Raw genomic sequence first — 72,089 nt, forward strand, 5'->3', positions numbered from 1 at the left:
CGAAAACACAAAGGTAAAGTCGTATTTCCAACTACAATTTTACTAAGTTCCATCACAACTACTAAACGAACTCACATTTAAACAACAAATAAACTATCAGCAAGAAAGACCCATCAATTAATCTAACCCATATTCACAAAATCACACCCCAAGAATTGGGGTTTTAGCTAGAAATGTAAAAGAGATAGAAATTGATACCAATAGGAGTTTGCATTCAAGTGGTTATGAAGATTTACAAAATAAGCAAAGTGTGAAGAATCCAAGAGACCCAAACCCAAAATCTTGGGGTTGAAACCCTTTAAACCTTCAAGTTCTTCAAAACTCTCTCCAAACTTAGAACTCAAAATTCTATATTAAAATTCTAATACTAAGCTACAACTTTCAACGAGTATTTATAGTTCTCAAAATTCTGTGATGCAGCGGATCATTCGGCGTCATTAGTCAAGATCGCTGATCAACCCGGCGATCCGCCCTTTGTTAGGTTTCATCGCCATCTTGCTCTATCCTTCAGTATCATCGTGTTTGGATCATTGGGCAACATAGTACAGCTTCACGGAACTGTTCAGCGATATGCCGACTGCTTTTTGTCACCGCCGATTTGATCCTTTCCTTCAGGGCTCACTACACTGGAACAAAAGGCGAGGATAAGATATTTTAGCGACTCACCGAATGGGTTCAGAGATTCTCAGATCTTTAATTCTTCGTTCTTTCAGTTGCCTTTGTTCCTACTTTGCTAAGTAGTGTCAATGCTTTCCCTTAAACACCAAATACCTAAAACTTAAGGGTTCTCATAAGATATTGAGATAAAATATGCATTTGAGGACACTAATTTTATCATAATATAACCCTAAATGAGTTCAATTTGTGGACTCATCAACACCCCCAACTTAAACTTTTGCTTGTCCTCAAGCAAACTCAAGTTCAGCCGTTCAAAAGGGTGTCTTGAATAGTGCTACACAAGACTAAATCATGAATGCACACAACGAGACTCAATTTATGTATGCAATGATTAAATGTCCAATCAAAGATTTAAGTTGTGACTCACCAATATCAAAGAATCTCATGCTCACAATACTTGCTTCAAATACAAGTTCAAGCTCAACCAAAGTGTTCAAATACCCTCACACAAGGAGTGATTCCATATTCACACAATAGTTCACAGTTTAGAGCTTCGAAATCAGATGCAATGCTCACACTCACAAAGAAGAACACAATGCATAATTTCACCCATAGGTTTGCCCGTATTTTCCAATCAATATTTTTTTGAGCTCACTCAAGATCAAATAGGTCTTTTCAAGGCTTGTAATGGGGCTGAATGCAAAGGTATGATCATTTAGGTTCAGTGACTTTCATCCTGATGAAATCTGGTGCTCACAACATTTCCTTTCCTTTTCCTTCATCATTCCCTTTAGTTCTCATAAGTCATCCTAATATTTCCTTTCCATTTATTTTATAATTTATTTTACAATTTTTTTTTCATTCTTTTTCTTTTTCTTTTTCTTTTTCTTTTTCTTTCTCTTTTCTCTTTTTTTTTTTATATGGAAGGGTTCCTTTTTTCTCAAAACCATGGGTAAGAGGAGACTTTCCTTGCACTTCTTGACTTGCCCTTATCTTTTCATCACACCCCCAACTTAGGCTTTTGGCCTAAGTTGGCTATTCAACTAACTACAACTTCATGAGGATTATGGGTGATGGATAAAGAAAGTTCTAGTTTTCATCAAGTTTCTTCCAAAGGAAGGTAAGGCTCAAGGGGTGTTCAAAAGAGGTTCACACACTCACAAGGTAGGTCACAAAAGAGGTATATGTCAAATTGGCACACACTCTTAGAGGTTGTCTAAGATCATATAAAGAGATAGCATCACTTAGTTGACCGGACCAACGGGGAAAATTCTAGGATCCATCATGCATAGTTCACAGGTAAGCTCATCACACTAGGTATTAACACTATAAGTCCAACAAGACTCCACACTTTCACTAGTGTGCAATGATCATCACAAAAGACTCAATTAGATACTAGGCTAGTCATAACGAGATGCAAAGAGTTCACATATTATCTATGCAACTTCATTTCGCCTCATCGTAGCGGTGCATTCATGTTCGTTCGATTGAGAGCACTATTGAAATCATTGGTATTGATTGGAATCGAGACTTAAATTTTGCAAAAGAACAGCCACATTCAACACGCGAGAGGTGGCAAAAATATTCGAACGGGTCAAAATCATTTTGGAAATTAGAATTAAAGGAGCCACAGGCTCAAACATCCACATAAAGAAGTATTTAACACAATTTAAGCACAAATCCCAAATATAAATAAAATATGGACATCAATCGAACACAAAGGCGGGCCTCACCCTACCACAAATAAAAGCAATTTGTCCTCAAATGCAATTAACACAAAATCCAAAAGTCAAAATAAAGTAAGACAGAGAAGGAGGTAAAGAGGGGATCCTGGCTAATCGGTCGCTCCATCCGTCTAGGCATCAGTGCCCTATTCCTTCCCCTGAGACTGGGATCAGTGCACGAGGTCACCTCAGGGTGAACAACAGGGCCAGCTTTTCCAAGGTTTGTTGATTGTGAATCTGCCTAAAGGATATGCATAGCTTTGCAAAATCCCCTGGCCCATGGAAGAATATTACGGTCTAGGGTGATGGTTTTCCTGGAAGGAGTGGGCCTCTTGCCATTGCCATTTTCCAGTAGTTGTGGGCAGTTTCGAAGCTTTTCCTTTCGACGTAATTGCATCTTATTTTAGCACAATTCCTTTGGACTTCTCTTGAGCTGGCGTTATTCTTTTAGTAGCTTTAGGTTTAGTCATATCTACAAAATCTCTAAGAAAAGTTACAGAAATATTTGACAAAAAAAAACTGATAAACTTCACCGACTCTTTCGGCGAGTTGCCATTATCATTCGGCGATCTAGAGTTAGTCCGTTGAAAGCTACACTGCACAGAGATCTAGGGGAATTGACAAGGGTAGAGCGATAATTTCAGCGAGTCGTCGAAAGCCTTTGGCGACCATCAACTTCTCGCCGAAAGTTACAGAATTAACAACACATTTGTCATTAAATTAAAGGCGAGATGGGGATGCTAGGTGAACCGCGTAGTGGTTCGGCGAGCTTGACCCAGCTCACCAAACGGCTCAATGTACATATTTTCAACACTTCTTCTTGAATTCAACCATGTAACCCTTGAAGACAAAATCAAAGTATGCACTAGTAAAATCATGGTATGACCCATAGAACCCAAACAAAACCCTTCAAATTTTAATCGAAATTATGGCATAAATTCACTGAAATTAAACAGTCACTACTACTCGATCACGATTGTCAAATTAAAGCATGCATGTAAACAATCCATTTCTATTTGGCAAGGTTAGAATACTTTCAACAAGACTTTGTTATTGCAAATGAGCATACATTTTAATTAAATAAATTTGTGGCATAGAAAACTAAACTTTTGTGCTAACTACGAAATGATTGAAATGCTAGGTGGCAAGGTAATCCAAATTTGAGCACAAATCAACAAAACTACAATAGATATGCAACGATATTGAAAGTAAACTAGGTGTGAGTTTGTAAAGTTTGAAAATGAGGGAGAGCGTAGGAAATTGAAACTTTTAAACCTTTGGCTTCAGAAACTGTCTAGTTATTGACCACTTGGCGACATTAGTCGTGAGCGCCGAACCATTTGGCGTCACGCCGAGCAATCACATTCTTCACCAATTTTTACAGAATCCCCCAGTTAATTGGGGAGTCCAAACGGCGGTCTCCGCCGGGATCGCCGACATGGTCGGCGATACGCCAAGAATTTCCTGCGCTTGCCGAGTTTTACAAACTCCAATGTAAATTGGTCTTGAATCTAACGGCGGTCTAGTTATTCGGCGACTCGCTGGTTGAACCTGATGCTCGCCAATCTACAGTTTCTGATCACTTTCCACACTTGCATCTGCACAATCAACAGACCATTATTTTATCAAAGCAATATAAAGAAATAAAGGGTTTTGGGTTGCCTCCCAAACAACGCCTTAGTTAATGTCGTTGCACGATGCAAGTCTACCTTCAGACCTCATTTTTGGGGTTGACCATAGTGTCACTAGGCAAATCCCCTTGCTGTCTCGGATTGAGGTGAGACGAGATATCACCCATTTGGGTCTCTAACTGCTTGATCGAAATTGAATGGGAGGTGACGGTCTGGCTAAGGGTTGACACATCTTCTTTCATGCCTTTTAACATTTTGTCTGACCATTCAACTTTGTTGAGAATGCATGAGAGCATATCCTCAGACCTACCACCTTCTGAGTTCTTGGGCTTTTCGCACTCATGGGGAGGCACATATCTATCATTCTCCCAATCCTTCAAATTCGGATTATGGTCCCTCCATTGACGATCTCGATCCTTCCAGTCTTCGTCTCTAGCCTATCCTTGGTTACCACACTACCTTAGGTAGTTTAAGCGATAGCCACCGCCTTGGTTGGCTAGAAAGTTTACCTTCTCGTTATACAAGCCTTCAAACTTCATCTCCTTAGAATTTGCACACCCGACCCCCACAACATTAACACCATAGGCACTACCCCCTATGACATTTTTGGATAGAATGTCAAGCTGTGTCATGATCTTGGCCATGTTTTGGTCTTTCTCATGATCTTTTTCAATCTGCTCCTTAGATAGCTTGAAGGTGAAAGGAGAGACTTGGTCCTCGCGAGTGTACCACGCTCTGTTGATAGTTGTCATGCCATCTAAGAGTTGGGTTGCTACTTCATATGGCTGCTGCATTAAGCCTCCAGAAGAAAGTTGGTCAGCTACTCCTTTGTTTACCGAGTCCAAACTCCGATAAAAGTACTACAGCATCACATTATCGGGTATACCATGGGTTGGGCATTGAAGCACCAACATTTTGAACCGTAACCAAGTCTCGTGCAGAGGCTTTCCTTCCAGACACCTAAAGCTCTGAATGTTATCCCGAAGGGACATCATCTTTGAGGGAGGGAAAAATCACACCTGAAATGTGGTTTCCAATTCCTCCCAGGAAGTGATGGATTCACTCGGTAACTCGGCCATCCATTTTCACACCTCTCCCATCAATGAGAAAGGGAATAATCTTAACTGGATTGACTCCTGAGAGATGATTTGGATTGAGAATGGTCCGCACACATCCACAAAGTTTCGAACATGCTTGTGAGGATCCTCGTGACCCAACCTGCTGAAAAGTCCCTTTAATTGCAAGAGTTGCAACATAGTGCTCCATATGTGGAACAGTTCATTTCCATTGGCTGGAGGTAACCGAATAGCTCCAATACCTCCCATGAGATGACGAACATTTATGTTGGGCTCTTGGACATTGTTGAGAATTCTGATATCGTCTTGGTGGCCCACCTGGCAACCATTGCTACCGTTAACACTCATGCTTTCTAAAATATTTACACACAAGCAAACAAAACAAAACTAACGATTAAGTGAGTAAACTACATCTAAGAAGAACAAAAATTTTATTAAACGAAGAATTGTCAAATAACAAAACTCCCCGGTAGCAGCGCCATTTTGATGTTTGCGTAATCAAGACACAACTCCAATGCAAGTGTCTACGATCGTACAACAGTAAAGTAACTCAACCAAGGGTTGGGGTAAAGTCCCAAGGGAGTGGGCTTGAGAATTAATAGAAAAAATAAGATCAAGTTCTAATTAGTCATAGCTGAAAACATTATCCAATACAAACATGTTAAATTTAAAGGGTGACACAAAAGTTTCAATTAATGATGGGGGTTTATCTCAAGTAAGTAAAATGAGGCAAAAATGCAAAGAGTACTAATCAAGGAGAGGGGATTCTTGGGATGTGATAGCAATACGTGTTAGACTAGACTATAGGGTACATGCTTTTGATAATAAATCCATTGAATATTTATGACTAGGCTAGACTATAGTGGAGGTAAATTCTCTCTCGAGAAACTTACCCTGAATCAAATGGGTTCCTCTCGGAGACCTACTTGCCGCATGAAGAACAGCCTCCGCCTTAGCCCACTCACTCTCTCGAGCTGAGCGTGTGGAAGAAGGACTAGAGTTCACTCTCACGAGCTGAACCTCATGTCGACCCACTCCCATCGGCCATCAATTTAATAGTCTTAGTTTTACGACCTCTCACTTGAGCAAGTCGAAAACATAGAGGTGAAATCATAATTGAAACTATAATTTCATTAAGTTCCACTACAACTACTAAACGAAATTACATTTAAACAACAAATAAACTATCAGAAAGCAAGACCAAACAATTAATCTAACCCATATTCAAAAAATCAAACCCCAAGAATTTGAGTTTTAGCTAGACATGTAAAAGAGATAGAAATTTATACCAATAAGAGTTTGCATTCAAGTGGGTATGAAGATTTACGTCTCAAAACAAGCAAAGAGTGAAGAATCCAAGAGACCAAAACCCAAAATCTAGGAGTTGAAACCCTTTGAAACTTAAAGTTCTTCAAATCCCTCTCCAAACATAGAACTCAAAATTCTTTGTTAAAAAATATGTATTAAAAATCTGATACGAAGCTACAAGTCTCAACGAGTATATACAGTTTTCAAAAATTTGTGCTGCAACAGATCATTCGATGTTGTTAGTCGAGATCGCCGATCAACTCGGCAATCTGCCCTTTGGTAGGTTTCATCACTGCCTTGCTTTATCCTTCAGCATCGTCGTGTTAGGATCATTGGGTGACATAGTACAACTTCGCGGAATTGCTCGGCGATACGCCGACTGCTCCTTTTCACCTCTGATTTGATTCTTTCCTTCAGGGTTCAGCACAGTCGAACAAAACGCGAGGATAAGATTCTTTGGAAACTCGCCGAATGGGTTCGGCGATTCTCAGATCTTCATATATTTGTTCTTTCAGCTACCTTTGTTCCTTTTTTGCTAAGTAGTGTATATGATTTCCCTCAAACTCAAAAATACCTGAAACTTTAGGGTTCTCATCAAATATTGAAATAAAATATGCATTTGAGGACACTAATTTTATCATAATATAGCCCTAAATAAGTTCAATTTGTGGACTAATCATGCGCACTACACACCCAAGAAAAGGAATCTACCTAGTGCCGCTTTTTCAGACATCCTAGGACACTTATACCTAGTGCTCTGATACCAAGTTTTGTCAAGCCCGATCTACCCCAGAGATGCGGACACGAGACCTAGGATCACCAGTGACCCCAAGCTAACCCTACTGGCATAATCATAAGCATACTAAAGATAAACTGAATAATAAAATTGTGCGGAAGCTAAATAATAATGGATGTCTGAAATGAAGGGGAATACCCATATACTGTATAAATATAAGAAAACTGAGAGTTTGAATACACGATAAAAGTCAGACTCTAACATTAAAGTTGATACTAACTATGTCTGAAATAAGCATTTAAACTGACTAGAAATGTTGGGACATGCCCCAACTAGATCTAGCAAAACTGAAACTACAGACTAAAAGCGATAATGATAAATGTGTCGCTAGTCCTCGAAGAAGGAGGACTTACCAAACTGAAGATCGAGAATCGATCTATGCGTGATCTGACTGTTGGGGACCTAAACCAACATCACGAGAAGATGTACTGCAATATATACGTCAGTACTTGAAAGGTACTGAGCATGTAGGATAGAGTAAAGCTGAAATAAACATATAACTGAACAAGCAATAAAGCAAGAGCATAATTTGAACATGATATAGATATTGAATACAGAACTAACTAAATGCAATGACAAAATTGACCATATTGAGACTGAATACTGACTATACTGAAATGTGGTCAATGCACTGGTGTCTGACTGAACTGTAGGAGTTACTAATAACCTATAGTAAAACCACATGAGCTAAATGTGGAGTCCGATGTATACGTCCCATCGAGAGGACCCAATATACCCGGCCAAGGGTATAAAGGCATGTTAATGTGATCACTAAAATGATGCCCACAGAGGGGACTTACAACTTACGTGGCTCATAGTTCTAGGACTATATGGGTGACTGGCCCTAGTCCAATTCTGTATTATGCTACTCCTAATAGATAAAGTGATTAACATATTATTTAATATACTGGATAGCTCAAAACTGACATGCAAACTAAGAATGCAACACTTATAAATTGATAATGACACATTCAAAAACTGAGGCATGTATATTTGAAATACCTGAAATATCTATCCTAGCATGTATAATTTAAGAACTACATAGCTAAGGATCTAAAATTTAATCAAGAAACCAAGTAATAAATATGATAATCTGATTTGGAAAATTTAAATAACTAATTAATGATAATCTGCTAAAGTTCTAGAAACCCTAGGTGTAGTTAATAATAGTGAATCAAGAATCTAACTGAATAATATGGACCTAATGGGAGAAAGGAACCTACTAGTGAAATCCCACATACCTGGTGACGAATTTCACCGAGAAATCTTTCGACTTCTGGGCTGGAACTGATGGAATCATGTTGCGTTCTTGAACTAAGGTTGCTCGCCTCTTTCTTCTCTTTCGCTTTTAATTTTCTAAGTTTGGATGAAAGATTTGAGTTAGGTAAGTTCTAGTTATGTTTCTGGGCTAAAACATACCGAAACCACATAGTTTAGGATTAAAAAAAAGTAGTTTAGGTGTCCAACGAAATAGGAAAAGACCAAACGACCACTAACTTAAGCTGCAGATGGGGCTGACCATGGTCACTTCCACGGACTGTGAAAGGGACCACGGACCGTGAATAGGGTCTTGGTCTTGGTCCATGCGCTGGGGGTTTATGGGGTCTTGTCCACGAGCCCCTACCACGGCCCATGTGGAGAAGCACGGACCGTAAAGGTCCCCGTTATCCTCACTTGGGCTGAGGTCTGGAGGCTCAGGGCGAGGGGCTTATTGGCTGGCCTTCACAGACCATACCATGGGCTGTAAGGAGGACAACGGACTGTGAAGGTCCCCGTGGTCCTCACTTAGGATTGAGGGTCTGAGGGCTAGTCTAGGGGGGTCTACTATTTTAGACTTCACGAGGGCCACGATGGCCCGTCATCAATACCATGGACCGTTAAGGTGCCCGTGGTCTGATGTCTAGGCCTGCTGACTTCCAAGTCATGACAATGGGACAATAGGTAGGTCAACAGACCGTGGACCCTATCACAGTTCGTGAACCCTGTCGTGGTTCACTTCTTTAGGTAGTTTTCTGCAATTTCTTTTTGGTTCTGGTTTTCGAGGTGTTACAAAGGATGTGTGGGAAGACCTATTTTCTCTTTTCAAAATTCAATTTATAAGCTCCTAGATTTTTTGCTTCAGGGCCATCGCCTTTTTGGCTTGAGTCTTCACCCTTTCTATTTTGTGATTTTATGTGATCAAAGTCGGGCTCGCCGGCGTAGTTGGCGATGCGCCATCTGTCCCTTCTTATTGCCATTTTTTCATACATCTTCAATAATTACTCTATAACATTACGCAGACTGAGGTCCCTTCGCCGATCTAATCGGCGCATCGCCGAAGAGTACACTCCATTGCCGAGTTGTCCTTGTCCAAGAGCTGGCACGTTGTATTTTTAGGCGAGCTGAAGTGCCTCTTGGTTAGTCGCCGAGTGGTCTTGGCGATAGTTAGTTTTTCTTGTCTTCTGTTTTTTTAGCTTTTTCGCTCATTTTTGTACGGTTATGTCCTTGCCTTGCTCTTTTTCTTTCATTTCTCCAAATGAACACTTAAACATCCGTTTAGAGCTTAAAATAGGAATTAAGGACACTAAAACAATGAATATTACGCCCTAAATGAGTGGAATTCTCAAACTCGTCAACACCCTCAATTTAAACTTTTTCATGTCCTCAAGTAAATCAAAAGATCAATGAGTTTAATAGTGATTTCTACTAATGCTACTCAAAACTCAACATGAATGCACATGAAAGGTCCAAACTACCCGTGAAATGGTCAATTGTCACTACAAGTTTCTAACGGTGACTAGCCATCATCAAATAGAACTCGAACTCACAATGCTTGCTTCAAATGCAAGTTCAAGCTCAAAATAAAAGAATTTGAATGCGCTCACAACAAGAATGATATTCACACGAAGTTCGTCAAGTTTTCAGAATGCATGAATGAAAAGCAACTCTCACCCTCCCACACATGCACGGTTTTCCCCATAGGATTGCCCATATTTTCCAAACAACATGACATTAAGCTCAATCAAGATTACAAAGGTCTTTTAAGGCTTGTAATAGGGTTGAGGGTAAAGGTATGACCATTTTGGCGTATTGACTTTTACCTTCATGAAGCATGACCTGCATTTCACTTTTCCTCCTTCTATTTCATTCTTTTTGGTTTTCACAATTCACCATATGTTCATTTGAACATTACTCAATGGATACCCCATTTCTTTTGTCCATTTCACAAAATCTATTTCAACAATTCATTCCTTTTTCGATCTTTTTCTTCTTTCACTTTTCTCTCCCTTTGTTTTACATTGAGAGGTTCCATCTTTTCAATATGATCCTTCAAGGGTGAACTTCTCAAACTTCTTGACTTTCCGCCTTTTTCAGCACACCCTAACTTAGGCTTTTTGCCTAAGTTGGCTATTTACAACAACTAATGCTCCATGAAGATTTAGGTGGGAAAAAAAGGTTAATTGTGTTCAAGTTTCATTCAAAGAAAATAATAGGCTAAAACGGTGCCAAGCAAGGTTCACACTGTCGCAAAGTGGTCACAAAGAGGTATAATGGCAATTATTGTTCACTCTGCACAAATGGGGCTTAAGATCATCTCCATCATTCGCCTACATTAGTCGATTGGACAAACAGGGAAAGTTCTAGGTATTATCAAGCACATATTTCAAGGCAATCTCACAACACACGACATTTAATAAATCAGCAAATAAGTCTCTACAATTTTAGCAGGCGTGCAACGATCATCACATGATTCATTTAAACCACCGGCCAGTCATAGTGAGATGCTAAGAATTCACATCTGACTTATGCAACTCAAATTTGCCTCATCAGAATTGGACGCGCATATTGTTCAATCAAGAGCAATATTCAAGTCATCGATATTGATCACAACTCACAATCAAATTTGCAAGAGAACTGCCATATTCACAACTATCAAGAGGTGACAACAATGGGATATGAGACGAGACAGCCAACACCCCCAACTTAAACGTAAAACTATTCTCAATGCAAAAATTAAAAGTAAAGACATAATTAAAAATGAAAGATCACTGAATAAAAGGAGTGGGAGTAGAAGAACTTTTCACTATATGATCAATCGACGAAGTTTGCTTGAGATCGCCAAACAATTTGGTGAACTGCCAAACAAAAGATAGTTCACCAAAATATCCTAAACGGTCGCCCTTCAGTTGGGACCATAAGGAGATTTAATTCGAGCTTGCCAAACCATTCGGCGAACCGTCAAATACTCTCACAGCTTCGCCGAAATATCCAGAACAATGGTCCGCCAGTCTGAACTAAAAAGATGGGCCATATTGCGACTGTTGAATCACTCTGCGCACCACTGAAAGCATCTTGTTAATGGACACTTGCTAGTTCTTGCACATTTAGTAAACATTTTTCGAAAAGAATTAAAGCTTCAGTTGCCTCACAAGAAGCGCCTTATTTATCGTTGTGGCACGACATGGAAATGCTCTCATGCATCTTTCAAATAAACCACTTGAATTAATGATGCTTATTATGACCAACGACACTAACCTACGGTACGAGTGTCTACTATCGTCGATAACATAGTAACCCAACCAAAGGTTGGGGTAGTGTCCAAAGGGAGTGGTTTTGAGAATTGATAGAAAAATAAAATTTAGTTCTAACTAGTCATAGCTAAAGACATTAACGATTAAAAACATTATAAATTAAAAGGGGTGAAACAAAGGTGTCAAATATCGATTTGGGGGTTTAATCACAAGTAGTAAAAACAACGAAGATAACAAGAAAATCAAGTATAGGGACAAGTTCTTGCTGTGTGACCACAATACAAGTTGAGATAAATCATTGACTACATGCCTTCGATGGGAAATTTGCAAGATAATAGTGACTAGGATAAGCTTTAGATGGAAATAAGTTCCCTCTCGAGCAACTTACCTCGTTTCAAATGCGTTCCTCTGGAGCACCAATTGGCTGCATAAAGGCCAGCCTACGCCTTACCCCACTCACTCTATCAAGGTAAGTGTTAGGATATGGGACTAGGGCTCACCCTCTCGGGCTGAACCTCATGTTGACCCACTTCTTAGGCCATCAATCTAGCGGTCTTGGTTTCGCGACCTCCCTTTCGGGCAATCCAAAAATACATGGATGGTTTTGTATTTGCAACTACAAACCGATAAAATTAAACCACAAACACTAGGTGAAATCACCATTAAAATACATCTAACCTATCAACAAGAAAGACCCAACAACAATATCAACACATATTGCTAAATCACACCCCATGAATGGGGGGTTTTAGCCACACATCAAGAAATAACAAAATACACCTAAAATGATACTAAAATCAAATGGGTATAATAAATTAAACCTTGATTTAAGCAAATAAAGAAGAATGGAGAAGATCCACTTCCAACTTGGGGAAGATGAAATCCTTCTTTCTTCAAGTCTCCCAAAACCCTATCCAAACTTGAGAGAAAATATCCAAAAAGTACTATTCTATTCTGGAAATTAAAATTAATGTTTGACACTTTAAAAATTAATAACAAATTTAGAATTTATAGACTTCAGAAAATAGTGCTAGCGGATCTTTCAGCGAGGTTAGTCGGAATCATCGATTAACTTGGCGATTCGCCCTTTTGTGTAGTTCATCACCGTCTCGCACTAGCCTTCAGCGTCATCGTGCTCTGTGCCATTGGGAGATATAGTACTGCTTCATGGAACTATTCTGTGAAGCGTCGATTGCTTCTTTCATCGCCTTTTTTATCCTTCTCATTCTGGGCTTCGCGTGCTGGAACAAAGGCGGAGTGCGTACATTCGGCGAGTCACCAAGTGTGCTTGGCGATACGCAAGCTTCAGCCTCTTCGTTCTTTTCAGCCCTTTTTGTTCCTTTTTGCGCCTAAGTGTCCATGCTTCCACCAAAACTTCAAATACCTGAAACTTAAGAGTTTTCATTAGATATTGAGACAAAATAAGTATTTGAGGACACTATTTCTATCAAAATAAATCCCTAAATGAGTCCAATTTGTGAACTCATCAATTACCGATATTTCCTGACATTCTCCAAAATAGAGCTTTAAAGGCTGCCTCTTTGCTTTGAATGTTGGTCCATCTTTACCTTCAACTTCAATGGCCCCATTAGTGAATAATCAAGTTACTTTGAATGGGCCAGACCACTTTGGTTTGAGTTTACCCGGGAAAACTCTCAAACCACTCCAATCTCTCGCCGAAGGACTTTTGCGGCATGCCACTTTTTTATTTTCTCCTTATAAAGGGTTGAACTTTCATACACTCTAAACCGAAATTCCTCCAATTCATGAAGTTAATACACTTTCCCTTTCGAAGCATTCTCCTAGTTCAGATTTAACGCCTTCAATGCCCATAGTGTCTTATGCTCAAGCTCGACTTGAAGGTGAAAAGATTTGTCAAATACCAACTGATATGGTGACATGCCAATTGGTGTTTTGAAAGTGATGTGATACGCCCAATGAGCATCATCCAGAGATTCCGAGACCAATCCGTCTGATTTGCGTTCACTGTTTTTGCCAAATTGCCCTTGATCTCTCGATTTGAAACCTCAACTTTACCACTTTGTGGATGATAGGGTGTTGCGACTTTATGCTTTACTCCTTATTTTATCAACAACGAAGCGAACACCTGGTTGCAATAATGAAACCCTCAATCACTGATAATAGCACACAGAATACCAAACCTTGCAATAATGTAGCACTCTATGAATTGCACAACACTCTTTCCCTCATTGTTGGGCAAGGATACATCTTCCACCCATTTTGAAACTTAGTCAACTGCCACCAAAATGTACTTGTTACCGAAAGAGCTCACAAACGGTCCCATTAAGTCTATTCCCCAAAAATCAAACAATTTAACCTCTTGGATGTGATTAAGAGGTAGCTCATGCTTTATTGATACCCTTCATTGCTTTTGGCAATGTAAGCATTGTTTAACAAAGCCATGTGCATCTTAGTATAGTGATGGCCATTAATAGCCACTTTGAAGTAGTTTAGTAGTTGTTCGCACCCCGCTATGATATCCACCGACATGAAATGGATGGCAGACATTGAGAATTGCATTGACTTCCTCTTCAAGTACACATCATTGAATGATATGATCTGTGCATTCTCTGAATAGATATGGTTCATCCCAGAAATACCTTTTTACATCGAATAAGAATCTATTTTTTTGGTAGAAGTTTAGGCCCTTGGGTATTATTCCACACAGTACATAATTAACAAAGTCAGCATAATAAGGTGAGTTTCCTTGGGTTACCCTCATCACTGTTTCATCAGGAAATTCCACCACAATTCCCTCTCATTGCAATCAACCAAGTTGATTTCTAACCGAGACAAATGATCCGCCACTTGGTTTTCACACCCCTTCCGATCCTTCACTTTGAAATCAAATTCTTGTAACAACAACACCCACCGCATCAATCTTGCCTTTGGATCTTTCTTAGCCATCAAATATCTAATGGCATCATGATTCATGTGCACCACCACTTTCGTTCCCAAAAAATATGCTCTTAACTTCTCAAATGCATACACCACTACTAGCAACTCCTGCTCCATGACCATATAATTCTTTTGAGCCACATTCAATGTTTTACATGCATAATAAATCGGATGGAATAGTTTCTCTGTTCTTTGACCAAGAACAGACCCCAAAGCAATACCATTTGCATCACGCATGAGTTCAAATGGGATACTCCAATCGGGGGAAATGATGATCGGGGTTGACACCAATTTTTCTTCGAAGAAAAAAAATTCTTTGAGTTAAGCGTCATCAAAATGGAAGGTAGATTCCTTTCTCTAGCAATTTGCAGAGAGGGTAATCTATTTTGCAAAAATCTTTGATAAACTGCCTGTAGAAACCCGCATGGCCTAGGAAACTCAAGACACCTTTTACCTAAATAAGAGGAGGAAGCTTGGCAATGACCTCAACCTTCTCTTGATCCACTTGCATTCCTTCTCCTGAAATTTTGTGCCCCAAAACAATTCCCTCTTTTACCATGAAATGAAACTTCTCCCAATTTTGAACTAGGTTCGTTTCCACGCACCTTTATAGTACCTGCCCCCGAGGTGTTCAAGACATGCTTCAAATGAATCACCAACATTTGAAAAATCATCCATGAATTCCTCCATCGAGTCTTCCACAAAATATACAAAAATAGAAAGCATACATCATTGGAATGTTGTCGGAGCATTGCACAACCCAAAAGGCATCCTTTTGAAAGAAAAAGTCTCATAGGAGCATGTAAAAGTGGTTTTCTCTTGATCTTCTGGTGAAATGGAAATCTGGTTGTACCCGGAATAACAATTCAGAAAGCAGTACCATCCACGCCCCGCGAGCCTATCAAGCATTTGGTCCATATATTGCATTGGAAAATGATCATTCACGGTCCATGCATTGAGCTTCCTGTTGTCCATGCATACTCCCCAACCGGTGACCAGCCTCATAGGTACTGTTTCCCTTTTTTCATTTGGAACCATTATGATGCCTTCTTTCTTTGGTACATATTGTACAGGTCTTACCCATTTGCTATCCGCAATCGGGTATACCACGCTTGCATCTAGCCACTTGATTTCTTTGTTCACCACTTCTTGCATAGGTGGGTTTAGCCTTCATTGATGCTCAACACTTGGTTTGCATTCACTGTCTAATTGGATTTTATGAGTGCAAATCCCGGGGGAATACCTACAATATCAGCAATTGTACATCCTATGGCCTTAACGTATCGCTTTAACACCTCACCAAACAATTTCACTTTCCACTCAAGCAAGTCTGCAACAATGATGATGGGTAAGGTATTTTTCGCTCCGAAAAATACATACCGAAGATGATATGGGAGAACTTTCAACTCAAGATTCGGAGGTTCTTCCGTGGATGGTTTAGCGGGGGGACTCTCTTAATTTCTCTAATCAATATTTTTCTTCAATGGTGTTTTAGAAAAAGCGCCTAATCCCGATAGAGCAACCACAACTTCATCGTACCCTTCAACTTCGTCCTCTCTATAATTTGAAATGACAGCAACAAAGGGTTCATTCATACACATCATTTCACTTACACTACCCACTGCTTCATCAATCACATCCAATGTGGAGACCACATGAATGTCACTAGGGTGCTTCATCAATTTGCACACATTGAACGTAACCTCCTTATTATTTACCCGAAACTTTAACTGACCCCTTTCAACATCTACAAGAGCTTTCCCGGTTGCAAAAAATGGTCTCCTTAAAATAATAGGCACCTCCGCATCAATCTCACAATCCAAAATGACAAAGTCGGCTGGAAAATTAAATGTATCCACCTTTACCAAGATATCATAAAGGATTCCAATTGGGTGTTTAATAGATCGGTCCGCCATGAGAAGATGCATTGTTGTGGAATTAGGTTCCCGCAGCCAAAGTTGCTTGAAGATGGAACACGATATGAAGTTAATAATTGCTCTTAAGTCACACAAAGCTTTGGCAAACTGAAGCATCCCAATGGTACATGGGATGGTAAATGCCCCTCGATCCTCTTTTTTTACAATCATATTGCTTGTCATTATGAAACTACAATTATGAGAAACTTCAACCGTTTCGAAGTCCATATTTATTTTCTTTCTGACTAGTTCCTTCATGAATTCGTGTATTCGGCATCTCCAATAGTGCTTCCACTTAGGGAAGGCTTATGGACAGAGTCTTGAACACGGATAATATTTTCTTGAACTTTGCATTTTCATCCCGCTTTTTGGGACTTTGAGGAAAAGGCGGGTTGATTTTCGGCAACACGTTTACTGACTTTGAATAAGAAACAGCCCTTTTTTTAGATATTTTGCAGGTGAAACGACCCCAAAAATGCCCGAAAATGTGCTTCGGAAACACCTAAAATTGTAATTTCCATATATCTCAAAATCCGTGCATCATTTCGGAAATTCGACTTCATATTCTTATTCAGGGGGTCAAATTGAGTGGGAAATGAGTCTAACCCGAATTTTAGAACAACCGTATCAAAATTCGAAAATCGCAAAAAAATGCGATTTTGAGGGTCAACTTTAAAGGGGCATATCTCTCAGCACACAAGGAACTGGAAGGAGCTCAAACTATCAAAATTAAAGCTTTGTGAGTTAGCTTTCCAACGCAATTTGTTTCGCCTCATTCCGAGTTAGGATGAAGGAGTTATAACCTTTTTCGTAAAACCTCGCCGGCAGAAAAGTGCCATTTCCAGTAAGCCGAAACACTGTTCACCCGCCCCATTAATTTTTCTAAGTGTTGGGACGTTTTTTTATAAAAAGGGGACATATCCATACTTAGTCATTTAACTTCAAAACATCCAAAAACTCTCTCTAAACCCTCTCCAAAAATTCCACCAAGATCATCAACCAAATTCAAGGATCCCAAGCTTTAATTCCGGATTCAAGATTCAATCTCAAGCAATTCTCCATTCCAATCTTCATCAAGAATTCTCCAAAGTTGAGGTATGTGGGTTGATTGTGGAAACCTTCCTTTCCACAAGTCCAACCATTTATCCTCTATTTTACTTCAAGTTTATGGGTCCTTATGATCATTTATGAACTCTTGAATTATGGAATTAGTACTACACATCCTATTATGGTCTATTTTTGTATATTATCATGAAATGGAATGATTATATGATGTTTATGGTTTTCATGCCTCCATGATCAAATTATGAAGGTTGTTATATATGTATATATATATGTATGTTGTTGGTGGGCTGTTTTATATGGATTTTGAAATTGGTTGGACTTAGTACTCTTGAAACACATGATTTTATTTACATGAACAAGTAGCCCACCATATGTTTGATAAAATGTCATTTATAGAATTCTTATGAAATGGAAGGTCCAATGTACGTCCTATGAGTCGGATGATTATATAAGTATTGAAATGATGATGAAATGGATACATGTATATGATTTTCTCTATATAGTGTGTGAGTCGACCAAGCCGAGCTCGGGGGGTTGTAGGCCCGGGTAACCGTATCAAGGGGTTGGTACCTTGGTTGCCTAGTACGGGGGGTAGTAGGCCCGTATAACCGTATCGAGGGGTTTGTACCTTGGTTGCCTAGTACGGGGGGTAGTAGGCCCGTATAACCATATCGAGGGGTTGGTACCTTGGTCCCTAGCTCGGGGGGTGGTAGGCCCGGGTAACCACATTGAGGGGTTTGTACCTCTTTCGCCTCTCCAAGGGGGTGGTAGGCCTTGGAAATACTATATTGATGGTCACTCACCACACATGTACTACGTCCCACTAAATATGATTTTTATGTAAGCGTCATTATATACATCATTTCATTTATGTGCTACCTATCGGGTATGATTATGCATTTTTCCTATGATGTCTATCTATTGTAGCATTGCATTGCATCCCACATACTTAGTACATTCAAACGTACTAACGCATACTCTATGCCTACATAATGTCACCATGTAGGGACCGGAGCACCGCTTGACCATCCTCCTCCGCGTGGCTAATACGATTTTCTATCAAGGTTATTGGTGAGTCCTCCATTCCGGGGACGTTGCTTATGATCTTTTGCTATGTATAAGACTTTTCCTTTTAGTTATGTTTTGACTATGAGGGTGAGCCCAGTTGTTTGTCTTGGCCCCCGCTAAGTACTCATGTTTAGAGGTGGTGTTGGACAAGTTGTGTATTATGCTTGAGCTTGACTCATCTATGGTATTTATGTACCATTTCTTCTTTTTTTCTCTTGCTCCCTTAGTCCCGATTTCCCCCTTTGATTATGCTTATTGCTTATGGTCATTTTAATTGTTTCCGCGACCAAGGATGTGTAATGATACGCTATGAGGCTTGTTTGGGGTTCCTTCGGGTTCCCCATTCGCCGGTCACGTCTAGGCCCTAGGCTTGGGTCGTGACAAACTTGGTATCAGAGCACTAGGTTGATAGATCCTCGGAGTCCAACACACCGCGTTGATTAGAGTCCGATTCATGGTTGTGTTGTGCACCACAACTATGAGTAGGAGGCTATGAGACGTTTTAGGAAATGTTTCACTTCTTCATTCTCTAAGTCGTGCCATAGATCTATAAGCTCTCTCTCTTATTCCTTGTCTTATGGTGTTTAAAGTTGGACCAGTTGAAGGGTTCTTGCTAGAAGGAGCGAGTGGTTGTAATGCCAATTATGGCTATGTGACTTGTGAGCTTTGATGGAATAGATTATGAAGTTGTATTTTGTGTGATTAATGCTTCATAATTGTCTTTGTGTTGGTTAGAAGAACTTGTGTAGGCTTACTCCAAAGGGGGAGATAGTGTGCCTACCTAGCAAGGTAATTGTGAGGTTATGTTTAGTTGATGGTAGAACCCATATGGTCAAATTGTTGATTCCCAAAGGAGCCTATCCGAGAGTGGAGATGGGAAAAGAAATTATATGCCCTAGGTCGGGATTATGTTGTGTTTTGAAGTTGACTTTGAGGGTTGCATGTACCATCTAGTTAAGGTGAAGAATAAGAAGTATAAGTGTTGACCAACTTCAAAGGGTTAGTTGTTGTATTTTAAGATTGATCTTAAGTATGGTCACTTAGGTAGGGTGCTTAGATAATACCTAGGCATAGTTGGTTGGTAGACCCCACCAAAAGTGGTGATAAGGGTTGACATGGTCTAGAGTTGTCTTAATCCAACTTGAGTGAAAAAGAGAAAGGTTTCTTGGTCAAAATTCCTCTAAGTTCCTCTAAGGTTTAACCAAGAAAGGATGTCTACCCGTAAGTCTCAAAGAGTGAGTGGTAGTGGATCTTAAGGGTTCCGGTATGTGTTTTATGTTTTATTGAATTGCGGAAATTCCATGGGCCAAAGATAGAGGAAGATCCTCTAGAGTTTATAAAGGAGTTATCTAAGGTGATGAACCTTGTAGGAGTAATCTTAGTAATACTTGTCTTTCGTGACTTGATAAAGAGAATATCGCGATTTTTTTTTTTGTGTCGTCCTTAATATTCATGGGTTTAGTTATGGCCATATGTGAGTGATTAGTATAACTCAACTTAGTCCTTATGAGTTTTATGATGTGTTGGATTTTGATGAATAGTGATTCTTAAGTGGTACCTAGAGATGTTGAGTGATTAAGCTCCTTTAAAAGAGGGTAGGAGTGAGATCCTCATTGGTTTGAGAATCATGTTGTGTAATGAGATAGTTTAGGCTTACCCCAATGCGGGATAATATGCTTAGATGGTAAGGTTATTGAGTGTCCTTGATGTTTATGAGATAGGTTTGCTTGAATTCTCACCTTATGTGGTTTAGTGAATTGGAGCAATCTAGACCCGAATTGGTAGATTCATATGAGATCTTGAGTGATATCCTAGTGACGGCCTTAGAAAAGGATGCTACTAGGGTTGACTTGGAAGAATTTTTGGGATGAAGGTACCGGTATGTGGTAATTTCATATGAGAGTAAGTGTTATGTTGATTTCCGGTACTACCTTATCTTGTATGATGCCTTATGAGGCTATGAGGCTTAGAGTTCTCCGGATGAGTTAATAGAACCTTTTTCGGATTTTACCCCGGTTAGTGGTTTAAAGTTAGAAAAAAAAGGGGTTTGTGAAGAATATCTCTTACCTTGTTCCCCTAGGAATACTCTTGTTGACTTAGTGAAACTTGGCATGTTAAGCCTTGATGTGACTCTTAGTATGGATGGGTTGCATACTTGGTGTGTTTTTATTGATGATAGGGCTCGGATGGTTAGAAGAATATGGGGCCCTTGAGTGTGTACTAGTTATCACCTTGTTGAGTAGGATGACATTTGGGTACAATTTCTTCCTATTATGGATTTGGTGTTTGATTGTGTCATATAAGGGTGGTATGGCTAGATGTTGAGGACCATAGACTTTTGCAAAAATGGCAAAATGTGAGTTTGGTTATGTCTTTAGGAGTGCTTGGAAAAAGTTTTCTTGAGGGTTGTAGTGAGGGCTTCCTCCTAAGGAGGGGATGGTGTGCTTAAAAAGCATGATTTGTTGAAATCCCAACATCCTCATCTCTTTCTTCCATTCCTATTCTAGCTTGAGACCAAGAGTTCCTAGATGGGCCTATGTTATGTTTTAGAAGTCATGTGTGATTTTTATATTCTGATGATTTCCTTATGAAAGGTATGTTTTTGAGAATTCATGTTTTGAGATAAAAAATGAGTTTTCATGTTTCATGCCCCTCATGTTGATAGGCAATTAGAGTAAGTAACCTATGTGATTCATGAGGTGAATGGTTTAAATGTGCTTTTAAGAAGTAATTGCATAATTGGCCGAAGATCATATGATAAGCATGATTTGAGTTGAAGGAGGAAATTCCTCCAATGAAACGGAATATGTCTAAGTTGCATGCATATTGAGTTCGTAGAAGTAGTCCTATTCTCTCATGTTGTATGATGTGTGTTTTAAATGGAGATTTTTTTCTCCTAAGTTGTGCATTGTGTGTAATATGACATACTTGACTTGATGATGTGAATTAAATGAACATGCTTGAATGTGTTCTTATGAAATGGAATGTTAGCTCCTTATGTGGTGGAAACTTTCCTAAAGAGTAGAGGAGGTAGTTCCTCCCATGTTTATGTGAATTAATGAGGTTTGCGCATTTCCATAAAAACTTGTGTTTTTGAAGAAAGATGAGTTGTATGAGTTGTTTCCCTCATGTTGTAGTGCATTGGTTATAAGTGATCTATTGTACTTCATGAAAATAAGGTATGAGCATGTCTTAGTAAGGAGTTGAGAAGTTCCTCCTTGAAAGAGTGCTATTGAACATGGAAACTTGCATATGTGCTTAATGATGTATGGACTATGTAATGACTAGGAGAAGGTAGTTCCTCCTATGAACATGAGAAATGTTGATGTTGGTGTGTTATGACTAGGAGAAGGTAGTTTCTCCTTGAACATCACTAAACATGATAATGTCATTGCATACATTCATGTTTAAGTTGACAATTGGTTCATTGTGGTTTTACAATTATGTTGAGGTTTTTGAAATAAGGTGTAACTGCATTGTTGCATCCTTATGTTGGCTGAAATTACCATGTTTGTGTCCCTCATGTACGTTTCTTTAACATTCGAGGACGAATGTTCCCAAGGGGGAGATATTGAAACGACCCCAAAAATGCCCGAAAATGTGCTTCGGAAACACCTAAAATTGTAATTTCCATATATCTCAAAATCCGTGCATCATTTCGGAAATTCGACTTCATATTCTTATTCAGGGGGTCAAATTGAGTGGGAAATGAGTCTAACCCGAATTTTAGAACAACCGTATCAAAATTCGAAAATCGCAAAAAAATGCGATTTTGAGGGTCAACTTTAAAGGGGCATATCTCTCAGCACACAAGGAACTGGAAGGAGCTCAAACTATCAAAATTAAAGCTTTGTGAGTTAGCTTTCCAACGCAATTTGTTTCGCCTCATTCCGAGTTAGGATGAAGGAGTTATAACCTTTTTCGTAAAACCTCGCCGGCAGAAAAGTGCCATTTCCAGTAAGCCGAAACACTGTTCACCCGCCCCATTAATTTTTCTAAGTGTTGGGACGTTTTTTTATAAAAAGGGGACATATCCATACTTAGTCATTTAACTTCAAAACATCCAAAAACTCTCTCTAAACCCTCTCCAAAAATTCCACCAAGATCATCAACCAAATTCAAGGATCCCAAGCTTTAATTCCGGATTCAAGATTCAATCTCAAGCAATTCTCCATTCCAATCTTCATCAAGAATTCTCCAAAGTTGAGGTATGTGGGTTGATTGTGGAAACCTTCCTTTCCACAAGTCCAACCATTTATCCTCTATTTTACTTCAAGTTTATGGGTCCTTATGATCATTTATGAACTCTTGAATTATGGAATTAGTACTACACATCCTATTATGGTCTATTTTTGTATATTATCATGAAATGGAATGATTATATGATGTTTATGGTTTTCATGCCTCCATGATCAAATTATGAAGGTTGTTATATATGTATATATATATGTATGTTGTTGGTGGGCTGTTTTATATGGATTTTGAAATTGGTTGGACTTAGTACTCTTGAAACACATGATTTTATTTACATGAACAAGTAGCCCACCATATGTTTGATAAAATGTCATTTATAGAATTCTTATGAAATGGAAGGTCCAATGTACGTCCTATGAGTCGGATGATTATATAAGTATTGAAATGATGATGAAATGGATACATGTATATGATTTTCTCTATATAGTGTGTGAGTCGACCAAGCCTAGCTCGGGGGGTTGTAGGCCCGGGTAACCGTATCAAGGGGTTGGTACCTTGGTTGCCTAGTACGGGGGGTAGTAGGCCCGTATAACCGTATCGAGGGGTTTGTACCTTGGTTGCCTAGTACGGGGGGTAGTAGGCCCGTATAACCATATCGAGGGGTTGGTACCTTGGTCCCTAGCTCGGGGGGTGGTAGGCCCGGGTAACCACATTGAGGGGTTTGTACCTCTTTCGCCTCTCCAAGGGGGTGGTAGGCCTTGGAAATACTATATTGATGGTCACTCACCACACATGTACTACGTCCCACTAAATATGATTTTTATGTAAGCGTCATTATATACATCATTTCATTTATGTGCTACCTATCGGGTATGATTATGCATTTTTCCTATGATGTCTATCTATTGTAGCATTGCATTGCATCCCACATACTTAGTACATTCAAACGTACTAACGCATACTCTATGCCTACATAATGTCACCATGTAGGGACCGGAGCACCGCTTGACCATCCTCCTCCGCGTGGCTAATACGATTTTCTATCAAGGTTATTGGTGAGTCCTCCATTCCGGGGACGTTGCTTATGATCTTTTGCTATGTATAAGACTTTTCCTTTTAGTTATGTTTTGACTATGAGGGTGAGCCCAGTTGTTTGTCTTGGCCCCCGCTAAGTACTCATGTTTAGAGGTGGTGTTGGACAAGTTGTGTATTATGCTTGAGCTTGACTCATCTATGGTATTTATGTACCATTTCTTCTTTTTTTCTCTTGCTCCCTTAGTCCCGATTTCCCCCTTTGATTATGCTTATTGCTTATGGTCATTTTAATTGTTTCCGCGACCAAGGATGTGTAATGATACGCTATGAGGCTTGTTTGGGGTTCCTTCGGGTTCCCCATTCGCCGGTCACGTCTAGGCCCTAGGCTTGGGTCGTGACAGCAGGCCTTCGGTGGTGCTTTGCCTTGGACTTTCTTCAGCCTCTTTGGGTGTGTTGTTCTTTGGTGCTTGGTCGGACTCCTCTACATCAATGGTGTCCTTCCCTTCTCTACTAATGTTTGCCTCATCATTCATCCTCACATCACCACCTACTACTTTCCCACTCTTAGTTAACCCCACTAATCATCTGTTATGATCTTCCTTTGATTTTACCATATCATTATTTGCACACCTTTCTAATGGCTTAGAGTCTAATTGGGTGTAAAGTTGACTCTTTTGATATTCAAGTCGCTTAATGGAGTTCGAGTAAGAATTTACTTTACTGTTCAACGATAAGAAGTCATCTCTCATTTCATTTAGCATTTCATCTGATCCTTCAACCTTTTTCAAGATGCGGGACAACAAATCCACTCTACAGCTGCCAACACTTCCTCTAGATCTTGGGCTATCACCCATGTTTACATAACATGAATCATGCTCGATTATAACTTCTCTATTCATCTTCACCAAGTGTGTTCCAACCTTAATTCCCACCCAACTCCAATGAGCCCAGCTAAGAACCCTCATCTAGTGTTGACACATGTTCAAAAGCAACCAACAACAAAAAAAAGTAAATTGACTCAACTACAACACAATAAGATCACAAGAAAACTTCACTAAACGAATTCTAAACATTACTCCCCGGCAGCGGCGCCATTTTTGATAATCCTCAACTAGACTTCGTCCAATTCTACATGTAGGCCATCGTGATCAAGTATAAACACAATAAAGAGTTGGGGTCGATCCCATAGGGAGTGATACGGAATGGAATTCAATTATGAAGTAAAATGTAGATTCTAGTTGTTTGTAGAGGTAAACATTATCGAAACTATTCAAGTAAATTTTAGGGTTTGACATTAATGTCGAATGGGGGGTTTAGAATGAGCAATTAACACTACGAATATAAGGTAGTAACCAAGTAGAAAGGGTCATTGGGGATGTGATCGATTAAATGCAAATTTCGCTATATGGGTGATTGAGATCTGCTAAGAGATATTGAATCTTAGTGAGTAGGCTAGGCTTTAAATGCAATAGCCATCTCTTGATCAACTACCATGCTTCAAGAGTGTTCTCTAAAATTGACAAACTTAACACTATGATAAGCCCAAAACCTTAATTAATCTACTCTATAGAGCTAGATTGGTAGGATTAAGTTCAGGTTCCCTTTCTCAAGCTGAACCAACACTAACGCAATCACTAAAATCATCAACGGATAGTTTTAATCCTAAAACCTCTCTCTAAAGCAAGCATAGAATGCTAATCTAAAATTGCAATTTCAATTACAATTCATAAATAAAACACAACTATCAATCAAAACCACTTCAAATCAATACTGAAATAAGTAAATCAAAACACTCATAAACTAATTAGAGCAATTAATCACATAATAACACCCCCAAAAATGGAGGTTGTAGCCACACATCATAAAAAGTAAGAAAATATTACCCACTATAGTCTCCATCAGTTGGGTAATAAAATTCAAGTCTTCACAATGCTTGGAATCAACTTAAAATCAAAACCCAGTTTGAAATTCTACTCAAAACCTACTAAGAAGTCTAAGAACAATGTTTTCAATGTTCTAGATCAAAAACCAGTGTATGGATGTCTGGTAACACCTCTTTCGGGGTCATTCGGCGAAATAATTTGAGCGTCGCTGACTAGGTCGGCGACGCGCCAAATCCTTCTATCCATGGCCTTTTTTACTTGAGTCTTTACCCTTTCTGTGTTGTAATTTTATGCGATCGAAGTCGGGCTCGCCGAAATAGTTGGTGATGAGCTAACTGTTCCTTCTTTTTGTCATTTTTGCTTGCATCTTCACAAATTACTCTATAAATTTAGGCGGGCTGAGGATCCTTCGCCGATTAGATTAGCATATCGCTGAAGAGTATGCTCCATCACCAAGTTGTCCTTGTCCAAGAGTTGGAATATTGTACCTTTAGGCGAGCTGAAGTCCTACTCGGCAATTCGCCGAGTGGTCTTGGCGAATGTCATCTTTTCTTGTCTTCAGCTTTTTCAATTTCTCCGCTCCTTATTCCCTGGTAATGTCCTTGCCTTTCTCTTTTGCTTTCATTTCTGCAAAATAATACTTAATCATCAGTTTAGAACACAAAATAGGCATCGAGGACACTAAAATAATGAATATTAATCCCTAAAAGAGTCGAATTCTCATATTCATCACAAGTATGCACTCTTTATCTCACAATTATTTTTAATTACAAATTAGTGTCACATTCCTTTTTCACAAGCTAACTACTATTTAACCACTTATTGTATGCCATTGCCTAATTAGTTCTATAACACTATGAATGTTATGGGGTCTCCTTTAAAAATCATTTTCCTAGCATAGAAATATCACCTCATGAATACTATACTCTTCTATTCCACATATATACTTAGTCTTTCCCAAACACGATGGTACATCGACATAACCTCATTTCAGGTTAAACTATACTCTAACTTTTCTAGACTAGTAATTATCCATCTACCTCATATTATGAAATCCACACAATATTATTATTCATTAGTCTACTCATAAAGGAAATAACTAAAACAAGGTTTAGAGAAGAGAGTCTGGGAGTACATCTTGCTTTTTGCTCAAACACACGATTCATATAAATAAAAGTGGATTATTTTGAATTTCAACACTTAAGATCACTTACATACCTCTCTCAAGCACCTCTGCATTCTCATGGCTTTCTCAAGATTCTTAATGAGAGTAACTCATGATAAGGATGCGGGCTTTACATTTCAACTACCTTGAGTATGAGGAGTAGTCTAATGGATATGAGAAACACAAGAATTAGAATAAGTTTCTTATGACACAGTTCTACTACACGATTTAGAGTATGAAAGAAGGAAAACTTTTCTTAAATGTCAGTAGTCCATCATTTATAGAAGTGGGGCCCTAAAAAACATAAACAAGATCATACCGACATGGCTTCATAGACACCCTAGGACACTTCAACTATGTGCTCTGATACCAAGTGTGTGACGAACCGAGCTTATTCCCTAGACGTTGTCGGCACTCAAGCAAACAGTCATCCTGGCTAACTACAAATGGAAGACTAACTGAAGCATACATAAATATTAAATTGAAAGAAAACTTTAAAAATAGTTTACTAAATCTCAAAACTATACTGAATATACTCAGTATGAAACTTAATTTTTAAATACATCTGAAACTGAAAGACTCTCCAAAATTGTTTATCCATGAAGCCTCTTTTGTATACAAGGAAGAATGTTTGGACAAGACCCGCAACTCCTCTAGAGAACAACTAGTAACAACTCATAAAATTTGTAGTCCTCCAGAAGCAAGGAGGTCTTACTCAAAAGCAGACGAAATGATATCAACGGACTCTTGTTGAGGATCCTCAGAGCCTGTATCTGCCTCATTAAAAGATGGAGGTCGAATGACCTCAGTACATTGAATGTACAAGTATGTAATATAGATGAATAACAAATAATTGAATGAAAGGACTGTAATAGTTATAGATATATACTTAACTGAATGTAAAGAAATAAAGAAGTGAAATCATTAAAACTTTACAAAAATATTTACTCATCTCTGAACTCAACATATTAAATGATATAAAAGAATACACTTTCAACTCTATTTGGGAGATTCTCTAACCAACAATCATCGCTCTGAGCTACGTGATGATACAATGTCTCGTCCATGTTGTCAAAACTATCTTATACCTTGCCGGGGTATAGAACGGCTTAACTACGTGGATCCACTAAGCTCTGCTGGAAGGCACTTAGGATTCATCTAAAAAGTATGATCATTTACCCATGTTGGCATACATGGTTTATGAGGAATTTAAGTTGTCTGAACTTATTCCCATATCGGTGCTCAATACTACTCCCAATAATATATACTAATGCTCAATGTTCAAAAGCATACTCTTCCTCTAGTTTGAGATAATTGCATAAACTATCCCCTTAAAAAAGGTTACTGCTTTGAAATATCAATGAACTCATTAACTCACTTAGAAATTAAAGTTTCTATTTTTGCAATGTAAAACTTGATAGCTTTTGGAATACTTAGTTCCATTGTACTCTTACTCAATTCATATTTGAAACTCTTTCTCAAAAGTATATCAAAATCATATTATTGTATGATCATTGATTACTCGAGAAGTCATACTGCATAAACATTGATGGCATATATAGATACCATACTGTTTAAACATCAATGGCATACTCGACTGTCATACTAATCATCTTTTAAAATCTCTTTTTCAAAAGTCATCTTTACTTCCTCAAAAACTCAGTCCAAAACTCAAGTGTTGTCTTTAAAAAGACTCTCAAGATTTATAACTCAAAATAGGGTTCGTGATAAATTATAGACATGAACAAATAAACTCAAGGATCTCAATAACAATATAGAAACTCAATACTCAGAACTCAAGAACTTAGAACACAACGATACTTCTCATCTGAATAATACTCAATTCATAGGGTTCATATTTAAATATAGACATGAACAAATCTAGTCAAGATTCTTAAAGCATAACATATAACAATTCAATAATTAGGAATAGAATTTCAAAAAGATTAAGAAACTCAAGAACTCAAAATCAACTCTTCTCAAGAATACTCAAATCTAGCGATAGAAACATAGATTACTCTTTTACTAATTTCAAAGTAGATGTAGGGCGTGAGGACGAACTAGTCAACCACTATGATAACCTTACATACCTGGAAGAACAAAATTTCTTTCAGAATGTTGAATAAGAATTTGATTAGAAGCCTTGAAACCCTTGCTTAAAGGAGAATAATCACGAAAACCTTTCTTGAGATTCTTGAAGTAGTTTCTTGAAATCTATATGGCCAAAAATTATGATTTTCAATAATTATTCGTAATTGTATTAAGAAATTGAGTTTGGAAGAATGAAATTCTTTGAGAAAGACTTACCTTGAATAAGAATCTTGAAAAAGATTGAAAGAATCTCTAATGGAAGTCTTCTACTTTGAATTTTTTTTCTTAGGATATTGCCATAGGGTTTGAGAGAGAAGAGAATGAAGGATTAAGAGATGAAAATGTTATTGTTTTGGTCCTTTAATTAGTCAAAAAATCCATTTAGAGTTTTCTTAGAGGTAAAATGACAAAAGAGACCCTTTTTAATATTTTCCCGTCGGCTTATTCATCACTGCACTATATCAGGTTACTAAAATGGTCATAGCTTTTTACTCGAAACTCATATTGTTGCGAATTCAGTGCTGTTGGAAAGAAGATTCAAATACCTTTAATTTGATTGGTTAAGGGTCACATAACTCCTTACATTCTAAGAGATGTGGTCATTTAAAGTTGACCAAGTAGAATCTTATCTTAAAATTTACTCTGTATGGAAGCTTTCAACTCAACATTGTGTTAGGGTATTCTAGTGACCTTAACTAATATCCAAATTCATTCCCACACTAAAGAATTGATCTTTACATATATGTGCAATTTAAGAATCACCCGGTATGATATTATTCACAAATGAAGAATGATTCGAGTCTTAACTTAGAAATTTTTGGGTTGTTACATAACCAGCATATAGTAAAATAGATAATACACAATTATAACACAAGTAAAAATAGCATGTAACTCCCGTTACTAACACAGACTTAACATTCCAATGAATCATGTCCCATATGATTACAAACATCACAACTAATCATACTTGAATCATCATACCATGTTTTAATAACATGGACCACTACGGATCCCTAATCATCATCTAAAACATTTAACATGTAATCTTAATCTACACAAGAATCATACCACTAATTAAACATAAATATCGGCTACTCATAGACCAATAGGTAACAACTACATCACAAGAAGCAAGCAGATTCTCTCATGAAACTCACACATAAACTCTTAATGTACCGACATGGTACATGATCCACTAGTTTCTATGTACGGGCGTGATACGAGATCTACTAGTTAGTGTGTATTGGTAGGGTACACAATCCTCTAGTTAGTATTTACCGGTGTGGTACCCAATCCACTAGGAAATATGTACAATCATGGTTTCTCATCTCCATAGAAAAATAAGTACTAATGTGGTACCTGATGCACTCATCTAACGCACTTCACAAGGAATAGAATCGCCCTTGTACACCAGGTAAACACATTTGTTTCACACGATGAACAATAGTAAACATTTCAAATCATGCCTTTTCCTTTTTCCCTAATCATATATCATACATGCAATAATAACGAAGCAATTGACAAGCATATATAACATAAATAGGAAACAAGCTATCACGACCCAAAGCATACCCTAGATGTGACATGGTGCCTAACAACCTGAGAGGCCCTACAAAAGAAACTTAACATGCATATACACAATGTAGTAGACCAAAAATAAAATATTATATATCAATAGAAAATTTTGACATTTAAAAGAGTAAGTATAGGGGTCACTTGTCCCTCCAAGCTCCGTGCACATATATGGGTACTTTTGTGGTGTGAAAAATGTGGTATCACAGTGTGAGGTCAAGTGTGTTAGGGAGTTTGAAAGCTTCATTAAGTATATTCGTATTCATGGGTGTGAAGCATGCCACATTTATATATAGGAGACTTTGAGACATTTTAGGAAATACTTCATTTTTTCTATAGTCTTAGTCGTTAAATAGTATGGAACTCTATAAAGTATCCTTATAACTCATGATTTACATGTTTATAACATCATGTTTCCTAGAAGAACCTATATTAAGAGAAACGGGAATGAGGATCAATAAGCATCTAAATATCAAACTCGAGCAGACCCTTTGGCTGAAAAGGCCATTCATGTGGTGGTTAGGGATGCTTTCCTATTGTTGGTTCAAGTTAAGATTGCTCATTCCAACAAAGTTGTTGTGGCTCCGGTTAACCTGAATGTGGGTATGGATGTAATTAAACTTTTTTACTTCTTTGAGATGAACCCTAAAAAATTCTATGTTTCTAAGGTGGATAAGGATCCAAAAGAGTTCGTTGAGGGTATTCAGAAGATCACTGTGATTATGGGTGTCACTACTATGGATAGTGCAGATTTGGCTGCTTACCAGTACAAGGGAGTTGATAAGATTTTGTCTTAGCAGTTGAAGAAATAAAAGGTTGTAGATGAAGGCCCATTGGATTGGCAAATGTTTAAGGGTGATTTTCTAGACAGGTTCTATCTCCTTGAGATGATAGAGGCTAAGGTCCAAGATTTCATAACTATGAGGTATGGTAATTTAATAGTGTAGTAGAATTCTTTGAAGTTTATTCAACATTCTAATTATGCTCCGACTATGGTGGCGGACTCTAGGGACTTCATGTGTAAGTTTGTCTCTGATTTTTATGAGATGGTTGTGAAGGAGTTTAGGACTGCGATGTTGATTAAAGAGATGTATATCTTTAGGCTGATGATTCATGCTGAATATATTGAGGAGGAAAAGCTCAAGGAAAGTTCTAGGGACAACTAGAGGGGTAGAACATATAACGTAGACTACACTCATAAGAAATTGGGAGGTGGTAGCCAATCTTAGTTTCATCAAAAGCACTCAATTCCAACCCTCTATTTTTCAAGTTCACAGGTGCATAAGTTTAACATGGAGAGAAAGCTAGGCTCTATGTCGCATGGCATTATTACTAGCGGACACATTTTCCCCACTTGCCATAAGTGTGATAAAAACTATCAAAGAGAGTCTATATATAACACTAGTTGGTGTTTTGGATGTGGTAAGACAGGTCACATATTTAGGGATTGCTCATTGGTCACAGGCAAGGGTAGGGATGGTCATCACCAGAGTCATCCTAACACTTCAGAAGCTATAGTAGGGTACCTCATCTAACACTAGTGGTGAACAACATCAAAATAGGTTTTCTGCTCTTTTGACTAGGTATGATTAAGAGTTTTCCCGTGATTTAGTCACTTGTATGTTGCATGTCTTTCAATTTTAATTTTGTGCATTATTAGATCTAGGAGCGACATTTTTTTCTTGACTACTTATGTTGCAATGAAATTCAATCTTCATGGACGTATCCGAACGCTTCATCCATTACTAAGCATCCACGATCATCCAATAGTAATATAACCCAACTAGTGAGTTGGGGTTGATCCCACAGGGAGTAGTATTTCCTTCAAATTCAACAATAAAAGTAAAATGACAACCTCTCCAATCAAACTGTTCTTGCACAATTAATGTTAAAATCTCAAATTTCACGCTTTTACTATCATTCCAAATTTAAAGGTCAACCCAAACAATCAAATAGTAGAATAAAGCTTGGGGAATTGATCAGCCAATTATTAAATCTCAACGAAATGGATAAACGTTAATGCTCATAATGGGCTAATTTGTTATGGGTAGGTCGAATCATATATAAAGTAACTTTCTCTCGAACAATTACCTTTGCTATGTTGAATTCTCTCGAACTTCAACACCAATCGAAAGAAGCCCAGCTCTTTGCCCTCATCAAATCCACTCTCTCGAGCTGGATAAAAAGGTTGGATCACTTGTTTTCACTCTCTCGAGCTGAAACCAAGGAAACCCACTACTAAGGACGCTAAGATTGCCACTTCGGTTCTACACCTCTCTCCCAAACAAGTTCACAACACTGAAATTGTTGCATGAAATCATGTAATTCAGCTTTAAAACACAACAACAACTTAGGCCCACTTCAAACTAACACCATTATTTGCTATTAAGGAACACCCACTGAGTAAGACTCAACAATTGGCTTCATGATCAAAACCCCAAGTGAAGGGTTTTAGCCACTCATCTAAAAAATAAGACAATCAAAATTAATTATCACACTCATAGTTGGGTACAAATGAGAATTATCTCAGTAAATCGACTAAAAATCTTCTCTATTACAAAATCTTTAAGAAAATCTTGCTAAAATCACTAGGAAAAACCTTTGGAAGTGTTTTCTTTCTAAGTAATTTCTTCCTCACATTTCTCAATATCTTTCTCTCTCTAGCCAAAACTAATTTAAACAAGTCTGAAGTGTCACTGCATATGACCACTCGACGAGGTAAGTTGGGTGTCGCCAACAGATCGGCGATTCACCAATTGTTCTTCACCTGACCTTCATTTTTTCTCTTTTTCTTGGTCTGGCTACTGTAACTTTAGGTGATCCAGGTTGGGATCGCCGAATGACTCTGCGATTCGCCCTTTGTCCTTCCATCTCGCCCATCAGCACTTGCCTGAATCTTCCTTAGCACTTTTGGCGACCTGGTTGTCCTTCACCGACTAGATCGGCTATACGCCGAATATAGTTGTTGATCGCCGAATTCACCCCCATTTTACCTTGGCATTCTGTAACTTTAGGCGGTTATCTTGGCAATTTGGTGATTCACTCAATGACATTGGTGATTTGGGGATTCACCGAATGACATTAGCAGTCATCAGGTCTTCATTTCTTTATTCCTTTAGCTTGCTTTGTTCCCTTTTTTATCAATAGTGTCCATGCATCATTCCTAATTCCAAATACCTACAATTCAAGGCTTTACATTATTCATTGTCACAAAACATGTATTCGAGGACACTAATTTTGTTAAAATATACTCGTAAATGAGTACAAATTGTGGACTCATCAACACCCCAAACTTGCACTTTTGCTTGTCCTCAAGTAAAACTCAAGTTCAGCAGTTCAAAAGGATGTCTCAAATAGTGCTCCACAAGATTCAGTAATGAATGCACTCAACAAGACTCAACTTTCTCATGCAAGGATCAATCTTGCACTCAAAGACAAGTTGTGACTCACCAATATCAACAAATCTCAAGCTCACAATACTTGCTTCGAATGCAAGTTCAAGCTCAACAAAGGTGATTAAATGCCCTCACACAATGAATGATTCCATATTAACACACAATGGTTCAACAATTTAAATTTACGGAATCTAACACGCAACGCTCACACTCACAAAGATGAACACAATGTATGACTCTCACCCATAGGTTTGCCCTTATTTTCCCATAGACTTTTGCTTCAGGTCATCCAAGATTAAAAAGGTATTTTCAAGGCTTGTAATGGGGCTTAGTGCAAAGGTATGGTCATTTAGGCTCATAAGTTGTAATCCTCATGAAATGTGATGTCAACGACACATTCTTTCCTTTTCTTCATCATTTTCATTCAAGCTCAAAAGTCACCTCTTATTCATCTTCCATGGACCGTTGGAAAACCCATTTTCCTTGTATTTTCAGAACTTTTTCTTTCTTTTTCTTTTTTATTCTTTTTTTATTTATATATATATGGAGAGGTTCCATTTTTCTCAAAACATGGGCAAAAGAGACTTCTTTGCATTTTCTTGATTTGCCTTTTCTTTTCACCACACCCCCAACTTAGGCTTTTGCCCTAAGTTGGCTATTCAAATCGGTAACAAATCATGAGGATTATGGGTAATGGATCAAGAAAGGTTATATTTTCATCAAGTTTCTTCCAAGAAAAGGTTAAGGCTCAAGGGGTGTTCAAGAGGAGTTCACACACTCACAAGGTAGGCCACAAAATGAGGTATAATGTCAAAATGGTTCACACTCTTTAAAGCTGCCTAAGATCATCTCAAGGAATTGCCTCACTCAATTAACCAAACTAATAGGGCAAACCCTAGGTGTCATCAAACATGGTTCACAATAAGCTCATCACACAAGGCATCGACACCAATTTCAAAATAAGACTCCACACTTTCGCTAGTGTGCAATGCTCATCACAACAGACTCAATGTGGTACTTGGCTAGTCACAACGAGATGCAAAGAGTTCACATATTGACTATGCAACTTCATTTGGCATCATTGTAGCAGCACATTCATGTTTGTTAGATTATAAGCATTATTCAAGTCATTGGTATTGATCAAAACCGATACACAAATTTTGCAAAAGAACAGCCCTAGAGAAGGCATATCGGCGAAGATATGGGGGGTCGCCGAACAGATCAGCGATCCGCATACTGAACTCAGAACATCGCCAATCGATCCTTGAGAGGCGTTGTCAATGTTGACTAGAAAGGGCAATGAGAGTCGAATCGCCTAAACACATCGGCGATACGCTGACTGGTGAAGGTGTCTCGCCGAATGTTCCAAAGTCTCAGCCTCATTTTTTAGATCCATAAGGCAAACCAAATCATGATCGCCGAACTGGTTCGGTGACTCGCCAAGAGCGTCTTTGTCTCGCTCATGATCCCACTCCTGCAAAATCAACAAACATTATTTAAAACACTAACACTTGGGATGCCTCCCAAGGAGTGCCTTATTTAATGTTGTGGCACGACGTTGAAATGCTCTCAAGGATCTTCCAGGTACACCACCTCAATCAAAAAAAATTGTTGGCATTCTGCAAAGTATAATTTCAAACGTTTCCCATTCACCTTAAATGCAAGTCCCTCTTGACCCTCAACTTCTATGGAATCATTGGTGAATACTTTTATCACTCTAAATGGTCCTAACTATTTGGACTTGAGTTTTCTGGGAAAAAGTCTAAGTCAGGAGTTGTATAGTAGCACCCAATCTCCTACCATGAACTCTCTCTTAAGTATCTTTGCATCGTGCCACATCTTCATCTTTTCCTTGTAGAGAGCTTAAATTTCATAAGCTTTAAACCTAAATTCATCCAACTCATTTAACTACTCTACTCTCTCTTTTGAGGTTTTTGTCCAGTCCAAATTCAGAGCTTTCAATGCCCACATCGCTTTGTGTTCTAACTCTACTGGTAGATGGAAAGACTTCCTAAAAATGAACTGATATGGAGACATACCGATTGGAGTTTTGTAAGCGGTGCGGTATGCCTATTGTGCGTCATCACGCTTTCGAGACCAATCAGTCCTATTAGCATTCACTGTTGTAGCGACCCTAAAAATAGATAGGTGAAACTAGAGCCTAACGTATGAATTTTTAAAGTTTAAGCATAAATTGGAAGTAGTCACTTTTGGAAAAAAGTGCAGAATCTGGAAATTGGCTAAGTTCAAAATCTGGAAATTCGGCCAAGTGTGGAAATCAGTGAGTTTTTGGCCAACTTTGAGCAGTCATAACTCCTAGCTCAGGATGATCCAGGAGTAGTTCCAGTTATGTTTGGAAATCCCTTGGAACGATCTTTCTAACGCCACCGAGTTTGCTCAATTCCGAGTTCGTATGAGTGAGTTATGCCCTTTGAAAGTTGGGCAGTTGGCAAGAAATCCGTCCGGAAATTTAAGGGCATTTTGGTCTTTTCACAAATCTTTTCTTTTGAGGTTATATTATTGTGTTACGCTGATTGTGGATCATTTTATTCCATTTTAAAAGAGTAAGGAAGGGTTCTCTTTGGAACACCATTGAAGGCCAAGGTGAAGTTGGAGCTAGGGTTGAAGGTTTTGAGTGCTTTCTTCTTCAATTTTTCGTGGGCTTCAACTTAGAGGTATGGTGACCCTTGATCCTTGATCAATCTTTCTTTCAAGGAGTCCAATCAAAAGTGTTTCAAAGAACAAAATCTCAAATTCTAATCTAAGCATGGGTTCATTGGCAAAACATTTTCTAAGCCATTATATTGATGAATTAATGTTTGATTAATGTTTTTAAGATGATTTCATATGGAATTCCTTGAAGAACCCATGTTTTCCTTAAATTCCTAAATTTGCTAATGAAGTGGGTTTAATGCCTATGATTTAATGTTGATGAAATTGTGTTTAGATTGGATTGTATTGTTGATTTATATGGTTTTCTATACCTATTTATGATGAATTGTTGGTATATGGATGAATTGAGGATTGTGGCCTTATGGGCAAGTTATGGAAGAATTCTCTTGTGGTAAGTAAAATGGTTGGGACTTGAGTGTTGATGATTATGGCTTTAGAGGATGGCAAGTTGGCTTAATCTCTTATTATGGATAAAATTGTTCTTGCTTAGTTTGATCCACTTATGGTGGAGGTGTTTAATTATGGAATGTATTATGAACATGGACTTGAAGGCATTATCTATTGAATTAAAGTGTTATCAAGTTATGAAATGTTATTGTACTATGTGAAGGTATTCTTATGGTTATAAGGTGATCTTGTACAAAGTGTTATTGTATTGTATATTATATATATAAATGAGGCTATATGTAAAGTCCTATATGAAGCTATATGTAAAGTTTTATGTGAAGCTTTATGTGTGAAGGTATGATGTGAATGAGTTTACGTGATCTTGTGATGATCCTATGTAAAGTGGATAGCATTGTGATTTAAAGTATGATTTTCTCATGATGTATATATATGAAATGATGTTGGATTATGAAGTATCCTTAGATGATAATGTTGTGACTTGGTTGGTAGACTAAAGTGTCCCTCCTTGTTACTTAAAGTCTTGAATGCATGAATGTGTGAAGTGGGCTAGAACTAAGAAATGGTGCCCTTTCTATAAATGCTAAAAGAGGAATTCTAGGCCAAGACTTGAATCGGCAAAACTAAGAAATGGTGCCTTTTCATAAGTCTAGCTTTCCTAAGTAAATGTATAACCTTGAAGGATGGGCCTTAGGGCGAAGTTCCCTTCTTGAGTGAGATGATAGACTTAGAGATGGATGGAGCCGGAACGGCATGAAAATCCCTATCTAAGAAAGTCAAATGAGCTATCCTTATGAACCTTGATTGGCCATAACTAAGAAATGGGGCCTTTCTTGGGAAGATATACTATAAGTTGGTTGAACTAGAAAAGGAACCCTCTCTAGTACATATGTGAATGAAAATACTCTATGGGAAACAAGGCTAGCACCGAGTGGATGTGGTTAGGATGGTGGCCCTACTTGAGTATGAGACTAGGGCACAATGAACATCCTTGGACATCCCCTAAACCATGTGCCTACATGGGTTGATTATTAGTTCTACCTTTGGCAAGTAGAACACCTTCCACAGAGTAGGGTAGACTCCGGATTCCATGCCTAGCTAGTATGGTCTATGTCGGTTATGCCTATTCCCATCATGTGGGATGCGCACTCTAGTTATTGGATAGGTTCTACAACGTGTAGGTAGTAGTATGGGATGTTATCTACACATGGCACGAGTAGACTTTGAAGATACTAAAGTGAGTTCCCTAAGTCTAACGACTATTATGTGAAAGTCCCCTTATGTTCTTGAATGTCTCCAAAAATGGTTTCTTAAAGAATGTTGGTCTATTGATGTTATGTTGTAAAGGAAATGTCCTTATCTAAGGTAATCTTGAGAAACACTTAAGTGTGCTTGAAGAGGTTGTATGGGCGGTCACTTCTTGTCGTACTCAAGTGTGTCTTAAGGTTATATTAGGTAGAGGTCCTATGGTAATGAAATGGCTTGTGTTCCTTTAAAGTTAAGCATGAGTTGTATATGAATATATGTTGAGTATGTATACGGTTGGCTATGGTTTTATATGTGAACATTGATTTAGTATGTTATATTGTAATGGTACATTCCTTATCTATGGTAACCCTTAGGAACACTTAGGTGTATATAAAGAGATTGTATGGGCGGTCACTTTATGTTTCACATAAGTGTGGCTTTGGGTAACTTGAGATAGAGGTCATGAAATGATGAAAAGGCTTACTTGTCAATTATATTCATGTATTGTACATTGGTACTAGTTGAGTATGTCTATTATGTGGGTATTGTCTTATATGTGGATGATGACTTGAAATGTGTCTCTTATAATTGTGATATGAAGGTTTTATCAAAAATGGTATGAAAGCACATATTTCAAATAAATGTCCTTTTTTAGCATGTTTTTGCATGGTCATCATACTTAGTACTTAATTGTGCTAATTCCATATTTTCTCTATTTTCTACAAGTGTAGGTTCCGGCAAGTGAGCGGGTTTTGTAGTAAACTTGGGATTTGAAGTTCTTCCTAGATTTTGTGGTATGTCCTCATATATCGAGGGCAAGACTTTTCTATTCTAGTTTTATGATAAGATTCTTGTAATAGACTTAATAGACTTCTTTTGATTGTAAAGGGCCGTGTCCCTAGTATGTTTTCACGTTTATGTCTAAGATGGCTAAGAGACTTAGTATTCCGCTTGTGTACTTTTGAATGATGTTTTTAAAAGTGACCTTTGAGTCTTATGGGATTTTATTTAAAGAGTTTTTAATTCCGCACTATTTTACATATCTAATGTGATGAATGCTAAGGGCTTGTATGAGACCTCCGAGAGGTTGAATACGCATGTTACGGCTTGGGGATACTCCCGGGTCGTGACAACTGTCTTAGCCAAGACGCTCTTGATCTCTTAGTTTGATACTTCAACTTGACCATTTGTTTGGGGATAAAATGGAGTCGGTAATTTGTGTTTCACCCCATACTTACTCAATGCAGTTGAGAACCATTTGTTGCAAAAGTGGGAACCACCATCACTGATAATAGATCGAGGAGTACCGAATCTAGCAAAGATGTAGTGTTTCAGAAATTGAACCACACTTCTCCCTTCATTGTTTGGAAGTGCAACAGCTTCTACCCATTTAGAAACATAATCTACTACCACCAAGATATACTTATTACAAAAGGAACTCAAAAATGGGCCGATGAAATCGATTACCCAAACATGAAATAGCTCGACTTCCAAAATGAGAGTAAGGGGTAACTCGTGTCTTTTAGATACTCCACTTTGCTTCTAACAATGGGCGCATTTCTTGAAAAATTCATGCGCATCTTTGTAGAGGGATGGCCAGTAGTATCCACTTTGGAGAACTTTAGCGGATGTATGCACACCACTATGACGGCCCCCAACCAGTGAAGCATGACAAGCATGGAGAATTTCCACCGCCTCTTCTTTCGGAACACACCGCCTGATGATATGATCCTCACACCCCCGAAACAAGTATGGTTCATCCAAAAGCACTTTTTAATGTCAAACATGAACCTCTTTTGTTGGTAGAAGTTCGGCTCATCCGGCATCAATCCGCACACTATGTAATTGGAAAAATCTGCATACCAAGGAGTTTGTTTGAGAGGTATTGCAGACACTCGTTCATCAAGGAATAAATCATCTAGGTCAACCTGAGGCACATCATTCTCCTTTCCCTCTAACCTAGATAAGTGGTTAGCCACCTGATTTTCGCAACCTCTTCTATCTTTGACCTCAAAGTCAAATTCTAGCAATAGGAGCACCCACCTTATCAACCTTGGTTTTTCATCCTTCTTTGCAATTAGGTAACGTAGTGCACCATGATCAGTGTGAAAAATTACTTTACTGCCTAACAAGTACGCCTGGAATTTCTCAAATGCATAGACTACCACAAGCAACTCTTGTTCAGTCACGGTATAATTACGCTGAGCACTATTTAGAGTCTTGTTTGCGTAATAAATTGGGTGAAAAAGTTTATTGTGTTTCTCCCCTAGCACAACACCCAATGTCGTTCCACTTGCATCACACATTACTTCGAAAGATTCTAACCAATGAGGACTGATAATGACCGGGGTCGATACTAATTTTTCCTTCAAGCACCAGAAAGCCACTATACAAGCATCATCGAATTGGAATTTCACCTCTTTCTCTAAGAGTTTGCATAAAGGATGTGCAATCTTTGAGAAGTCTTTGATGAACCTCCGGTAGAAACTGGCATGTTCTAAGAAACTACGAACCCCCTTTAACGAAATTGGTGGTGGCATTTTCTTAATAACTTCAACCTTTGCTCTATCAACCTCCAGCCCCTTTTGCGACACTTTGTGACCAAGTACTATTCCTTTTTTAACCATAAAGTGTCACTTTTTTCCGGTTGATGACCAAGTTCGTCCCCACACATCATCGGAGAACTTGTCCTAAGTGTTCTAAGCACATCTCAAAGGTATCACCCACAACTGAGAAGTCATCCATAAATACCTCCATTAAATCTTCTACCATGTCACCAAAAATCAATTGCATGCAATGTTGGAAGGTTGTCGGAGCATTCCATAACCCGAAGGACATCCTTTTAAAGGAAAACGTCCCATAGGGGCATGTGAATGTAGCTTTCTCTTGGTCTTCCGGTGCGATGAAGATTTGGTTGTAACCGTAATACCCATATAAAAAGCAGTACCAACCCCTCTCTGATAGCTGGTTAAGCATTTCAGCCATGAAAATCATAGGAAAGTGATCCTTTTCAGTCCATGAATTTAGCTTTCGATAATCCATGCATACTCTCCACCCGGTCACCGGTCTAGTCGGCACAAGCTACCCCTTTTCATTTGGGACTACGGTGATACCTCCCTTTTTCGGTACACATTGCACCGGACTTACCCATTTGCTATCTGCAATAGGGTAGATCACACATTCGTCCAACCACTTGATGATCTCCTTTTTTACCACTTCTTGCATTGGTGGGTTCAATCTCCACTAATGCTCAACACTAGGCTTACACTCATTATCAAGCTGGATTTTGTAAGTACAAATACCGGGAGGGATGCCCACTATATCAGCGATGGTCCATCCTATAGCATTTATATGTTTTCGCAACACTTCAAGGAGTAATTTCTCATGTCATTCAAGCAAGTCAGCTGCAATGATCACCGGTAAAGTGTTATTTACCCCCAAGAAAGCATATCGGAGATGAGAACGAAGTGTTTTCAATTCCAGATTAGGTGGTTCTTCTGTTGATGGTTTTGCGGGAGGACTCTCTCTATTTTTTAGGTCAATATCCAACTTAATTGGAGTCTTTGAATACCCTCGTAAACTTGTCAAAGCAGCTACTACCTCCTCATAGCCCTGAATTTAGGATTCATCATAATTAGCAACTACGACTTCAAGGGGTTCATTTATACACATGAAATGGCTTACACTAGCTACCGCCTCATCGATAATATGCTCTCCCGTTTGCTAAGAATGGCCTTCCAAAAATAATGGGAATTTCAACATCTATTTCATAATCTAAAATAACAAAATCAGTTAGAAAAATAAGCCAATCGACCTTCACTAAGAGATCATAAAGTATCCCCATGTGATTTTTGATTAAACGGTCTGCCATTAAGAGTCTCATTGTGGTTGCTTTCGGTTCACCCAACCCATGTTATTTGTATATCGGATAGGGCATTAAGTTGATGCTTGTTCCTAGGTTATATAAAGCTTTAGCAAATTGGAGCATGCATATGGTGCACGGAATAGTGAATGCCCCGGGATATTCTCTCCTTTTGATCAGCTCCTTAGTCATAATAGCACTGCAACTATGGCAAACTTCAATATCTCAAAATCCAAACACCTCTTCTTTGTGACCAACTCGTTCATGAACTTGGCGTACCCCGACATTTCTAACAATGCATCTACAAGGGGGAGGTTGATTGATAGTGTCTTGAACACTGACAAGAACTTCTTGAACTTCTCATCTTCATTCTTCTTCTTTAAGCGTTGGGGAAATGGTGGATGTATTTTGGGTAAAGGTTGCATGACTTTTGGAATTTGAACGTGTTGTTCCACTTCCTTTTGTGGTTCTTTGCCAAGGTTTTGATGAATAAGTAACTTTTGTTCCTCCATTCCTTTACCTTCTTCATGATTTTGAGCATCTTCATTTCCCATCACATTACCTATTTCCACCTTTCCTCTATGAGTAACCACAGCCATCCCTCTATCGTCATCTACCATCGTTATCTTTGGTTTTAACTGAGCTGATAATAAACTCAGTTGTCCTTCAAGTGTCTTGATGGCATCGGCATGAGAGCTCAATTTACTGTTCAATGATGAAAAGTCATCTTTCATCCCTTTCAACAAAACATCCGAACCTTCAACTTTATCAAGTATGCGTGACAACAAGTCATTCACCCGGGGACTGCTTGCACTCCCCTTTGACTTTAGGCTTTCACTTGAGTGGGTATGGTTCTCCTCAGGATCATCTTCTCTTCTCCAATAATCATTTTTCTCAGCCCAATCTTGATAGTATCTCCTTTGTTCTTCTCTTTTATGATAGTTCCAACCTTGATTTCCACCTCCCTGTAGATAGCGTGGGTGGAAACCCTCTTCATATCTCTTGGAGTTCCAACCTTAATTCTCCCCCGACCTTCAGTAAGTGGAAGAAGAACCCTCCTCAACTCTAAACACTCCACATGTCCCCTTCATGTGTTTTTGTAGAAATTCCATTTGGGTCAATATCTTCTTGATGTTTTCATCTCTCTCTCTTTATCAAGTTGCTCTTGCGTTAATCTAAAACAAAATGGGGAGGTTTGATCCTCTTGGGTGTACCACGCTTGGTTTATTCTAGTCATATCATCAAGAAGAAACAAAGCTACTACAAATGATTGTAACATTATTCCTCCTCGTACCAATTGATCAGCCACTCCTTTATTAACCAAATCAAAACATCGGTAAACATATTGAAGTAACAAATCGTTTGGTAGCCCATGAGTTGGGACTTTAAGTAGGAGCTAATTGAATATCACCCACGTTTCATGGATGGGTTCCCCTTCCTGTCGCTGGAAATTTTGAATTTCATCTCTAAGTTTCATCATTCTTGATGGAGGAAAGAACCTTGTGTTAAATGGTATAACCAGCTCCTCCCATGATATGATGGGATTTTTTGGTAACTCGGCTAACCACTCAGTAGCTTCGCCCATTAAGGACAGTGGAAATAACCGCAGCCGAATTGACTCTTGTGACACATTTTTGAAAGAAAATAGGGCTACAAACCTCTGTAATGTTTGTCACATTTTCATGCGGATCTTCGTGATCTAGCCCTCCATATAGTCCCCTCATTTGGAGTAGATGAAGAGTTGTGCTAGTGACTTCAAACATCTCATTCTCATAAGTTTGTGGGATGCAAATGGCACCCATTCCACCCGATTGAGCTGGGTTGTAGACACTATTGATGTCATCTATACCATATCGATCACCTAAATGGCTATCATCCATCTCTTCCTCACTCATGTTCACTTCTACGTAGTCCAACCAACACTTACACAAAGCAGCCAAGCTAAATCAACTACAGCAAATAAATTTGAGAGTGTCAACTCTTCAATCAAAGAACTTTAAGTAATGCTACTCCTCGGCAGCGATGCCATTTTGATTGAGGTCTCCAAACACTTCATCCAATACTAAGCGTCCATAATTGTTGAATAGTAATATAAACCCAACTAGTGAGTTGGGGTCGATCCCACAGGGAGTAGTATTTCCTTCAAATTTAATAAGAAAAGTAAAATGACAACCTCTCCAATCAAACAGTTCTTGCACAATTAATGTCCAAATCTCAAATTTTGGGTTTTAACTATCAATCCAAATTTACATTTCAAGACAAACAATCAAATAGTAGAGTAAAGCTTGGGGAATTGATCAGCCAATTATTGAATCTCAATGAAATGGATAAATGTTAATGCTCATAATGGGGTAATTTGTTGTGGGTAGGTCGAACCATATATAAAGTAACATTCTCTCGAACAATTACCTTCCCTATGTTAAAGTCTCTCGAACTTCAACACCAATTGAAAGAAGCCCAGCTCTTTGCCCTCATCAAATCCACTCTCTCGAGCAGGATACAAAGGTTGGATCACTTGTTTACACTTTCTCGAGCTGAAACCAAGGAAACCACTACGAAGGACGCGAAGATTGCCACTTTGGTTCTACACCTGTCACCCAAGCAAATGCACAACACTGAAATTGTTACACGAAATTATGCAATTCAACTTCGAAACACAGCAACAACTTAGACACAATTCAAAGTAACACCATTATTTGCAATTAAGGAACACCCACTAAGTAAGACTCAACAGTTGGCTTCATGATAAAAACACCAAGTGAAGGGTTTTAGCCCCTCATCTCAAAAATAAGAAAATCAAAATCAATTATCACTCCCATAGTTGGGTACAAATAAGAATTATCTCAGGAAATCAACTAAAATCTATTACAAAATCTCTAAGAAAAACTTGCTAAAATCACTAGGAAAATACTTTGGTAGTATTCTCTCTCTAAGTAATTTCTTCCTCACGTTTTTCAATACCTTTCTCTCCCTAGCCAAAACTAATTTACGCAACTTTGAAGTGTAACTGCTTATCACCACTCGGCGAGGTAATTCGGGTGTTGCCGATAAATAGATGATTCGCCGATTATTCTTCATCTCACCTTCATTTTTTCACTTTTTCTTGGTTTTGCTACTATAATTTTAGCCAATACAGATCAGGATCGCTGAATGACTACGCGATTCGCCTTTTGTCCTTCCATCTTGCCCATCAGCACTTGCTTGAATCTTCTTCAGCATATTTGGCGACTTGATTAACCTTCACCGACTAGATCGGCAATATGCCGAATATAGTGTTTGCTCACCAAATTCACCCCCATTTTAGCTCCAGCATTCTGTAACTTTGGATGGTATCTTGGCGATTTGGCAATTCGCCGAATGACATCAGCGGTCATCAGGTCTTCATTTCTTCATTCCTTTAGCTTACTTTGTTCCCTTTTTTATTAATAGTGTCCATGCATCATTCCTAATTCCAAATACCTACAATTCAAGGCTTTACATTATTCATTGACACATAACATGCATTGGAGGACACTAATTCTGTTAAAATAAAGTCGTGAATGAGTCCAACTTGTGGACTCATCAAAACTCAGTTGCAAAATCTTATTAGAACCCCTCTTAGTCTCTACTCTTGTTGGTGCATCATTCTTAGCTAAATAGATATACTGAAATTGTTCGGTGATTGAATAATGCTATCAAAGACACTTAATCAAGTTCTAATAGTCAATGATCATTTGTTAGTATATAACCCAACTAAATGAGTTAGGGTTGAATCCCATAGGGAGTGGTACGTGTTTATGATTCAATAGGAAAATGTGAATATGTTCAAAACAGCCATACAAATAGACATTATCGAATAAAGACATAACCCAAATCAGGGGGTGACACGAATGTCAAATAACACAGGGTTTTTTTATTTTATCTATCAGCTACAACAACAACAAATAATACAAAGGTAACAATAATGAGACAGGTTCTTGGGATGTGATTTGATTATAGGCTAATATAGACAAATGGGTAATTGCAGCTGTTAGAAAATAACTGTAAATCAGTGAATAAGCCATACTTTAGAGGGGATAAACTTTCTCTCGAACAATTTATCCCGAGTCAGGTCGATTTCTCTCAAATATCGACAAGCATGTAAATAAGAACATCCTACAATTTAGTTCATTCACTCTCTTAAGGTGAATGTGTGGAAAAGGATTTAGGATTCACTCTCTCGAGCTGAACCCATGACAATCCAATACACACAGACCATCAATCTATAATCTTGGTTTTAAAACCTCTCTCGAGCAAGCCAAAAACAAGAAGGTAGAAATGCATTTGCAACTACAATTCTTTAAATTAAACCACAATTAATGATTGAAATCACTTCTAAACAACATTTAAACTTAAATTAGAAATACCTATAAGCTAAATCAGCCCATAATCACACAATCATACCCAATAATTGAGGTTTTATCTAGACATCATAAAAAGATCAAAATCTTTACAAAACTGAGTTTCCATCAACTAGGTAAGATTAATTTCGTCTTTACAAAGGTCTAAATGAAAGAATCTCCAAGACCCACTTCCAATTTCTCAAAAATGGAAACTTCAATTCTTCAAAGCTAAGAAAAAGTTGTCTCTCAATTGAAAATAATCAACATTCAAAGATAAAATACTTGGTAATGATCAAAGCTCCTAAACTAAATGTTCAAAAATGTATTTATAGTCGCCAAAAATATGCTACGAAGGATCATTTGGCGCAGTAAGTCAGGCTCGTTGATCCGCCCTTTGCTTATTTAATCGTCTTTCTGCCTTCGGCCTTCAGCATCCTCAAGTTCAATAACTTTGGGCAATCCACCACTGCATCGTGAAACCACTCGGTGATTCACCAACTGCTTCTTTCTCTCACCAACTTGATTTTCTCCTTCAAGGCTTGGCAAACTAGAACTTTAGGCAGTCAAGAGGCCACTCTGTGACTCGCCAAATGGACTTGGCGATCACCAAGCTCTCTTTTCTTCCTTCTTTCAGCTCGCTTCGTTCATTTTTGCAAGTTAGTGTCCTTACTTTGTTCCTTAATCTAAATACCTGGAAATCAAGAATTTTACATCAGTTATTGGCACAAAATAAGCATTTGAGGACACTAAATCTATACAAATAAAGCCCTAAATGAGTCCAAATCGAGGACACATCATTCGGTCTCTATATTTTTTAAAATCACCCCAAATGATCTCGTAAAGTTAGACATGGTTGATTTTGATATCACTCTTTGTATGGAATGGTTAACTACTTTTAATTCTATCACGACCCAAGGGTACCCCCTAGACATAACATGGCGTACTTCACCCTGAAGGTGTCTCATACATGCCCTTAGCATATCATAACATAAAGTATTAGACAGTAAGAGTAAAAACGCATTAAAGACCAAAAGTTTCATAAAAGAAAATCAGAAGTGTAACTTGTCTAATTTAGCCATCTATTAAAATTCATGAGTCAAAATAGGGTCACAGCCCCAACAACATAATCCGAAAAGAGAAAGTACTAAAAAGAAACTCAAAGTGAAATGTCCCGTCCTCGAATCATGAGGACTCACCACAAGCAAGGAGAATAGCTAATCCAAGCTTGAACCAAAGGATAAATGCCTTAAGAATCGGAAGCTACACTTTGGAGAAAATATAGAAAATATGGGTTTGTACAAAATGTGCACTAAGTATGATAGTCATGCACAAAACCATGAAAACCTGCTAAAAATGGACATTTTAGTTGAATGCGTGCAATTTTTATGTTAAAACCTTGTTTAGAATATAATGGAAATGTATAGGTCATATGCATATTCATTACATAAATACTCACATCATAAGAGAACTACCATTTGTACCCTCAAGCATACTTGGGCAATGCATGAATAAGATTCCATAATCCTACCCAAGCTAAGTAAAGCTTATTGAATAACCATCACTCATAACTCATGTTCTTGTTCATATTCTTTCCATGGTGAGAATAAGCCTTAACCGACATAGACCATTTGAACTTAACATGGAATCCAGTGTCATTCCCCACACCGAAAAGAGGTGTCCTACTTGCCTAAGGTAGAACTAACATGTATTAGTTTTTAGGTGGATCCACTAGCTAAAGACCTATGTGGGCACATAGTTATGGGATAGGGAGATTGCTACTAGAAACCCGGACTTAACTGACGTAGAAGGTTTCCATCTCTTGAGATACATGTTTTGAGAACCCGGACTTAACTGGCGTAGAAGAAACCCATTTGGAAAGTCGAACTAACTGAGGTAAAAGCTTCCATCTCATGTAAACTATCTACTCGGTGCTAAGCATAATTCCCATTAAGTTCATAATAAGTCTTAACTTAAGTTAATGTTTATGGGAGAATGTCTTAGCACTCAATTGAACATAGTTCATAAGATAGATAGCCCGTAGATTCAATAGGGGAGAATATCCTTTCAACCGTAGAATCATCACATTGTGAGAAAATATTTCACTTCATGTTCATTATGTGTTTATCAGAATGACCTTTCAATCAACACAACAATTATATTATAATCATGTTCATAAAGCATATACAATGAGTCCACAATATGTATAATTCTCATGTTTTACCCATCTTGGGTCAAGGATCACATTCCATCCAAATCATCTAGATTTACTACATTAGATATGGATAATAAGATGATTCAATTAACTAAATTACTACAAGCACAATCTCATAGTATTCTTCCTTTATCAATTCACCCACATCACAAAGGCATAAATTGAACAATATGGGATTTCATGGATTCTTGGGATATTTCATCACAAAACCATAATAAAACAATAATTCAATCATAACATAAATTAATTAAATCAATAGAAACGTTTTTGAAAAGGAATCCATGGCTTGGAATAAAACCCTAGCTTTTGCGGGGATTACTAGTTTGAAATTGAGTTTGGAGGGACTCCATGGATGAAGACTATGGATGAAGGTCTACCATACCTTAGGTGAAGAAATCCAATAATTTTGAGTGAAAAAGCCTCCTTCTCCAACCCTACCTTGATTTTCTTCTTCTTCTTCTTCCTTGGAATTCTAGAGAAAAGATTTTAGGGAAAATTGATTTTGATTTGGGAAGTTGGTAGTTATGATTTAGATGACTTAGTTTAGGGACTTAAAACACTTATATAGATAGTCTAAAATAATACAAATCGACATCACTTACAAGTTTATTAAAAAGGAAAACCCTAAAATACCCCTCAACTAATTCCCAAAACTATTTCCAGGTGTGACCCACGACCCCCTCACCTACGGACCGTGGTTGGACCCACGGCCCATGCTAGTGAAGCGTGGCTTGGGGTCTCTAGGTTGATTCTACATCCTCCATCCACGGCCTCTCACCCACGAGGTGTGGGGGGACTACGGATCGTGAATGGCTCCTCGTGAGTCACTGTTTTGGCACCATTTTGGTGCATTCCTCAAGGACTCATTGTTGGTCCTTGGGTGTTTAAACCTTGACGTTCTAACACGAAAACATAGATTTTAAGGTACAGGGAGGTACATTCAAGGCTCTATTCCTAACGTCAAGCTCTAGTGTAGCCTACTAGTTTCTGGAGTGTTACATATGCCTCACTCTGTTGCAGAACCAAAGTCGCCAATGCTTAGTTTACTAATGAACCAATCATTTAATTGAATGGTAATACCTTAACACATATAGGTCAGTTTATCCCATGCCTTAAGGACAGAATTTTTTTTTCTAGGAGTTGTATCTAACATCTAGTTTTTGTTAAGGATTCCAGTTTGGAAACCCTTACTCTTCAGTCTGTCCTTGTAGTGAACGAATTCCCAAAAGTGTTTTAGAAGACCTTCTGGAAGTTCCTCACAAATGGAAAATAAATGTTATAATAGACATTTTTCCAGATACACATCCTATTTCCATACCTCCTTATGGAATGACTCTAGTTAAGTTTATGTAGTAGAAATATCAGTTAAAGGACCTTCCATAAGAAAGATCGTTCTCTCAAAATGTGCATCGATTACCGATAGTTGAACAAGGTCATAATCAATAATATGTATCCTAATCCCTAAGATTAATGACATGTTTGACCAGCTTCAGGGTGCCAATTTCTTCTCAATGATAGACCTCAGATTATGCTATAATCACCTCAGAATCATAGAATGTGACATTCCAAAGACAACCTTCAATACTCGGTATGGTCACTATGAATTTGTGGTTGTATCTTTTGGACTAATGAATACTCTTGCAGGTTTTATAGATTTGATGAACAGGGTGCTCAAACAGTATTTGGATATGTTCGTGTCATCTTCATAGATGACATTTTCCTCTATATTCGGAGTGAGAATGAGAATGCAGACCATTTGAGGATTATCTTGCAGATTCTTAAGGACAATCAATTGTTTGCTAAGTTCAGTAAGTGCAAATTCTGGTTCATTTCCTTAGATTTCCTTGGCCATATAGTTTTTGGATAGGTCATTAAAGATGATCCTCAAAAGCCAAGGCAGTTAAGAACATGTCTGGCCCTCTTTCTCCCTAAGGGCATCTCCAACCCTACCCTCTATTTTACTCTCTAAATATAGAGTTCTCTATTTTTTCAGACAATCAACTCGAACTCAATTCTTTATTTTACTCTCTAAAAAGGAATCTTCTTCTCTCTCCTCAATTATATTATTATATCCATTTCATTTTTGTTTCCTTATTTCAGAATATAAATCAATCTGTTTTTCAAATAACCACCCTATAATCTATATAATCTTCTTGCTGGATAAAATTTTATTCTTTTCAAATTCTTCATTTAATAAAATATTAGTTTATTCTAAATAACATAAATGCAAAAAATATTATGTATAATACATATTAGCAAACAACTAAAATCAAAGTGAATTATTGATAAACAATAATTATATCAGAAATATTGCATTATCGTAAAAATTATTTTAAATTTTACATAAACATTAAACTATCAAGAATATTACGTTTCTCCCATAAATGCTCTATTAATGCATTACGGAGTTGAATATGAGCATTATTTTGTCCTTATTTTTTTTATTTGTAGCTAAAAAAAATTTAAATTCACGGTTTAATCTTGTATCCAATTATTTTGTTTTCTAATTTACTTCCCCTATTCCATTTTAAACTACTGCATCAAGTATTTTTATGCTCATTGGTAAGTGTAGTTTAATCATTTATTCACTATAACATAAAAGTGGATTGTTTGGATTATCATGTAAATTTTGTGCAGTCTTCATAGAGAGAAATAATTATAATTTTAAATTATATATTTAAAGTGACAGAAACTTTAAAAAATCAAAGTAGAAGAATTGTTCATTCGGGATGGAAGTAGTATACTTATCAATAATATTTTTTAGATAATATATTACCTAGAAAATTATATATTAGTTGTTTTATTTAGAAAAAGAATTAGACTGAGTTTTAAGAGTCGCCACTTAATTTTTAAAGAAAAATCAAGAAAACTACTTTTTAAAAAGATTAAACCAGAAATCTAATGAAAATATTAGAGGGTTTCAGGGTTCGTATTAGCATTTCAAGAAGGATTTGAAAGCACCCGAAATGCCCGCTAACATGCAGTTATCCGGCAATTAAAGTATTTTGCTACATTTAAAAAAAAAATAAGCATGCTTTACTAAAATATCATTTTTAGGGGGAAAAGGAATATTATAAGAATAATACTAAGTAAATATTTTCAAAGTAATTTGAGTAAAAAAATAAGAATAATTATTTAATCTTGAGAAGATCTAGAAACGACTATCTTTTGGGGAAATCGAATTAGGAGAACCTTAAAATTAACTAGTAAATAAACAATTATACAAATATGAAAAAAAATCAATAAAATAAAGAGAGAGAGGGCGCTAGGCCCAAGTCTGGTTTTCTGTTTGCCTGGACCAACACTTGGGCCTATATTTGTTTTGGGCCTTTGTCCCATTTAATTCACTGATATCTGTCCTAAGAACTAACAAATAATAATAAAGATTGTAAATGAAAAGCTTAGGTCAAAAATACAACTTGAAAATAAATGGGCGGGCCTTTAGGCCCAAATCTGCCATGTATACAGCATATACACTAAGTGTATATTGCTGTATATTTTTGTATATCAGCTCCGATTCCTGTTCGTCAATTTTTGGGGACTTTTTTCTTGATTCCAACGGTTGGCCGACTCGAAAGGAAGTGATTTAAGACTTTATGGCTCTCTCAAAATGCAAGGAAAAAGAGATAGGAGTTTGTGGTGAACTAGGATAGATTTCACATGCAACAAAAAATGAGAATTGAAATTAGCATTCATCACACAGCAGCCTCTAAAACTATTAGCAAATATCTAGTAGCAAAGAGGGCTAAACAAGTGTCATTAACAGCAGGTGAAACTGAATGTAAAACCTAGATTTTGAGACAATGAAAACGGAAGAACAGAAATCCACGACATATTATCAAACGTACAACAAGAGGAGTAACCAAAAATGGATTCAAACAAAAGGGCAAATAATCGACCATATTAAATATAAAATGCCAAAACCCAACTTCCACATTAAGACTGAATCAAGGAAATCAACTAAGAACACATAAATGGAAAATTGAAGGTATCAATTCTCATATACAAATAACATTAACATAACAATGGAGTATGGAGGAAATGTTACCTTTCTCCGGGCAGCGAACTTAAATTCGAGCTAATCAAAATGATTCCACCACGACTAACGGATTCCAATGAAGAAGTTTCGATGAGAGCTTCGAAAAAAAAGACCAGAACTCGAAGCTTCCCCTCCCAAGTATATTACTGTGTGTTCTTTATATGTTGCTCTTCTTAAAGGAAAAATCCAAATAAAATTAAAGACCAACCTCTTCTATGTTTTCTGCCTATCAGTAAAAGAAAAAACCTCTCTATTTCCCAGTTCTATGTAAGCTATCTCCAACCTCCAAAAAATAGGAACAAAACGACCTTAAATAGATGAAGAATAACGTTGATTTGGGGAGGGGGAACGGGTGAAGATTTGGATGGATTTTGAAAATCAAAATTTGAATCCTCTGAAAAAAGGATAAGGTTGGCCAGCTATCAATTGTACCAATTCCAACAGAAAATTGATGAGGATTGCTCGATTTGACCAAGGACTATCGATGAATCAAGATGGTAACACCTGGAAAATTCGACAACGGTCCTTGTGTGGAGATGGACATGTCGCTGCCATGAGAATGGACTGCTAGGCTCGCTGGATTGAATTCACTGGACTCGGGTTCGCGTGTTTCTGGGTTTGGTCGATTTACTGAGTTGCGATTGCTAGAATTTTGGGTTTTTGGACACGTATCGCTGCTGGAAGAAGATGAACGAACATGCGTGGGGTCGATTTGGTATGTGTTGCTGATCGTTGATGGGTTATTTTTGTTGAGAATTAAGTTGGGTCAGATTTTTTGGAATTTTGGGTTGAGGTGGTGGGCTGCAAGTAAAGGGAAAAGGCTGGGTCTGCTAAAAATTGGGAATTGGATCGGCTAAAATAAGAAAAATTAGTTTGGTCTGCTGGCCCAAAAATGGTTCTTACAAAGGGTTGAAATAAATTGATTATAAGTAATAACATAAATAAATTTCATTTGTGACCAAATCGAATTCAATCGATAAATTTGGTCAAAACTTAAACAAGACGAACTAATACAAATTAATTAATGAGCTTCTTAATCTTAACAAAATTATATAATTAATTTCAAATATAAACTACTTAATTTTAAAATATAAACAGTTAATTAACAAAATCTTTAGGTAAAAACAAAATCTTTTTGAGATGATTTTCGAATATTCATAAAATATAATAAATATTTACAAAATTTTATAGACTATATAAATTAATTTAAAAACTATAAACGACAAAATTACTTAAAATGTCTTGGAAAATATTTTAAACTTTTTAAAGTCAATTATTTCAAATCGTTTGAAATTTAAGAATCTTGATAATTAATCTATATTGTGGAGGTCAAAAATTGGGTGCCAATAATTGTCCCTCGTTTGACTTGGATTGATGAAAGAAATTCGAGGCAGATGAAATTGACAGATCCAATTTTGATCGACCACATCTTCATCCTTTAGGAAGGGATTTTGGTGCAGACTTTAGGAATTACGGTCGAACCCTGAAAGTGGGTTTTCTACATATCTCAGGATATATGAGAATATAGGCCACTTGTAGTTCAATACGCTTGATTTAACACACGATTTTGAAAGAACACAAAAGTCATCCCAATATCGAATTATGAAGGAACCGAAATGCTCGGGAATAAGATTTACGAGAGAATATTGGAGTACAACCGAGTTTTCAACATTGAGCCCGCCTACATATCCCTCAATTCAAGGAATCTGGCTGATTGTAGTTCGACTCAATCGGTTGAAAAGGAAATATATTATGCTAGATAACATTTGGTTCTAGAAGAGTGACAATTAAGTCGAGTTACAAAAAAGAGGCTTGCAACCCTCTTAGCCATGAATGTGGTGCACTTCACACCTATAATTAAGAACTTACAAGAACATAATTTTCAAATCTCTTGGTGTATTATCACTCAGTTTAGAAAGTTGCCTCCAGTGAAAACCAAACTTTTTCGAATGCGAAATTGAAACCGATAAACCTAAAGTAAAACCAACATGCCTTCTAATAGGGGTGTGGTTTGATTGTGGTGAAAGTCGTTCCTCAGCTCGCGTCCTAAGAGTTTGATACTCCTTTTTGGACTACGTCCTAGTTTGCTGCTAAGAAAAAGTTCCACATTACGTTTTATCCTTGTTGATATCGTCCACACCTGTGGTTTGATTTGAGAATTCATCCTCTTGGATACTCTCGACAAAGGCTGAAATAAACTTGTTAGTAGAATTTGTAACTGGAAAATGTGGCAGAATCTCTTACGATGTTTTTTTGTTACTCCTGTTGTGAAACATGTCACATAAGTATGTTCAGTATATGTCGCTTTCGAACACAGTATGTCCATTATAACTTATGACTTTCTAAGGATTTGGATATATCATTGTTTGTTTTCTGCATGGCAACCTCTGGTGATATCTGCAACGAGCGTGTTCAGCAAATGTTCTATTCTATAAATGTTCTGATGATAACCACCTTCTGTTTTGACGTCGTGGATGATGACTTGATATAATGTGGATGATGATGATTCATTAGTAGGATAATGATGATCCATTGGTAGGATAATGTTGCTACATAATAGAATGATGACGTCGATATTCCATTTATAGGATAATAATAATTCTTCATTGATGATCCATTGGTAGGAATATGTTGATCCATTGGCAGGATGATGTTGATGCTCCATTAATAGGATGGTGATGCTTCGTTGATGATCCATTGGTAGGATGATGTTGATCCATTGGCAGGATGATGTTGATCCATTGGCAGGATGTTATTAATGCTCCGTTGATGATCCATTGATAGGATGATGTTGATCCATTAGTAGGATGTTGTTGATGCTTTATTGATAATCCATAGGCAGGATGATGTTGATGCTCCATAGATAGGATGATGATTCTTCATAGACAAAATGACGATGATATCCTTCTGGGTGGTGGTTCTATCTCATTTGATGATACTGTAGAAATGTCCCTCTGAGAGGGTTACACATTACCACGTCTGATATCGACGCAATTTGTGAATTTTCTTTAAATGTTTTTTATGCTGAAAATTGTAATTTGATGTCATCGTAGATGCTTGTACATGTTGAGAGTGATGCTTTCACTTGTTCATATTTGAACATTTGTATTCATTGTGACTCATGATTTGATGGGAACTTGATCGAGCTGTTGTTCCTCATATTCTGAATTGTTTATTTTTTTTTCTTTTGAAAAACTTTAATAACTTCCGTGCATCCACAAAATAATTGTAAATTTTGGGGACCTCCTCGCCCTTTTGACATCTCCATATTCATTGAATGGAGGAATATGGTGATCTTTAGGCAAACTTATAGACCTACATCCACAGAAAAATTGTTTGTTTTTAAAACAAACTAATTTGTGTTGAGTTCTTCAATCACTTGCTCCTTGTCTTGCTATCTTCAGTTGATCGCTGTAATCTCTTGCTTCTCGATAAACAAGACAAAACATTTTATGCAAAAAACATTTGAAACATGTAGACAAAACATGCAAAAAATATTGTAATTGAAAAGGTCACTGCCAATCTTAAACGATCATAATTGGTTCGGAACGTTGGTTTGTCCGACAACTTGTTCTGGAGAAATAAAATATCCTTAAAGCTTGGGAAATTTCTAACATTGTCGTCCCGAAATCTACCATAATCGGGGAGTTTTGTTGTTGACTCTGAAATCCAACCATGCGGGGGCGTGTTGAAGTTAACTATTAACTTTAACGATGCCAGAGATCATTTGAAGTTAGTTTTAAACTTCTAATCATGCTTGAAATATTCAAAATTGACTACAAACTTCTAGTGATTCTTGAAGAAATTTTTGAGAGCATCATAATTTTTTTTGTCCCAGTTAGATGTCTAAGATTCTCTTGAACTATTAATATATGACTTGTAGAATTTTTTAGACCCTCTCAAAAATTTTGTCCCAGTTGCAACCCTCAATGTATCTTCAGTCTAGACTTATTAGAGAGATCCTCTTCTCGAAATTTTTTGAGTCCCTATCAAAAATTTCGTCCAGTTTCTATTGTAAAGGAAAATAGAAATCTTACAGTAGATATGACCGAGCCGGTATGGCACCTACGTATCCCGTTGAGGCATGAATTAAGTCAAACATAGTTCCCCTCTCGAGGATTCACAAAAATAGGAAATTAAACGAGAAAACGACCGAGTCCGACATAGGCCACCTACGTATCTCATTCTTGAGAATTCAGGTCAAACGTAGTTCAAGTACAAAAGGAAACATTAAAAGGGGATAAAGGGGTGATCGAGGCCGACATAGGCTGCCTACATACGTATCTCATTCTTGAGAATTCAGGTCAGACGTAGTTCATTACAAAGGGATAAATTCAAAACTAGGCGAATACAAGTAAATATAATGATTACAACAAAATAACAGAAATACGAACCGAAACCTCACACATAATATCTATTGACAACATTTAAGTAGATTGATGACTTGTGACATTCTGTTTTATTTATAAAAGAATTAGACTGAGTTTTAAGAGTCGCCACTTAATTATAAAAGAAAATCAAGAAAAATATTTTTTCAAAAGATTAAAACAAAAATTTAATGAATATATTAAAGGTTTTTGAGGTTCATATTAGGATTTCGGGAAGGATCCGAAATGCCCGCTAACATGCGGTAATCCGGCAATTAAAGTTTAAAATCAATAAGCATGCTTGACTAAAATATCATTTTTAGGGGGAAAGGACATATTATATGAATAATACTAAATAAACATTTTCAAAGTAATTTGAGTAACAAAAATAAGAATAATTATTTAATCTTTAGAAAATCTAGAAATGACTATCTTTTGGGTAAATCGAATTAGGAGAACCTTAAAATTAACTAGCAAATAAACAATTAAACAAATACAAAAAAAGGAATAAAATAAAGAGAAAGAGGGCATTGGGCCCAAGTCGGGTTTTTTGTTCGCCTGGACCAACACTTGGGCCTACTTTTGTTTTGGGCCTTTGACCCATTTAATTCATTGATACCTGTCCTAAGAACTAATAAATAATAATAAAGATTGCAAATGAAGGGCTTAGGACCAAAATACAACTTGAACATAAAAGGGTGGCCCTTTGGGCCCAGATCTGCCATGTATACAACATATACACTAAGTGTATATTGCTGTATATTTTGTATATCAGCTCCAATTCTTGTTCGTCAATTTTTCGGAGACCGTTTCCTTAATTCCAATGGTTGGCCGCTCGAAAGGAAGTGATTTAAGCCTTTATGGCTCTCTCAAAATGCAAGAAAAAGGAGATAGGAGTTCGTGTTGAACTCGGGCAGATTTTACATGCAATGAAAAATGAAAATTGAAATTAGCATTCCTCACACAACAGCCTCTAAGTCTATTAGCAAATATCTAGCAGCAAAATGGGCTAAACAAATGTCAACAAAAGCTAAAATCATGCCTAGTTATTTGAATATTTCAATCAAATTTGCACACTAATATGAAAAACAAGAAAAAATGATAATCCAATAGATCCTTAAGCAAAGATAAAGGTAAGATATAAGAATATGTGCATCAGACAACATCAAACTATGGCTAATCAACCATTTGCACTTTCCTTAACAAACAACTAAAATGATAGGATGAAACTAAAATAAATAGATGAATAGAGAAGCAATATCTTAGATTCTAAAACAAACAAAGAGCTGTAAACTAGATATTCATTTTGTATGCAAGATTCGAACAATGAATCACAATAACCATAGAGTCAAAAGGAAGAATTAAGGCCATCTGTGAGCTTTTCTTTTAAATGAGCAAGTAATATACCTAGATTGGATAACAATAAATGAAATCTTAAAGCAATTCTAAGGTTTGAAACAAATACACCAACAGTAAAGCTATTCTTCTAAACTCAGCTAAACAAGGAGCTTGATGGGAAAGGAAAATCCAAATTTTATAACACTCTTTCCACAGAGAAACAACAGAGGAATACCAAACTTTAGACATGAACCACATCATGCTTCCCTTTTCGATTTATCACCGAGCAAAGACCATAAAGACATTAAGTTATGACGACGAAAATAGAAGGTAGATACAAATTTTGAAACAACACACTCAGCTAGGTAGTAGAACAAACATAGGACTCAAAATTGAAGAAAACGAGCTACTACATCAACAAGTAATAGACAAAATGACGGGCAACTTTCACCTTAATTAGCTTTGTGGTTCTAGACGCATTTTCAAAAGAAAGCATCATTAACAGCAGGTGAAACTGAATGTAAAACCTAGATTTAGAGACAATGCAAATGGAAGAACATAACTCCACGACTTATTATCAAGATTACATGAAGAGGAGTAACCAAAAACGGATTCAAACAAAAGGACAAATAATCGACCATATTAAATACAAAATGCCAAAACCCAACTTCCACATTAAGATTGAATCAAGAAAATCGACTAAGAACACATATATGGAAAATTGAAGGTATTAATTCTCATCTACAAATAACAGTAACATCACAACAGAGTATTGAGGCATGTCAAAAATATAAGAAGACAAGGAGAAGATTATGGAGGAAATGTTACCTTTCTCCGGGCAGTGAACTTTAATTCGAGCTACTAGAAACAATTCCACCACAACTAACGGATTCAAATGAAGAAGTTTCGACGAGAGGTTCGGAAAATAAGACAAGAACTCGGGGCTTGCCCTCCCAAGTATATTATTGTTTGTGTTCTTTATATGTTGCTCTTCTTAAAAATAAAATCCAACAAAAATAAAAAACCAACCCCTTCTCTGTTTTCTGCCTATGAGTAAAAGAAAAAAACCCATCTATTTCCCAGCTCTATGTAAGCTAGCTCCAACCTCGAAAAAAAATAAGGACAAAACGACCTGAAATAGATGAAGAATAAGGTTGATTTAGGAGGGGGACGGGTGAAGATTTGGATGGATTTTGTAAATCGAAATTCGAATCCTCTAAAAAGGACAAGGTTGGCCAACTATCAATTGTACCAATTCCAACAGAAAATTGAGGAGTAACGCTTGATTTATGACAAGGACGATCGAGGCAACAAAATGGTAACACCTGGAAAATTCGACAACGGTCCTTGTACAGATATGGACACGTCGCTGCCACGAGAACGGGCTGCTAGGCTCGCTAGATTGAATTTGCTGGACTCGGGTTCCTGTGTTTCTGGGTTTTGTCGATTCACCAGGTTGCGAATGCTGGAGTTTTGGGTTTTTGGACGTGCATCGCAGCTGGAAGAAGAAGAATGAAGAAGCATGGGGTCGGTTTGGTATGCGCTGCTGATCGTTGCTGGGTTATTTTTGTTGAGAATTAAGTTGGGTCGGATTTTCTGGAATTTTCGGCTGAGGTGGTGGGCAGCAAGTAAAGGGGAAAGGCTAGGTCTGCTAAGAATTGGGAATTCGATCAGTTGAAATAAGGAAAAAAAGTTAAGTCTGTTGTCCCAAAATTGGTTCTTACAAAGGGTTGAAATAAATTGATTAGGAGTAATAGCCTAAATAAATTTCATTTGTGACCAAATCGAATTCAATCGATAAATTTGGTAAAAACTTAAACAAGACGAATTAATACAAATTAATTAATGAGCTTCTTAATCTTAACAAAATAAAATAATTAACTTCAATTATAAACTAATTAATTCAAAAATATAAACAGTTAATTAACAAAATCTTTAGGTAAAACAAAATCTTTTTGAGATGATTTTCGAATATTCATAAAATATAATAAATATATACTAATTTTTATGGACTATATAAATTAATTTAAAAACTATAAAACGACAAAATTACTTAAAATGTCTTGGAAAATATTTTAAATTTTATAAAGTCAATTATTTCAAATCGTTTAAAGAAACTCGATGATTAATCTATATTGTGGAGGTGCAAAATTGGGTGTCAACAAAGGTCCCTCGTTTGACTTGGATCGATGAAAGAAATTTGAGGCAAATGAAATTGACGAATATGATTTTGACCGACTACATCTTCATCCTTTAGGAAAGGATTTTGGTGCGAACTTTAGGAATTATGGTCGAACCCCGAAAGTGGGTTTCCTACAAATCTCAGGCTATATGAGAATTCAAACAACTTGTAGTTTCATACGCTTGATTGAATGGACGGTTTTGAAAGAATTCAAAAGTCATCCCAATATCGAATTATGAAGGGACCGGAATGCTCGGGAATAAGATTTAACTGAGAATGTTGGAGTACAACTGAGTTTTAAACATTGAACCCGCCTACATATCCCTCAACTCAAGCAATCAATTTGTTTGTAGTTCCACTTGATAGGTTGAAAAGGGAATATGTTATGCTAGATAACATTAGAATCTAGAAGAGTGACAAATAAGTCGAGTTATTAAAACGAGGCTTGCAACCTCTTAGCCATGAATGTGGTGCACTTCACACCTATAATTAAGAACTTACACGAACATAATTCTCAAAGTTCTTGGTGTATTATCACTTATATTAGAAAGTTGCCTCCGGTGAAAACCAATTTTTTTCGAATACGAAATTGAAACCGATAAACCTAAAGAAACACCCACATGCCTTCTGATAAGGGTGTTGGTTGAATGTGGTGAAAGGCATTCATCAACTCGCGTCCTAAGAGTTTGATACTCCTCTTTGGACTATGTCCCAGTTAGCTGCTAAGAAAAAATCCAACGTTGCATTGCATCTTTGTTGATGTCATCCGCACCTCTGGTTTGATTTGATAATTTATCGTTTTGGTTGCTCTCGATAAAGACTGAAATAAACTTGTTAGTAGAAACTGTAACTGGAAAAAGTGGTAGCATCTCTTACGATGCTTTTTAGTTACTCTTGGTGTGAAAGATGTCACATAAGTATGTTCAATATATGTCACTTTCGAGCATAGTATGTCCATTACAAGTCATGATTTGATGATCATTTGAATATGTCATTAGTTGTTTTCTACATGGTGAACTTTGGTGATCTCTGCAAAGAGCGTGTTCGGAATATGTTCTATTCTATAAATGTTCTGACATCAACTTTCATCGGTTTTGACGTCGTAGATGATGACTTGATATAATTTGGATGATGATGATCCATTGTTAGGATAATGACGATCCATTTGTAGGATAATGTTGCTACATGATAGAATAATGACGTCGATGGTTCATTGATAGGGTAATGATTCTTCATTGATGATCCATTAGTTGGATTATGTTGATCCATTGGTAGGATGATGTTGATGCTCCATTGATAGGATGATGATGTTTCGCTGATAATCCATTTATAGGATTATGTTGATCCATTAATAATTGATAGGATGATGTTGATCCATTGGCAAAATGATGTTGATGCTCCATTGGTAGGATGATGATGCTTCTTTTATGATCCATTGGTAGGATGATGTTGATCTATAGGCAGGATGATGTTTATACTCCATTGGTATGATGGTGATTCTTCATTGATAAAATGACGATGATGTCCTTCTGGGTGGTTGTATTCTCTCATTTGATAATACTGTAGAAATGTCCCTCTGGGAGGGTTTCACATTACCGCATCCCATATCGATGCAATTTATGAATTTTCTTCAAATGTTCTTGATGCTGAAATGTAATTTGATGTCATCATAGATACTTGTACAAGCTGAGAGTAATGCTTTCACTTGTTCATAGTTGAACGTTTGTATTCATTGTGACTCGTGCTTTGCTGGGAATTTGACCGAGGTGTTGTTGTTCTTATTCTGTATTATTTTATTTTCTTCTGAAAAACTTCAATGACTCTCCTACATCCACAAAAAAGTTGTCAATTTTGGGGAGCTCCTTGCCCTTTTGACATCTCCATATTCATTTAATGGAAGAATATGGTGATCTTGAGGCAAACTTATAGACCTACATCTACCGAAAAATTGTTAGTTTTTTAAAACAAACTGATCTGTGTTGAATTCTTCAATCGATTGCTCCTTGTCTTGCTAACTTCAATTGATCTCTTTGATCTCTTGCTTCTCGATAGAAAATACAGAACATTTTATGGAAAAACATTTTAAACATTTAGATAAAATCTTTAAGAAAGAGGTTTTAAAAATAATTGTATTTGAAAAGGTCACTGCCAAATGTCATGTCACGTCAAACTTAAATGATCTTCATTGATTCGGAACATTGGTGTGTCCGACAGGTTGTTCTGGAGAAACCAAAAATCCTTAAAGCTTGGGAAATTTCAGACATGGTCCTCCCGAAATCTACTATAATCGGGGAGTTTTGTAGTTGGCTTTGAAATCCAACGATACAGGAGATTGTTGAAGTTGACCATGAACCTTAACGATGCCAAAGATCATTTGAAGTTAGTTTTAAACTTCTAATTATGCTCGAAATATTCAAAATTGACTACAAAGTTCTAGTGATGCTTGAAGAAATCTTTGAGGGCATCCGAATTTTTTTTATCCCAGTAAGATGTCTTAGAGTATCTTGAACTGTTGATATATGACCTCTAGAATTTTTGAGACCCTCTCAAAAATTCTATCCCAGTTGCAACTCCTAATGTATCTTTAGTCTCGACTTATTGGAGAGATTCTCTTCTCGAGAATTTTTGAGTCCCTCTCAAAAATTTCATCTCGATTTCTAATGTAAAGAAAAAATAAAAATCTTACGGTAGATATGACCGAACCGTTATGGCGCCTACGTATCCCCTAGAGGCAGGAATCATGTCAAGCATAGTTTCCTTCTAAAGGATTAACAAAAATAGTAAATTAAATGAGGAAATGACCAAGGCCGAGATAGGCCACCTACGTATCTCATTCTTGAGAATTCTGGTCGAACGTAGTTCAAGAACAAAAGTAAACATTAAAAAGGGATAAAAGGGTGACCGAGGTTGACATAGGCCGCCTACGTATCTCATTTTTGAGAATTCAGGTCAGACGTAGTTTATTACAAATGGTTAAATTCTAAACCAGGTGCACAAAAGAAAATAGAACGATTACAATGAAATAATAGAAATACAAACGAAAACCTCATACATAATATCTCTTGACAACATTTAAGTAGATTGATGACTTGTGAGATCTAATGTTCATGGTTAACCATGTGATGTCATCAAACAAATGTATCGATGTGTTCGTTAAGCAAATTGATGAGTTCTTTTTCTTGTGTTTCTATCAGATAGGCACCAATTTTGATTTCTTTGATGCATTTATCATTTTCCTAATTCACTATTCTAATCTCATATGAATTTTGTTTGTCATGGATTTTGAGTTGTCTGAACTCCTCAACCAGGTGTTTGGGTACCAAGATATTCTCATTGTAGTCCTCAAGTTCGTCTACATCTACCCCATTTTGTTCATTCAGCTAGTGACACGACATGCTATTGACAGATTTAAAAATATTTTCAATGAAATCATACACAAATACTGTCAGATAACAAATATAAAGCAAGTAAAACAAATTTTCGTAATAAAAGAGGTTTTCATTTGATATAGACAAAAAAAAGAACTTGGGCCATGGCGATAAATCAATTTGCCATTTCCAAAATATTATCAGGGAGATTAAAATATACTGACACAAAAATAGAGTAAAAGATGGGTCTCGAGCCTCATTCGGAACACCACAAATTTTAGAAACAACATAAAAATTTGTCTATGTCTACCAAGACGAGCAAGGAATCAAGAGCGGAGTGGATGTCCAATTAGTCATTTTATCCCTTGGCTCGATGTCTAGTATGATTGGCGTCTCAATCATCTCTTCAAGCATAATATCATCTATTTTGAACAAATTTTCGATTCCTTCCCCTAGACCATTTTGCATTGGAAAAGACTGATATTAGTGAGGCAATGATTTTTGAAAATCTTGATCGATCTTCCACTTGTTGTGACCCTCCCTTGACACTAAAGTAAAAGCTTGATAAGGTGTCATGATCACAAATTTAGATTTCTCTTTTTTGGTTGGAGAGGCTACAACTTTCTCAAGCTTTTCAAGGTTAGATGAGATTATAACTTTCTCCATATTAAAATCTTCCTCGACTTCAATCATATTAATAGTCACCCCTCCATTATTTGACATGGGGTTACTATTGACATTAGGAGTGGCAGTAGGAAGAGTGACAACTTTTTTATCTATCAAGTCTTGAATTTTATGCTTCAAGTTGATACAATCCTCAGTAATATGCCCAACACCTCCTGAATGGTAAGCACGGTGAAAATCGGGTCTATAAAGCTTGGAGTTGACATTGATAATTTTTGGATCAATTGTCTGTATCAAGCTAGCTGATTTCAATCTTTCAAGAAGTTTTGTTCGGCTCTCAACCAAAGGAGTAAAGACTCTAGAAGGTTTCTTCTCAAGATTTCGGCGAGAAGGATAGTAATTATTTCTTGGATGTGAAGGTACTTGATGGTAGTTTGGAGGATTTTGGTGAGTTGGTGCTGACGTTTGGCAATTTGGGTATTGTGGACCTCGGTAGCTAGAAGGAGTGTTTTGGTAGTGCAGGGGTGGAGTTTTGTAACATGATTGGATATTTGAACAATTAACTGATGGAGCTTGGTAATATGGATGGGTATTTTGGTAATGTGGAGGTGGATTTTGGTAAACAAGAGATGGAACTTGGTAACTTTGTGGCAGAGTTTGGTAATTAGTAGGTAGAATGTGGTAACTCAATGGTGGAGGTATGAATTTTGTGGAGTTTGAGGATAACCTTTGTAAAGTGAGGATTTTCTGAAATGTCCTTTTTCCATCAGATGCGCAAGAAATAGAAGACATGTCTTCTCTCTTCTTCTTCAATATCCCCGAGGATCCAGATGAGGCAGCAACACGGGCAATCTTCTCGGTTCTTAGTCTATCTTCAATAGTCTCACCTACCTTGACTATCTCGGTGTACTTCACTCCAACGAACAATATGATCCTGTCATAATACTCAGGCTCTTGAACACGCACAAATACTTTAACAATTTCTTTCTCGGACATAGGAGGCCGGACCCTAGCTGCCTCCTTTCACTATATATACACAAATTCTGTGTAACTTTCAGTTGACTTCTGCTTTATCTTTTCTAAAGAATAACAATCAGGAACGATCTCGATATTGTAAGCAAATCGCTCAGCAAAAATCACTAGCAAATGCGCTCCATTCAGACCAATGCTTCGTATCTTGAGAAGTGAGCCATTCTAGTGCCTCCACTTTCAAGCTTCGGCTAAAGAACCACATTAACAAAGCTTCATCTCTACCAACTCCTACGAGTTGGTCACAATAAGCACTGAGATAATCCAACGAATTTCCCGTTCCTCCAAAAGTGTCAAACTTCGGCACTTTGAACCCTTTAGAAAGGTCCAACTTTTGATGGATGCATAGATCTTCGTAATTGAATCTGGCAACCTCTGGAGTGTAATGCAACTCCTTCACAGCTTTCAAGATTTCTTCCTTTAGATTTTTCTTGGGCGACTGTTCTTTTGCCCTCCACTCTTTTTCCTGCTCTTCATAGTGGTCGAGCTAAGAACAATTGGCGTTAGGCTCATTTGGGACTGGGATTTGGAAAGTGGTTTGTTGAGGTAAGAGTGGAACAATGGAAGGATTCTGGACATTTTGAAGGACTTGGTAATTTTGGGGGCAAGTTTGGACGTTTGTATGCTGAAGCGGGAAGGCTTGCGAGTTCTTGGCATTTTTGTTTTGCGGGGGAGGGTAAGCTTGTGGGTTTGCATTTTGATGAGGAGGGAATGTTTGAAGGTTGGTATTTTGAGGAGGAGGCGGTGCTTGATACGATGTGGTGGCGTGATGGGAATTGGGGGTAGTTAAGTCAATGATGGATTGATTCTGAATAGGATTAGAGGGTGGGTTAATGAGATGTTCTGCGCTTGAATTCTGAGGAGGAAAGTAGAGTGGAGGTCTTCCCTCGCCTGGAATGTTGGCGGTGATACCCGAATTTGGCAAATTTTGATTTTTCTGGACCTCAACCCTCAACTCAACAATCTGTTGCATCAGTTGTGTGATCAACTCATTTTGTTCAGCGGTAGAGGACTGGACTATAGTAACTTCGGTCAGGACAATCTCTTCATTGTTGTCAACCATTGTTGTCATTTCTTTTAGTAGACTTCAGTTAGGGAAGGAATCATTAGGAACTTTGGATCTTGTAAAGTTGTTCGGCCAGCTTATCAACACAGATCAGTTCAAGTACCTGACAAAAGAAAAATAACTAAAAAGGTAAATGTGTTAGTGCTTGAAGGTCATAAATAATACAAGATATCACACATAAGTGCAAACACCCAAGAGTTGCTTCATTCGAAGATAAACTATCCCACTCGTATAGATAAATGACTAAATAGACAGGAATTTGTCTATTCGATTTTAAGCTCAGTGAATCAGAAATGTCGACTTGATTCGTGACAAAGTCGATTGTATCTTTAATTGACATACTTCTGATTTTTTATTAGATGAAATTTGAATCTCATTGCAAGAGTTGAAAAGATAAAATTTATTTAAAAATAGGGATCGAGCCTTGAAAGGCTGACTACATATCTCTCGAACAGAATTCAAGTCATGTGTAGTTCGACTCTTGAAGCTCTTTTCAATTTTAGATAAAGGGTTAACCTTTTTTTTCTGTAATAAGAAATTAATATGCGAAGAATGAAGTTCGAATTTTCTTGGCAAACTAAAGACTCGAAAAGTATGTGGACGTACCTTTGATAGTAACTTGATATTTGTGCGTAGGAATTTCTAGAAAATTTCCAAAAAGAGTAGGCTAGAACATCTCCAAATAAAGAAACATAATCACACAAACAATTATAACACATAAACAAATGTTGCGCGTTTTAAACAAATATGTGACCCTTTTTTGCCAAGGTTATGCCTAACAATTTGAAGGATCTATAACGTCGTGTGAAACATTCCATTGCCCCAAAACCCAAATTTATACAAGCCTTATGAATAAAATTGAATGGGGATACATAATAGGGAAAAAGGATACAAATAATCAGTCCCACGCAGGGGTACCATCCTAAGCTATGCCTCCATGAAATGTCCTTCATTCTTGATTTATTTTCATCTTTGGGTGCCAAAGCCTTTGGATGGACTAGTAATTGATCCTTCTTCGACTCGAACAAACTATTAAACTCTTTTAACTAGGAGATAGTGGTTTTCCAAATGGTGTATACAAACTTCAAATTTAACACATAGGTAGGATAGTCCATTCGGGTCGTGGGCCCTTTGGACTCAAGGTGGTCTATCTAATGGGGCCAACATGCCTTGGATGTTGGGTCATCTTAGGCCAATGCGCTAAATTTCGGGATTGAGTTTGGCTCTAAGCTAGTCTGACTAAGAGTGGGCTTTATTTATAGTGAATAGGTGACCCAAGCGGACTACTTGGGCTAGGATAGTTAATGACCGTTGACTATCCAGTAGCCAACTACATTCGTCAGGGTGCTCCGAGAACAATTGGTTAACAAACGACTGCAGCCTATATAATCATAGTTCAAGTGAAAAATAAAAATAAGTGTCGTTTGACGGAATATACGTCATCCTATGAATGTAACAGTTTAACATTGCAAAAAATTAAACAAATAAGCAAATAAACAACAAACATTAGCCAAACAAATTAATTTTAAGTTAGAACCAAATTCAATTCTCCAGCGGAGTCGTCATTCTGTTTTATTTATAAAAAAAATTAGACTAAGGTTTAAGAGTCGCCACTTAATTTTTAAAGAAAAATCAAGAAAACTATTTTTTCAAAAAATTAAACCAAAAATCTAATGAAAATATTAAAGGGTTTCGGGGTTCATATTAGAATTTCGAGAAATGTTTGAAAGTACCCGAAATGCCCACTAACATGCGGTTATCCGGCAATTCAAGTGTTTGGCTAAAAATTTTAAATAAATAAGCATGCTTGACTAAAATATCATTTTTAGGGAGAAAGGGAATATTATAAGAATAATACTAAGTAAATATTTTCAAAGTAATTTAAGTATCAAAAATAAGATTAATTATTTAATCTTTAGGAAATCTAGAAATGACTATCTTTTGGGGAAATCGAATTAGGAGAACCTTAAAATTAACTAGCAAATAAATAATTAAACAAATACGAAAAAAATCAATAAGATAAAGAGAGAGAGGGCTTTGGGTCCAAGTCTGATTTTTTGTTCGCCTGGACCAACACTTGGGACTACTTTTGTTTTGAAAGGCCCATTAATTCGCTGATACCTATCCTAAGAACTAACAAATAATAATAAAGAATGCAAATGAAGGGCTTAGGCCCAAAATACAACTTGAAAATAAAGTGGTGAACCTTTGGGCCCAAATCTGCCATGTATACAACATATACACTAAGTGTATATTGTTGTATATTTTTTTATATCAACTTCAATTCTTGTTCATCAATTTTTGAGGGACCGTTAGCTTGATTCCAATGGCTGGCCGACTCAGAGGAAGTGATTTAAGCCTTTATGGCTCTCTAGAAATGCAAGAAAAAGGAAATAGGAGTTCCTGATGAACTCGGACAGATTTCACATGCAACGAAAAATGAGAATTGAAATTCGCATTCATCACACAGCAGCCTCTAAGTCTATTAGCAAATATCTAGCAGCAAAGAGGGCTAAACAAATGTCAACAAAAGCTAAAATCATGCCCAGTTATTTGAATATTTCAATCAAATTTGCAGACTAGTATGAAACACAAGAAAAAATGATAATCCAACAGATCCTTAAGCAAATATAAAGGTAAGATATAAGAATATGTGTATCACACAACATCAAACTATGGCTAATCAACCATTTGCACTTGCCTTCACAAACAACTCAAACGATAGGCTGAAACTAAAATAAGCAGATGAATAGAGAAGCAATGTTATAGATTCTAAAACAGATAGAGAGCTGTAAACTAGATATTCATTTTCTATGAGAGATGCGAACAATGAATCACAATAACCAGAGAGTCAAAAGGAAGAATTAAGGCCATTCGTGATCTTTTCATTTAAATAAGCAAGTAATATTCCTAGATTGGATAACAGTAAATGAAATCTCAAAGCAATTCGAAGATGTGAAACAAATACACCAAGAGTAAAGCTATTCTTCTAAACTCAGCTAAACAAGGAGCTTGAAGGGAAAGGAAAATCCAAATTTTATAACACTCTTTCCACAGAGAAACAGCAAAGGAATGCAAGACTTTAGACATGAACCACAACATGCTTCTCTTTTCGACTCATCACCGAGCAAAGACCATAAAGACATTAAGTTATGACGAAGGAAATAGAAGGTAGATACAAATTTCGAAACAACATGCTCAACTAGGCAGTAGAACAAACATGAGACTAGAAAATGAAGAAAACGAGCTACTACATCAACAAATAATAGAAAAAATGATAGGAAACTTTCACCTTAGTTATCTTTGAGGTTCAATATTCATTTTGAAAAGAAATGCATCATTAACAGCAGGTGAAACTGAATGTAAAACCTTGATTTATAGACAATGAAAATGGAAGAAAAGAACTCCACGACATATTATTAAGCATATAAGAAGAGGAGTAACCAAAAATGGATTCAAACAAAAGGACAAATAATCGACCATATTAAATACAAAATGCCAAATCCCAACCTCCACATTAAGAATGAATCAAGGAATTAACTAAGAACACACATATGGCAAATTGAAGGTATCAATTCTCATCTACAAATAACAGTAAAAATAACAACGGAGTATTGAGACATGTCAAAAATATAAGAAGACGAGGAGAAAATTATGGAGGAGATGTTACCTTTCTTCGAGCAGCGAACTTGAATTCGAGCTGCTGGAAATGATTCCACCACGACTAACAGATTCCAATTAAGAAATTTCGATGAGAGCTTCGGAAAAGAAGACCAGAACTAGGAGCTTCCCCTCCCAAGTATATTACTATGTGTTCTTTACATGTTCCTCTTCTTAAAGGTAAAATCCAGAGAAAATAAAAAACCAACCCCTTCTCTATTTTCTGCCTATCAGTAAAAAGAAAAAACCCCTCTATTTCCCAGATCTATGTAAGCTATCTCCAAACTCTAAAGAAATAAGGACAAAACGACCTTAAATAGATGAATAATAGGGTTAATTTTGGGGGGAGGGGGGGAACGGGTGAAGATTTGGATGGATTTTGAAAATCAAAATTTGAATCCTTTGAAAAAGGATAAGGTTGGCAAGCTATCAGTTGTACCAATTCCAACAGAAAATTGATAAGGACCGCTGGATTTGAGCCAAGGACGATCAAGGCATCAAGATGGTAACACTTGGAAAATTTGATAATAGTCCTTATACAGAGATGGACACGTCCCTACCACGAGAATGGGCTGCTGGGCTCAAAGGATTAAATTCGCTAGACTCAGGTTCACGGGTTTCTGGGTTTGGTCAATTGACCGGGTCGGGATTGCTGAAGTTTTCGATTTCTAGATGCGCATCGCTGCTGGAAGAAGAACAACGAAGACGCATGGGTCAATTTGGTATGTGTTGCTGATCATTGCTAGGTTATTTTTGTTGAGAATTAAGTTGGGTCGGATTGTCTAGAATTTTGGGCTCAGGTGGTGGGCTGGAAGTAAAGAGAAAAGGCTGGGTCTGCTAAGAATTTGGAATTGGATCAGCTGAAATAAGGAGTAATAGACTAAATAAATTTCATTTGTGACCAAATTGAATTCAATCGATGATTTGGGTCAAAACTTAAACAAGATGAATCAATAAAAATTAATTAATGAGCTTCTTAATCTTAATAAAATAAAATAATTAACTTCAATTATAAACTAATTAGTTCAAAATTATAAACAGTTAATTCACAAAATCTTTAGGTGAAAACAAAATCTTTTTGAGATGAATTCGAATATTCATAAAATATAATAAATATATACACGATTTTATAGACTATATAAATTAATTTAAAAACTATAAAACGACAAAATCACTTAAAATTTCTTGGAAAATATTTTAAATTTTATGAAGTCAATTATTTCAAATTGTTTGAAATTTAAGACACTCGATGATTAATCTTTATTGTGGTGGTCAAAAATTGGGTGTCAACATTAGAGACTTAATTAATAGTGTTGTTTATTATAAATATTATTAAACTAATTTTAATTTACATATTTAAAATGCTAATTTTTCTAAAAAATAAAATAAAAATTTATTATTTAGGATAAAGTAGTATTTTTTCAATAATATATTTGTAGATGTCTGATGAGTCCTATATTTGGACTCATTTAAGGCTTTATTTGTATAGGTTTAGTGTCCTCAAATGCTTATTTTGTGCTAATAACTGATGCTACATCCTTGATTTTCAGGATTATGGATTGAGTAGTAAAGCTAGGACACTATGTTCCAGTGTGCCAATCCTTGAAGGAAAGAACCAATTTGGCGAGATAAAGGAACAGTCCTGGAGGATCCGCGATGCAGTGTTGGATTGCCACAAGTTACAGACC

General features: G+C 37.1%; 1 protein-coding gene across 1 annotated transcript; it reads right to left on the reverse strand.

Moving 5' to 3' along the window:
• Nucleotides 1-35,282: 35,282 nt before the first annotated feature.
• LOC125839860 (uncharacterized) lies at nt 35,283-40,920 on the reverse strand. Its single transcript, XM_049518843.1, has 3 exons — nt 39,807-40,920; nt 39,521-39,696; nt 35,283-35,441 (listed from the first exon to the last, which is right to left on the reverse strand). Exons 1-3 carry the CDS (start codon nt 40,918-40,920, stop codon nt 35,283-35,285), a joined length of 1,449 nt encoding a protein of 482 aa, XP_049374800.1.
• Between the last annotated feature and the right edge of the window lie 31,169 nt (nt 40,921-72,089).

Source organism: Solanum verrucosum, unplaced genomic scaffold (genome assembly GCF_900185275.1).
Source record: "Solanum verrucosum unplaced genomic scaffold, falcon-dt-bn FXZP01000221.1, whole genome shotgun sequence".
In the NCBI taxonomy this organism is placed as follows: Eukaryota; Viridiplantae; Streptophyta; class Magnoliopsida; order Solanales; family Solanaceae; genus Solanum; species Solanum verrucosum.

Bases quoted from the DNA above. Each gene is read 5' to 3' on its own strand.
- LOC125839860 (XM_049518843.1), bottom strand. From the start codon at position 40,920: ATGGTTAAAAAAGGAATAGTACTTGGTCACAAAGTGTCGCAAAAGGGG. The intron at 39,697-39,806 runs GTTACCCCTTAC...TGGTGGTAGTAG, and splicing joins GGAGTATCTAAAAGACACGA to ATTATGTTTCTAAATGGGTA. The intron at 35,442-39,520 runs GTGAAACACAAA...TTGATTTTGCAG, and splicing joins CTGCATTGAGTAAGTATGGG to GAGTGGGATCATGAGCGAGA.